Below are 72,089 nucleotides of genomic sequence, written 5' to 3'. Positions count from 1 at the left end.
CCATAAAACAAGGTCATCAATTTATATAAATATTTGAATATATTCATTTTACTTGTATATGTAAATGTATATATGTGTAATAAAATAAACCATCTTTCCCAATATGAATTGCCATATTTCTGCAGTTTAAAGTCTGAAAGTTAAGTTGCTTTGGGCACTGATGGGTTTAGGGACTTGTCCAGGGCTTACATAGCCAGTATATGTCAAAGGTGAGACTTGAAACCATGTCTTCCTGAATCCAAGGTGAGCCTGCTATCCATTCCACCAGGCTGCCTCTTGAGTGGGTTTTTGCCCATTAGGAACAACTGATCTTTATTCCTCATGCTTGTCAATAGTCATTCATTCCCCATCTTCTATTTGTGCATCCTTTTTGTATGCTACATTGTTCTGTGGATTTGGGACACTTTTCCTTGTTTTCTAAAATAGTTTTAGATGTGGATCCTGACTTTCAAGACTTTTGCTTCTTTTGATATCAACTGCAAACTCAATGACTATTTTTTTACTCTTTTTAAAAATAAAAACAGTTCTTTGACTCTTTACCTTTATAATTTACAAAGCCTTTTCAGATTTATTATCTCATTTGAGCCTCCCAGCCACTTTCTGAGATAGGCAGGGAAGGTATTATCATCACCCATTTATAGATAAGGAAGCAGAAAATCAGCAGAAGATAAGTCAGTGATTTTCCCTGGAGTCAAGTCATCTGACTATCTAATCCAATGCGCCATACTGCCTCAGATCCACGGAGTTGAAAAAATGCCACTGGACCAAAATTGACCAAGCTGTGTAGGACACAGAGTTCTAATTTGTAAGGGGATAAATAGGGCTTTGCTCCAGGATGCCAGCATCTTGGGAGGGGTGGACAGGCTACCTCTCTCTAGTAATCACAGTACCCACACTTCGCCTCACTGCTATCTACTGGATTGCCCACCATATTGTAGGCTGCCCACTATGGAGCATGGTTGCTCCTAGGCTGTTCCCTTTTCTAATATCACCATGGTACCCCAAGGCTCAGAGACAGGTGATTTGTCTTCTGGCAGGGCTACACATTTGGTCAGATGCTTACATCTCCCCCCACCCCACCCCCTAGATCCCCTAGATGAAAGAATCCCTAGTCATGTCTCTGTTTTGGTTCCAGGTAAAAGAATTCCTAGTCATCCTTTCTGATGGAATAAATTTATTATGCCTTTCTAAGCTCATAGCTTGGGTACACTCACTTGTGAATGACCAAATTATACATCCCTCCAGATGTTTCAACTTTGAAGCAGAAATCAATTTTGCATTTAAAGACTTTCACAACCTGCCCCACCCCCATCCTATTATAATTTCTCTCCTTAAGAGATGATCTGGCTCACTAGAGCCAATTGTTAAATTTTCAGTGTGAACATGTATATCTCAGAAGTTAGCAAGTGCTACAAATCAGAGCTTGATTTATGGCATTATCAATTACCTAGTAATGGAGAAATATTAAAAACAAAGTGATAGAGAAAATGTTAATAATGCAAATTAAACAGCATACTTTGTGGGGGGGGGGGGTATGTCGTTAAGCAATATGCCACTCCCTATATAACCGAGTTAAACTGATTTAAAAAAAATGATTCCTCATTCATGGGGCTTTGTTTCCAGACTCTTTGCTTTTGCCCTGCCTGCCCCTCAAGCATGAGATACCCTTCTTCCTTCTCTCTACTTTTTAGAATCCTAGTCTCAAAATTTTAAATTTTTAAAAATCTTCAAAATTTAGCCCAAGAGGGGGCAGCTAGGTGGCTCTGTGGATAGAGTGAGGTCTAGAGACTTGAGGTCTTGGTTTCAAATTTGACCACAGACACTTCCTAGCTGGGTGCCCCTTGGAAAGTCACTTAACCCCAGTTCCTTCACCTTTGCTACTCTTCTATCTTGGAACCAGTGCTAAGTATTGATTCTAAGACAGAAGGTAAGGGTTTAAATAAAATTTAGCCCAAGAGCCACATTTTCCATAAATCCTTGCCTGATCATCACAGCTGCCCTGTATTCTCCCCATTTTCTCAAACCCCCTTATGTCTGCTCTATTTTGTATCCAGCCAAGTCTGATTAGTGTGAACAGTGAATTCTGTGTAGTGGAATTATTTAAATCTATACTAATTGAAGTTATAATTATATATAAATTATGACAGTTGGTTCTAGCCCAATAGAAATTTGCATTGACAATTCAAGTAATGTGACCCCTTCACAGGATTCATTATTTCCACTCATGGAGACCTACCTGTGTTTTGCAGATACCCAAAATATATATTATACATACATACATACATACATATATATCCCTGATATGTAATGCCAACTGTCCCCAGAGGGTAGGAGTTTGCTTTGTGTTTCTCATGCCTACCACATAATGTCTGATACAAAATCAGCGCCTAAATCAGTATTCGTTGATTGACTCAGCAGACAGGATACCATGAAGCACCATCGTGACCATGGTGGGCCACATTTCCATTGTGTGATTTCCATCACTCCCAGACTTCTCTAGTCTCATGCCATGGATTAAGAGCACACAAAAATTAAAAATAATAGTCTTATTTGAAGTGTCATCAATTAATGCTATTCATGCATTATGCCAAGCAGATGTGTCATTAAAAAGAAAAATTCAAGATGATTAAAGCTTACCACTCTATGTGAGGTGCCCAACCAGTGGTCTAATAGAAGATTACTCTAATCAGATAGCTTATTTTTTTTTTTTTATTTTTTGCTGTCTAAGTTGCTCATCCTCCCAAGTCTTGTATTTTGTACCACTTTCCAGGTGACTGGAGGCGAAGATAAGAACATTTGCCCTCCTGCTATGAAAATTCAGGGGAAATGGAATGATTTCAAGAGCAAGCTGCAGGCAGATGTAAATATCCAAAATGCTTAATACTAGAGGGGAGAACCACACTGTCTTTATTCTGTGGAGACAGAACTGTGACAAAACCATTAGGAAGTATTTTAGAAAGAAAGAAATTGTCATGGAGGGGAATAAGTTGTGAGTATAACCATAATGTTCCATCCAGTTAATCAGTAAATTGACAAGCATGTATTAAGGACCTTTTGTCTCCAATGCACTCTGGGCATTCAAAAAACAAAAGAAAAATAATTCCTGCCCTTAAGGAGTTTACATTCCAAGAAAAGAGATTACATGTACATACATGGGTATGTTAAAAACTCATCTAAGGCAGAGGATGTACCAGGCAACTTTAAAGGGGACTAGAAAAGGCCTCATTCAAAAGCTGGCACTTGAACTGAGTCCTGAAAGAAAACTAGAGGGTCTGAGGGACAGAGGTGAGGAAGGAGTTCATTTCAAGCCACTTTGATAAGATTGTAGAGTGTGCAAAGAAGTATATCATAAGGCTGGAATGGTGGGATAGGACCACCATTTAAAAAGAGTTTTAAATGCCAAGCAGAGAAATTGCTATTAGATCCTATAGGCTATAAGGAGCCACTGGAGATTCTTGACTAGGAAATCCCCATCCCTGGAGATTCTTGACTTGGACGGAAAAATATGGAGGAATGCCAATCACAACTAAAAACACACCAGCTTTCTAGGCCTGTCCCACACATCTCCACAATGTCTTTCTCTATGTTTTGTTGTGGATGGCATCCTAAATTTTCTGTGGCTTCAGTGACAGCCCTGTCAGGTCACATTGAGTCAGAAAGTCTTTGAGGATGACATCTGTATCCATATTAGAGAACCAGCCCATTTTTCTTTTAAGAGAACAGTCAACAGATGAGTCAGAGGGTGATGAATCTTTCATCCACCTCAACTTTCAGATACCATCATCTGAGATAGAGAGTTGTACCTGCACTGCTACAGAAAACCATCTAATTGACAAAATTAGAAAGTATTGCTGAGGCAAAGATTCATGGTGGTCTTTGGTCATCAGATCCTGTAATATGAGCTTTTTCTAATGAGGGTTACTGAGCTATTCAAGATGTAGCACCATGCCATAATGAATAGAAAGGTGCCCTAGAAACCAAGAAGATCTGCATTTCGGTTCTCTCTTTAAAACTACTGGCTCTATGACTCTGGGAACTCTCTAGGACTCTTAAATATGGAGAAGGGGTTGACCAGCATTGGTAGGAGAGAGTTTCCGTTTACCAATAAAATCACAAGTTCAATTCCTTTCCCTCTTCCTATCTTAAATTATCTTTAAGGAAGCATGTAAAAAGGGGGAAGAATAGAAGGAGTCAGGGGATCTGGGTTTGAAATGGTCTTTAACACAGAAAGTCTAGAGAATTCTGGGTAAGTCATTTTATTCTATCTGAGACTAGTTTCCTCTTTGCAAAATGAGGAATCAAGATTCAAGAAACAATCTTAGTAAACTGAAATGATGGATTAAACTACAGGTATCGGTTTAATAAGAATAAAGGTAAAATTTTGCACTTAGACCAAAAAAAAAAAATCAATTACAAGAGCCCTGACTTAGTTCATATGAAAAAGACCTAGGGTTTATTACGTCAAGTTTACTGTAAACCAAAAGTGTGATGGGACTGCCAAAAAAAACTCATATAAGAATCCTTGTTGTTATTGTTGAGTCATTTAAGTCATGTTTGATTCTTGGTCACTCCATTAAGGGTTTTCTTGGCACAGATACTGGAGTAGTTTGCCATTTCCTTCTGTTCATTTTATAGATGAGGAACTTGGGCAAATAGGATGACCTACCCAAGTTCACCCAGTTAGAAAGTGTCTGAGCCTGTATTTGAACTCATGAAGATGAGTCTTCCTGACTCCAAGCCTTGCACTCAGTGACTATGGCACCACCTCATTGCCTCAGTACAATCTTAGGCTACATTAATAGAGAAGCATACTATCTAGAGGGGGGACGTAAGGGTTCCATTCTACTGTCCACTATTTAGACTCCATCTAATAGAGAATTCTTAGAAGAAAATGTCCATTTGAAGTGTGTCCAGAGGAAGGCTACCTAGGAGGGTGAAGAGTATCTAAATCTTTATGGAATTCTTGAACTATAGATTTGAACCGGAAGGGAGCTTAGGGGTCAACCCTCTTACTTTGCAGGTTAGGGAAAGGAGACCTTCTCGCCAATGTGATGAATAATTGGAGAAATTTAAAATGTTTAACATTAAAAATGACTTGAAAAATTAGTGCCCCCATGCCTAGGACAGCACGTGGTGCATAGTGGGAGCTTAAATGCTTACTGACTGATCAATTGATTAAAAAAGAAGGTTTGATACAGGCAAAGACAGAAGGGAGATGGTCTTGCTCTCTTCCACTATTTTCAGAACTATCATTTGGAAGACTTCAGTACAGCACCAGAGGGATGACCCAGGGCCAGTGTCTGGGAGTTACAGAGAAGCAGATTTCCAGTTAATATAAGGAAGGCAATTTTTAACAATTAGAATTGTCACCACATGGCATGAGTTATCTTGTGAATGAGTGAGCTCCCTATCCCTAAAAAGTATATAAGCAATAATTAGGTGACAATCTGTCAGTTTGTCATACAAAGTATCCCTGTATTGGAGAGGCAACTGGACCAGGTGTCTACCAAGGTTCCTTCTAGGAAAGATTTTTTTGATGCTGTGAAAATGATGGTTTGTAGAACTGGCAATTTGGTGTAGTAAAAAGAGTCTTGGATTGAAGAGCAGAGAGTCTCCGTCTGAGTCTTGGCTTTGCTACTCACTCACTGTGTGACCTTCAAGCAGGTCACTTACTCTTCTGGGCTTTGGTTTCCTTATTTGTAAAATGAAACACTTGGACCAGAGGCCTAGCTCTAAATCCTGTAACAGTTGTAGTTTTGATTAACACACCTCAAGAAAGCCAAAAAAAAAAAAATTAGAAAATATCAAAAGGAAGAGAAGTAGAATGATCAAGGGAGGATAAATATACTTTTGTATGAACCCCCCCCCCACACACAAGATATTATAAATAATTAAGTCTAGAAAGACAGAGGCTAAAGATGTTTTGCCCTTAGTCAAAGGACCTGGGTTCAAATTTTACCTTTGAAACATGCCACTCAGGCAATCTTAGGTAATCACTTGACCTACCTTGGCTGTTTCTTTGTTGGTAAAATACATTTGATGACCTCTGAGATACTGTCCAATTCTAAATGTATGTTAGACAGAGAGACTTTGTTTAGTTGATTAGTTATATCTGACTTTTCTTGAACCTTTAGGGTTTTCTTGGAAGAGATACTGGAGCAATTTTTCTCCAGCTCATTTTACAGATGAGGAAACTGAGGTAAACAAGGTTAAGTGACTTGCCTGAGGTGACATAGCTAGTCAGTATCTTCGGATGGATTTCAACTTGAGTCTTCCTGACTCTAGACCCAGTACTCCACTGTGTCACCCAGCTGCCTCCAGAGAGGGAGAGAAAGAGGAAGGGAGGGTGGGGAGAGAGAGAGGGATAGATGTATGGGTGGGTGGGTGGATAGGAAGAACATTTATTAAGTGCTTATTTATTTTAAAAATAAAACAGATAAATAGAATAGTGTCAGGCACTTTGCTAAGTACTATGGATACAAACAGAAGAAAGCAAACAAGATAGACCCTATCTTCAAGTAACTTCTACTCTATTAAAGGGGAAGAACAATCTATGGGGGAGCTGGAAAGAAGGGTTGGATAGAGGGTATTGTCATACTTCAGCCTGGTGTGAGGATAAGCACAGAACTATTTTTCTGCTATAGAAAAGATTGAGTGGGAGGAAGCTGCTGGGAAAAGATATTCAATTTTTTTTTTAAGGAAGGGAAAAAAATCATAGCATTTTATTAATTATTATTATTATTATTATTATTAGTTTAACCTTTACTACCTTCTACCTTGGAATCAACACTCTCTATTAGTTCCAAGGCAGAAGAGTGGTTAGGGCTAGGCAGTGGGGTTTAAGTGACTTGCCCAGGGTCACATTCCTATGAAGTATTTGAGGTCAAATTTGAACCCAGGACCTTCTATTTCTAGGCCTGGCTCTCAGTCCATTGAGCTCCCTAACTGCTCCCACCATAGCATTTTAAAAATTATTACTTTGTAAAACTTTAGATTAACAGCCTTCCATACACATTTCCAGCAGAAATTCCTAGATGAAATGATCTCTCCTTTGGCCCCTGTGTCTTGGTTTTATCCCTTGACTTAGATGATCTGCCCTCAATCCCTGAGCTTTTACTCCTTCATCTTTCCTTTCCAATTCTTTGTTCCCATGGCCTCTCTAGCCTGGACTATTAGAATAGCCTCCTAAAAGGTCTTTCTGCTTCTGCCTTTCCCTCAACCCAAACCTACCCTCTTTTTTGCCACCAATCAGACATGGGACTCCTTTGCTCAGTCTTCTGTATCTTCCTCTATAAATGAATACTCTTCAGTCTGGCCTTTGAAGTCTTCCCCAATCTGATGACTCCCTGCTTAACAAACCTTTCCTCCTATCGTTTCCAATCATGTTAAAAAAAAATAAAGGGGGCAGCTGGGTAGCTCAGTGGATTGAGAGTCAGGCCTAGAGATGGGAGGTCCTAGGTTCAAATCTGGCCTCAGACACTTCCCAGCTGTGTGACCCTGGGCAAGTCACTTGACCCCCATTGCCCAACCTTACCACTCTTCCACCTAGGAGCCAATACACAGAAGTTAAGGGTTTAAAGCTAACTAACTAAATAAATAAATCCAACTTGGTAAAGCAGGTAATTAAATCAAGGTGCATGCCCTTTGACATCACTCATTCTGATTCCTCTTTTAAAAGATGAGAAAGCTGATGTCCATTGTAGTGAAATCAACTTGCCTTACTTAGTTAACACAGAAAGTGGAAGAATTGAGATTTGAATCTAGAGCCTCTGAAATGCTTGAAAAATGGTTTTGGTTGGTTGCTTTTCTGTCCATAACTCAGTGGTAGTCCCTCAGCCTAAACTGTCTTCTAGAACTCACTGCCTACAAGAAAGGGTATGGCAAAAAAGCATAAGTGGGTTCAAGGATTTAGATACCTTCAACTTGGGTGGGCTCCAAGTAACTTCACTTTGAGAGATCCCTCTCTCCCAGCAGTATGATGAGGATTTGACAACTGTTTTTTTAAAAAAGGAGTGCCCCAGAAAATTTAGAAGAGGAGGGTAATACTAGAGGGAAAAGAGCTGTGTTATCTGTGCAACCTCTGGCAAATTATTGAAGGAAACTTAAGGGTCGTCTAGTACATTTTACAGATAAGTTTTTAAACTGAAAAGTAACTTGGGGAGGGGGCAACTAGGTGGGTCACTGGATTGAGAGCCAAGTCTAGAGATAGGAGGTCCTGAGTTCAAAGGTGAACTCAGCTGCTTGCTAGCTGAATGACCCTAGGCAAGTCACTTAATCTCCATTGCCCAAGCCCAGGCCACTTTTCTGACTTGGAAACAATACATAGTATTGATTGTAATTTGGAAGATAAGGGTTGGGGAAAAAAAAAGAGTGAAATACAGAATTAGTTGTTGGTCATGAGGACAAACTCCCAAATCTGAAATAGATTTAGAAGGAAATTTATTTGTTTGTTTGGTAGAGGAGGAAAATGGGAAGAAGGCTCCCTCTCCAAGTCTTTAAGAGGTTTCAGAAGAATACTAGCACTGGAACCAATCTAGCAGTTAAGTTCTTTTGTGGTGTGGGCTCTTCTGCCTTGAAACCAATACACAATATTGACTCTAAGATAGAGGGTAAGAGTTTGGGATAAATAGGAGGAGTGGGGGCATTATTTGAGCTGTATCTTGGAAGGAACAGAGGGATTCTCTGAAGCAGAGGTGAAGAATGAGTGGATTTTGGGCCAAACCAATGGCCATTTTCAAGACCATGAGACAGGAAATGGAGTGACCTGGTAAGGGACAGGGAATGGTGTTTTTAGGCTGGGCAGCAGAGCCCAGAAAGGGGACTAGTAGTCCAGCAGGGTATAATATATAATGAGTTTAGAAAGAGGCTGACTTAGACTGAAATTCCTTTTTTCCACAGAGGCAAGAAATCTTAATTACAATTGGCCACCTTGTGACTTTCCTCTGTCACAAATCACTTCTGGGGCTGACAGCCTGACAATGAGAGCAGTGGCACCAAAGCATTTTTTTCCCCTCTATTTTTGCATTCACTAAGTTTGTTCTACTGTTTTGAAGTGTTAAGACATTAAATCAACAGAATGGTAACCCAAGTGTATCTATTTGGGGGAGGCATCAGAGGAGCCCAGAAGTTCCTTCCCTGGTAATCAAGATAGAGGAGAACAAACAGGAAGAAAATACTTACCTTCCTGCCTTTTGGAGAGACTTCAGACATTTTCTGAGTCCTTGACCAAGTTCTCCCTCCTCCATGTTGACATAACTCCCTGGAGTGGAAGGATTAAAATGGCAGCTTTGTTGGAGTCTGATTCAATGGAAACCAATTCAGTGGAAAACTAAAAATGGACTTGTGCTCCTGGTTAATACTCAAATGTTATAGGATATACTCAGGGAGATACTGTAATGTAGGACTTTATGACTGAGCACTTAAGAATGCTGTTAAAATAGTGGCTCAGTAGGCTGAGAGCCTGGCCTAGAGTTGGGGGTCTTGGCTTCAAATGTGGCCTCAGACCCTTCTAGTTATGTTGTTGTGGGAGAGCTTTAAAGTAAAATCCTGGATCTGGACAGGTTGCCCTTGTCAAGAATGACAGACTTCAATAACTAGCTTGAAAATAAAAAGAGAAATTTATTCATTTGGAAGAAATGTTAAACGGTCAGAAGACAGGCGCAGGAGTGGACACTGCCTCCTAGAGGAGATGGATTCTGGGCTTCTTATTCCTTTTAGACAATAGGGGCTACGTGTCCAAGGATGAGGAGGTGGGATGAGGTTAGGCAAAAGTGGGAGATGTTTGTCACCTGACCAGGAATGGAGTGATGTTTTATGTCCCAAAGACACAAAAACAAGGGGTGACCTAGAAAATTTTAGGACATTGAGGGGCAAACTATGGCTCGTGGGCCAGATGTGGCCCCCTGAAATGTTCTAGCTGGCCAGGTGACATTATTCTTAATCTGAAGAATACAATGAATAGGATACAATACAATGAAAATTCAAAAATGTTGCCTTAGAAACAGACAGATGAGCATTTCCTTTCCTTTGGCCCCCTCTTTAAAAAGTTTGCCCATCACTGGTTTAGCAGATGAGTAAATGTCCTGGATTCAGCCCGATGCTATCAGAGTATAACTGGGAGTATCTTTGTCCATCTTAAAATCTAGGGGAGAATCCAAGGGGAATATTTCTCTCAGGGGTCTTTCCTTATTGTGGATCTCTGATGTTCAGAGTCACCTTTTCCTCAGCACAAGAATGCAAGGAAGGAAAGGAATTTTCCTGCTTTCCTTTTGACCTGGAACACTTCTGGAGTTTGGGGCATCCATAGGAAACCTAGGGTCCTGTGCCAGTGTGACCTTGGTCAAGTCACTTAACCCCTATTGCTTAGCCCTTACCACTCTTTTGCCTTGGAACCAATACTCAATATTGATTCCAAGATGGAAGACAAGCATTAAAAAAAAAAAAATCTTTGCTTTGAGTATGATGGGAAAAATTGTCTAAGGCCAGAAATATCTGACCAGTGGTACCTGGTCAGATCATCAATGCTGTCTATGGTTGTGGCACCAAGGGACCAGCTGTAGCATTCAACATGGCTGATACTCATTTTCTTTTCCTTAAAGTCATCATTTCTTCCCCAAAATCTTTCTCTCCTGTGTCTTGCTAGTAGTGTTATTCTCCAGGTCACCCACTCTGTAATCCTCTGAGTCATCTTTCACACTTTGATCTCACTACCTACATCCAATGAGTTGCCGACATCCCATTTCTGCAACATTATTTGCCCGTTGACTCTCCTTTCTATTCTTCCTAGGATTGTGGGGACAAAAGTCTTCTGTAACTCGTGAACTGATGTGTTCTTGATATGTGAAAGAAATCCTTCAGTGGGGGCTCAGCAGTCATTTATAGCTTATCTCTTTTATCTACTAAACTGGAACTCCCAGAAAGCAAGGATCTTGGTGTCTGATGTTTAATCTTTCTCATGCTTTGCACATAGAAGCAATTTAATGTTTATTGCTGCTTTTGAGAGAGCTTGGTTTTTGTCCCTGACTTGGCTAAGTAGGGAGAACTAGTCCACATTCATTCCAATAGCTCCCACACAAGAGTTGCTCAATCCATCTTCCTTATTTCTTGACCTTTCTCCTTGTTCTGGGCTCAGAAATGTTAGTTCCCCTATTCAAGGATAGGTAAAGGGAGGAATACCTAGAAAAAAACATTTTTAAAAAATGTGATTTGTTAATAGCTTTGATTTCCTTCTGAAAATTGCCTGTTCATATCCTTTGATTTTTTAGCAATTTCGAAGAGTGGCTCTTATTTTTTTTTAATAAATTTGGAATAGTTCCCTACATATTTGAGAGATGCAGCCTTTATCAAAGAAAGTTTCTATAAATTTCCCCTCCTCCTCCAGTTCTGTTTTTCTTTTAATTTTGACTTCATTGATTTTGATGACCTTGTTTTATGGAACCCCAAGATTTACCTTTGTCCCTGGGAACTTGCCTTCAAGAAATTCCCTGATGGGACCCTCATCTAAGACTGAACAGTAATTCTTAAAGTACCCGGTGATCTTAGCCTATATAGAATTAGTAGATATTGTAAAATCTCAAGTACCCTTTTGTCTTAGAAGTTTCTCCTATGGTAACTAGACCTCTCCCAGGTAGTCTATTCCCTGACTGGAATTCTCCATGCAGGCCAGTCAATTGTCCTCCCTTTCCTTTATTCCTCAAAGAGTATATAAGACCTATTATAAATATTAAAAATGATAAAGGCTGGTATAAATTTATATATTAGTATTTTAATTAAAGCCATGTTGATAGATAAAATCATTAGACCACGCGCTTGTAAGCATTCAAAACTGCCGCCTCCATCCTGCCTCCTAGCCAAGTCCTACTCGCCAAAGAAGAGAGCACTCCCTCCTAACCCACGAGATTTAAGCGCTCCCCTGCGTCAAGACGTCGGAAACGGAAACCAGTTGGACCATGTTGGATCAAGGGAAATGTAGTTTTGATACATTTCCCTTGTCCATAGAAATATATACATTTTTAGATGGTTTTTTCCAATTTCCTTTTTACAGACCCCAAATTCCACATTTCATTGGGAAAATCCCCCTTTGAGGTGCATTTTCCTGGAGACAGTGTTCCCAGCTTTCCAGAGCTTGTCTCTGTGAGGTATTTTGCCCTTGACTCTGTGTAGGACCAGTTAGAGCATTGTCTTCCTTGTACTGATTAAAGATAAAGATTTGTTCTTTTTTTTTTTTTAAACCCTTACCTTCCGTCTTGGAGCCAATACTGAATATTGGCTCCAAGGCAGAAGAGTGGTAAGGGTAGGCAATGGGGGTCAAGTGACTTGCCCAGGGTCACACAGCTGAGAAGTGGCTGAGGCCAGATTTGAACCTAGGACCTCCCATCTCTAGGCCTGACTCTCATTCCACTGAGCTACCCAGCTGCCCCCTAAAGATTTGTTCTAACTACTTTGGTGGTTCTGGGTTTTTCAAAGTTGACAGTTTTGATTGTTCAAAAACCTTTAAATTTCATGTAATCAGAATTATTCATTTTACCTTTTGTGATCTTCTCTATCTCTTAGTAAGCCCCTTGTTTTCTAAAGATTTATTCACTCATACTAGAAAAAAATAAGGGTAATTAGCAGTAGCTTTTCCTATGTATTCTGCCCTCTCAAACAGAAAACAAATCTATTTAAAATAGTTGTACTCATCATTTGTTTCTAGTCATGTCCAACTCTTCATGAGAAAAAACCATTTGGGGTCTTCTTGGCAAAGACACTGAATTGGATTGCCATTTCTTTCTCCAGATCATTTTACAGATGAGGAAACTAAGGCAGACAGGGTTAAGTAACTTAAGGAAGTCACATAGCTAGTAAGAGTATGAGACCAGATTTGACCTCAAATCTTCCTGACCTAAGGCCCAGTGCTCTATGCACTCTATCTTTCTTTCTGCCTATCTGTCTTTCTTTCTGTCTGTCTATCCATCCATCCATCTTTCTATGTATTTATGTATCTATGTGCTCCTGACATAGATGCTTAATAAACACTTATCAACTCACTATTATTCTCTGATTCCAAAGACCTTCCATGAAGACATTCACCCTGAATGGCTTCTACCATATAATTCCCAAAGAATCCTTCTTTCCTTTCTCTTAAGATTCTTAATCTCTGGGAGTGTGTTATAATTGAAAGAGCCAATTAGATTAAAAAATAAATAGTAAGATACAGCTGTTTGAGGGGCAGCTAGGTAGCTCAGTGGCTAGAAAGTCAGTCCTGGAGACAGAAGGGTCCTGGGTTCAAATCTGTCCTTAGACACTTCCTGGCATCGTGACTCTGGGCAAGTCACTTGACCCCCATTGTCTAGCCCTTATAGCTCTCCTGCATTGGAATTAGTAGATTCTAAAACAGAAGGTAAGGGCTTAAAAAGAAAGATACAACTGTTTGACAGATTTTACCCACTTAGAAGTATTTGCATTTTGGAAGAGATGTTTGCTAGCCCAAATGGATTTTCATTTGGTAGAGTTTATAGGAGAGGAAGTTTTGGGAATTCAGGAAGCAGGCAATTATCTTATGTATTTCCAATATGACAGGAGATCAGGGATTAGCAATTTGGGAGCCCAAGTTACTCTTCTTGAATACAGCCCATGTATGATAGTGACCACCATCTTGACATAATATATTGAACTATCCATAGGGCATTACTGCCTTTGCACTATCTAGCGAAGTATGATGTGACAATGGGTTGCCAATCCCTCCAAGCTCCATACTTGGTATGGAGAGGAAAAATCAAGCTGAATGAAATAAATGTGTTATTGCATATTAAGTTAATGTTAACTGAGGGCAGCTGAGTGGTTCAGTGTATTGAGAGCCAGGCCTAGAGACAGAAGGTCCAGGGTTCAAATCTAGCTTTAGACACTTAGCTGTGTGATGCTGGGCAAGTTACTTAACCCCAGTTGCCTAGTCTTGGAATCAATATGTGGTATTGATTCTAAGATGGAAGGTAAAGGTTTAAAGAAAAATTATTATTAACCATAGGACTGGCCTATGGCCCATTAAGTCTCAAACTGGCAGCTTGTAGCCAAATTAAAATAAATGCAAATGGGAAATGTTTAACAAAATAAAAATGGTACATAAGTAATGTTAATTTATGTTTTTCTAAACCAGAGACAACAGGGATCCATTTCTGTTGAGTTTAACACCACTCCTTAAGGTGCATTGAGTATTGCAGAAAGAATTCTTTGCTTACTTCCAGAACCCCTGAGCAAATTGCATTATTAAGAGTGGCACTTTCTCACATATACTCTCATCTGAGCCACACCTTAGCATTCTCATTGTACACATGTGAAAAATCAAGAAACCAAAGTCCAATGTCCTTTTTAAAATTTTATTTATCATAAACCTAATCAAGCAAAAACATTCTTAATACACAAATGAAAAAGATGAATATGACAAGATAAATTTGTTATGTACAGTTTATCTCTAAAAATGTATATTAAATTTATCATGGTAGAAAACAAAATTGTTCTGTTCATGTTTCCTTCCAGACTTTTTTTCTTTGTATTTTTATAATATCAACCCATTCTCCTTTCTTTTCTTTTCTTTTCTTTTCTTTTCTTTTCTTTTCTTTTCTTTTCTTTTCTTTTCTTTTCTTTTCTTTTCTTTTCTTTTCTTTTCTTTTCTTTTTTAAATTCTGTTTCTGTTTCTTCTTAATCATCATCATATTTAACTGCTTTGGAATCTTCCATAATCGTTGATCATCACAATACCCTGAATCTTAGCACTTTAGAATTTGGAAAGGAGCTTGTTGGCCATCTAATCCAAACAATATTTGAAATAAAAAGTCCCCTCCATAGTCAATCAACAAATATTTATCAGGGCATCTAGATGGCTCAGTGGATAGAAAACCAGGCTTGAAGACAGGAGGTCCTGGGTTCAAATATGGCCTCAAATACTTCCTAGTTATATACCCCTGGACAAGTCACTTTACCCCTTACAGTTCTTCTGCCTTGGAATTGATAATATCAATTCTAAAACAGAAAGTAAGGATTTAAAAAATGAACATTTATTAAAAGTTACATTATGTGCTATGCATATAGTAGGTACAGGAGATACAGCACAGCCTGCTAAACAAATGGTTACCCAGATCTTCCATGATGACTTTTTATTAGAGGAGTTTTCGTAGCTCTCATTATTAGGACACTTCCCTTGATATCAAATAATACCTTGCCCTTTTGTACCTTCTACCCATTATTCCAGAGACAGACTGGCCTTGGCTTTCACCCACTAGCTGACAAGTTAAATTTCCAGGGTAAGCACTTGAACCTCAGAAATTGTCAAAATGCTACAAATCATGCTTTTGGATTTATTGTTTTGTTGATTATTCCAGACTTAAGAAAGTGATGGAAAAAGGTTAATATAGATAAGATTTAAAATTGCTTCCTCTCCCCCAAAGTTGGTTGTTAAAACATTATTACATCGCTATATCATTCTTAGTTTCTTCCTCTGCTTTCTGGAGACAAGAACTTATCTGTCTAATCCCTTTTCTACATGTTGTTGTTCGGTCATTTTTCCATCATGTTGGACTCTTCCCGATACGATTCAGGGTTTTCTTAACAAAGATAGATATTGTAGTGGTTTGCTATTTCCTTCTCCAATTCATTTGACTGATGAAGAAACTGAGGCTAACAGGGTTAATTGACTTGTGCGGGATTACACAGCTAATAAGTGTCTGAGGCTGGATTTGAACCCAGGGAAGATGGTTCTACCTGACTCCAGTCCCAGTGCTCTTATCTACTGCATCACCCCACTGTGTTCCCTTTTCCACATGAGAGCCCTTCAAAAACAAAAATCTGTCTTCACTTTTGTAGGCTTACATACCCCCAGCCCTTCAACTAATCCCCAGATCCAGTATTTCTTCATTTTCTTATTACATTCCATTGTTTACCATAAGAATGACTGTTGATAAGTTTGTAGGGACTATCATCACTGTGGATTGTGTAATGAGATAATATTACATATTATGTCAGCCCTGAGTGAATTGGACATATACAAATAATGAAACATACTGAAGCAACAAGCCCAACCTGATCCATGATAAAACAATACCAGGTTGTTTCTCTGGCCCCACCTCATCTTGATTTTGTGGGGAAGGGAGGGAAGAAGACAGGGAGTTTCTTCTTCTGGCTCCTTCTTAAGTGTTGAATGTTTGTTTACATTCATAAAGGATTCTGCCTTCCGTGAAGGCTTTTCTTCAATGTTCTGTAATACTCAGGTTGTGTTAAGTTCTTAAAAGCTAAGCCAGGGGGCAACTGGGTAGCTTGGTGGATTGAGAGCCAGGCCTAGAGATGGGAGGTCCTAGGTTCAAATCTGGCCTCAGACACTTCCCAGCTGTGTGACCCTGGGCAAATCACTTGACCCCCATTGCCTAACCTTACCACTCTTCTGCCTTGGAGCTAATACACAGTATTGACTCCAAGACGGAAGGTAAGGGTTTAAAAAAAAAAATAATAAAACGCTAAGCCAGTAAGGCACAGATTTTGGCAGGTTCTCTCAAGCTAGAAAGGGTTCTAGTAGGGACTTCTTCATGGAGAAGGAGTATATTGTATGAGGGTTAACCTGGATAAGACTAGAGATACTCAGTGCCAGAGAGACTCGTTATTAGACGTTGATTTCTTTTTTCACAGCAATTTATAAAAATCATCAAGGTATTGGGGGAAGGTGGGATGGAGAAAGTAGAGGTCACAATGTGGCTCAAAGGAAGGATCTCCCATTTGTCCAATGAAATCATGGAACCTTTGAAGTAAGTTGGGTCATTCCATGAAACTGAAGTTGATTAAACTTTTCAGCTATTATATCCCAGCATCAAAGCTTAAGTTCAGAAAGAGTGGATCTCCCTTTCCAAATGTCCAATGGTTTCTTGGTTCCTTCCTACCAGAATGTCCTCCCTTGCCTATTCTTTATGCCTTTAGAGAGAGGAAGAGAGGGAAGGCTTAGAGAGGCACACTCCAGAGGAAACATTCAAGGCCATTGCTGGGGAATTCCCCAGATGATGGGTTGGTAGCTACGTCACACCTCAGTTTTGCCATTTTCTAAATGGGCTTTTGAGGAGACTTTGGAGTTTCTTTCCCAGCCTTGCCGGATCCCTGTAAGTGGCCGATCAAAGCACGGCATTATCAGGATGAACTTCAGGACCAGCACCGTACAAGGGATGATGAGACTTAGTACATAGACAGAAGGGAGATACCACCTGAGAATTGAAGGGCTGAGAAATCTGTTTCCACCATAAACGAGGGTATGTGCTGTACACAGGACCAATGTCAAGTAACCGAGTTTGGACTAGAAGGAAGAGAAAAGATACACATGAAATACTATTTATATTTACATGGATAATAATAGAGTTGTTTGTTATCGGCACACACAAAAAAATTAAAACCTTAAAAAAATTGTAAATTGATACTAATTCTCAATTCTCAGGCAAAAGAGTGGTAAGAGCTAGGCCATTGGAGTTGGGTGACTGGCCCATATTTATAGAGCTAGGAAGTATCTGAGGTCAGATTTGAACCCAAGATCTTCTGACTCCATTATCCATTTTTAAGTGTTGTTTTATATTGGGCATGGTTTCAGATTCTGAATGAAACTTCTTTCTTCAGTATGATTAGTAACCTATTTCAAGGGAACCATCATAAAAAAAGAGAAGCTTTGTCTGGAAATCCTTACCTGGACAAATCGAAACTCCCTCCAGGTGACCGTGTTGCTGACTGATGGCAAGGAAGTGATCCCCAAAAGGACAAATAAGAAAAATCCCAAGATGCCAAGGGCTAGGTAAGAGTCACTGAGCCAGGCAGAGGTTGTGTTAAGAGGTTCAGTATTGTTGGTTTTTATCTAAGAAAAAATAAAAAGTTTAAAAATGATACATTGTAGATATTTTCTTTGCTTTTGAGGTAGATGATAAACATTTCAAAGGGTTTATTCTCTTAAGGTGATTATAATGCCATTCTAGCACATTAAAAACATTATTAGGTATATAGAAGTAGCATAATATGAATCAAAAGTCTTCATAGCTACCACAGATCATTTGAAAATGGTTTGCTTGTTAGAATGTTTTTGTTGGAATTAGGGGAGAAAGTCATAAAATCGAGCTGCAATTACCCATTACAAAGTCTTGTTCACATAGCTTGACTTAGCAATACAACTCTCTACCTTGATCAACTCTCTCTCATTACCCACAGTGATTATATAGGTAGGGTCTTCTCTTCCCCTCAACTATATCCACTGCATTTAAATCAAATGATCTGGAATGAAAAAATGAAAAAAACGGAGACTTTCCCATTGGAGTTCATTCAATTTCCCACCATAAAATTCTCACCATTATCTCCCACTCACTCCCTACCTTCCCTCTGTCACAGAAGAGGTATTTTTTTGTTTGTCACTAAAACTGACCCCCAGTCCCTGTGTCTTTATTCCTGTCTGATCTCTTCAGAAGAATCCTCCACTATGGTAAAATCAAATGTAATGGACTTCTGTACCAGCAGAAAGCAATGACACAGGACAGCTCTGAGGGATTTATGGTAAAGAACACTACCCACATTCAGAGGAAGGACTGCAGGAGAGAAAACATATAAGAAAAACAATTGCTTGAACGCATGGGTCGGGGTGGACATGATTGGGGATGTAGACTTGAAACTACCACACCAATGCAACTAACAACAATTTGGAAATTGGTCTTGAACAAGGACACATGTTAAAACCAGTGGAAATGTGCATCGGCCATGGGTGGGGGGAAAATGGGGGGTGAAGGGGAAAGTAGGAGCATGAATCATGTAACCATGTTAAAAATATTAATATTAATAAGTGATTAAAAAATAAAAAAAAAGAAGAATCCTCCACTGGCCATTACCCACTTGGGCTGGGCTTGGAGTCCAAAAGACCCAAGTTCAAATGAGTCCTCAGACCCTTACTAACTCTGACTCCATGCAAAGCCACCTTCTTTCAACCAGCCTCAGTTTTTTCAGCTATAAAATGGAGACAATATGTGTACCTGACTCCCAGGTGAGGGAGGATAAAATGAGATAATTTGTAAAGTTCTTGGCAGACCATCAAGCAGTATATAACTATTATGTTCCTAACCCTTTTACAGTTCCCTTCCCTATTAGAATGTTATTTGAGAGCAGAGATTTCTTTATTTTATTTTTACTTGTATTCCTAGCATTTAGCACAATCCTTGGCACAAAGCAAGCATTTAATAAAATGCTTTTTCTTTTTTTCATTCATTCATACGAATACCTTTTATTCTTGCCCATCTGCCTAAAAACAAACTCAGTTGTTACTAACTTAACTCATTTCTCTCCTCTCCTTAGCAATAACTTCTTTTTTGGGGGGGAGAATATTTATGCCTAATGTTTTAATTGTTCATTACTTGCTCTCCACTTAGACCCCTAATATAACTCAGACTCCTATATCTACCATTCTACTAAAATTACTCCTTCAACTCACCAATGGCCTTCTAACTGCTAAATATAAGCCCCCCCCCTTTTTTTTTCCAGTCATGCTGTCTTCACTTATGAGCAACTTTTGCCATTGTTGACTCTCTCCTGTAGCTGGGTTCTCTTTCCTCCTTTGGCTTCAGAGACTATCCTGGTCCTTCTTACTAATTAACTTCTTTTTCTATACTTATGCTAGCTAGCTCCTTGCCCTCTTCCCAGGTTTTTATATTCATATTCTTCTCTCCTCTTTCTATAGTCTTTTCAGGGTCAATCTCATTTGCTTCCCTTGCTGTAAGGACCATCTCTTGGCAGACAATTCACAAATCTTCTCCTTTAGGTCTGACTTCCTTGAGGCCCCAGATTAAAATCTCTATCTGCCTCGAGGGCATCTCTACCTGGCTGGGACATCCTAGTGGCCCATCTTCTCACTTCCATGGCTAGTTTGTATGAGTCCTTAGCGCCAAATGCAGAGAATGTCTCTGTCTTTGAAAACCAAAGAATATCACCATCTTGGGATGACTATGGACCAATCATATATCATCAGTGGACTTCAATGTCTTCATTTGTAAAATGGAGATAAAAAATAAAATGGGGATGTCTAATAGGGTTGTTGTATGACTCAAATGAGATAATATGCTTGATCTAAGTCAATATATATACTCCCACTCCCATTTCTATTTTAATTTGGCATTACTGACCCAGACTGTCCATATGCCCTTATTTTTTAAACCCTTATCTTCCATCTTAGAATACTATGTATATAGGTCCCAGGGTAGAAGAGTGGTAAGGCCCAGGGAACTGGAATCAGTGACTTTCCCAGAGTCATACTGCTAGGAAGTATTTGAAACCAGATTTGAACCCAGGACCTCCCACTGAACCATCTGCTTCCCATCCTGTCTTACTTTATGGAGAAGGAAACTGAGGTTCAGGCTAGTTAATTCATTTAGCTGAAGTCACCTAGATAGTAACTGATAGAATTAGGATTTAATCCCAAGGCCTCTGGCCTCAAATCCAATTTTTTAAGTTATTCTCTATGATGCCAGAATAAATAAACCTGCCAGTGTTTCCCATTACAGTTAGGCTTGACCCCTAGTCAATCAATCCCAAACATTTACGATTGAACAGAAACTATGCTAAGATTTGGATGTGTTTTTTGACCCCAAAATCAAGTCACTCAGTGGAATGCTCAAGTGATTGTCATTTGGTTCTCTTATCCCCAAACACTAATCTGATCCTCACTTAGCCCTCAGCTGGAGCAGGGTAGGGGAAGGAGGAGGTATAGACTGGGGAAGAGGATTGGGGGTGTGAAAATCTCATCCAGAAACATCTCAGGGAGTCTTGGCTAAGTTAATTAAATAATAGTAACCTGCTTTACACAGTGCTTCACGGTTTCAAAGTACTTTCTCTTAAATTCACTTATTCATTTGTTCCTCTGAAATATGTGGTACAAATGAGTATTATTAACTTGATTTCATGGGTAAGGAAAGTAAGGTACAGAGTTATACAAAAAGGGAGGGAAGCCTTGAACTCAGGCTTTCTGCCTCAAAATCCCACTCTTAGGGACCTGATTACCATTTATAAATATAAATAAACTTATGAATAAATTTAGAAGAGCAGTTACCAGAAATAGAACATGACTTATGTTTTTAAAACAGTTATGTAAACAAAGCTTAACTTTACCTGATTAATGACTCTGCCGTTCCACTTCCATCTCACGTATTGGCGGATGGGTAAAACCAGTGTGTACAGGACATGGAGGAAGGCGAAGGCCAGTGCCACAAGTCCAAGTTGTTTTCTGCAAAGCATCCAGTGGTCAAGCCATTTTGGGAAACGGCTATATTTGGTACCTCGGTACAATTGCAAAATGGCAGCTAAGATCCCAGGGAGGTAAACCAGGGCAAGAAGATTGAGAGCCATCCCTGGGAAGATACGATTTGGAATAGAAATGGCCAAGAACAATGAAAAGTCTTTCTTTTCATTAACATAGGGGTAGATGATCTCTCTTATCACACAGTAAACAAAATAGAAAATACATAAGGCAGCGGAGAGGTATAGAGGAAATTTCCACATTGGAAAGAGCTGCAGGGGGTAGTTTTCAATCTCCCTGGCTGCCAGGAGAGTTCCTTGATCCACTGGAATAAGCCCAAGCTTACGGCCAATATCCATCACCCTCTGCTTAGATTCTTTTTCATCTCCACAGACAAATACCTGGATGAAATAACGTTCAAAATGTTATTGCCAAAGATCCTACTAAACATGATAACTTTTTGAATTTTACAAGAAGCTACTAGAAAATTAAAAATTAATAATCAATATATTTTGGGACAGAAATCCAAGGTAAAACACTTCTTCAAAATGTGTGTGGGTGAGTGTGTATACACACTGTTAAGGGGAGATTTTAGGTATTTACACAACACATACAAACACATTATATATATATATATAGTATATGTAGATGGTGGGCATCTTTAGGTAATTTTATTCCATTGTTACAAAACCACAGTGGGCTAGCATGGATAGGTGAGCCCTATGTTTGTACCTGCATGATTCCCTCCTCACCTCTCTGTTCTTGCTTCTTTATAATAATGACCACTGACCACTGCTGTGTGTAGATCATATGGTCCCTCTTAACTAAAGGCCACTTTAAGTACACGTAGGGAGAAAAGGAGATTGTTCGTGTAGGTGAAACTGTCCTTCATGTTAGATGTGAGAAAAAAGTATATATATATATATACAAATATATATAGTATAATTATCCATTATAATTAAATATATTATACAATTATATAATATTGTTAATACTATAGTACAATATATAATAAAAATTTATCAATAAATTTTCTCACACCTAATGTGAAGGAGAAAATATTGATATATATTTATTATTGCATATTATTATATTGTATATTCATTCATTATAATTAATAATTACATTATGTAATATAATTTTTTCTCATGCTGAACTTGAAGGGCAGTTTCATTTGTGAATTTCTCTTTTTATATGTAACCGTACTTTATTACCAAAATGAAATATTTAATGAGAGCAGATATATTTTTCTATGCTCCAAAGAACCTTCTTGGCAAACTGGCTTCATTCATTTTCTGGAGTTGTTTCCTGAGGGTTTTTACATTTTTGCTTATCTTTTGTGTCTCTTGATTTCTAACCTATCCTATTTAAAGATGCATCATCTGAGCCAATTTTCACTAGCTATTACTACTTTTTTTTTAGAGGAACATATTTAGTAACTTTTCAGACTGCTTAAGAAGTACATAAAAACCTCAGGAAATAAATCATTTTGGAGGGCCAGCTGTTTTGGATAGCTGGAGGTTCACTCCTTTAAAACATCCAAATGTTTGATTTTAACCATTTTGGAAATCTTTCTGAAAGGGCTCATATTTTCCCTTATCTTTTTCAATGACAAATAGTTTAACCATTTTTTTTTTAAACTACAAAGTAAAAGTCTTCTTGGGAGGAAGGATTGCTCTTTTTAAAAAACTCAAGCTTTTAGATTAGAGCTAACCATTCTTAGTTCTTAGATCAGACAAAAAACTCAGGGCAGGTGGATTTGGCCTGGGGGTCCCTAGTTTGCTGACCTCTGATAGACCACTGATTCTACACAGCATGTACTTAATGAATGTTTGTTGGAATCAGTCGAATTGTTCTATACTGTGATGCCTCTGGAACCATTGGAGTGGATAGTGCTATTTGCCTCTGTGAAATTGTCCCTAGATTGCTCTCTTTATAGGCAGTGAGCTGTAGTGGAGATAGTGCTGGGTTTGGAAATGAACATTTATCAGGTGCCTACTATGTGCCAGGCACTATAAACTAGGAGCTTGACACATTTTGTCTCAATGGTACTATTTATTAAATCCCCTTTTTACAGCTGAGGAAACTAAGGCAGAGAAGTTAAATGATTTACTCAGGATCCCACATCTAGAAAGTGTCAAGAGTCTGGATGTAAACTCAGGTCTTGTTGACCATAGGTCTATCCACTTCACTTTAGGAGTTAGTTAGCAGACCTGTCTATGTTCAAATACGATTTCTACTGCTTGCTGTATCTATGACCATGGGCAGAATAACTTAACCTCCCAGGCCTCAGTTTCCTCACCTGAAAAATGAAGGGGTTGACTAAATGACCTCTCAGATCCTTTTCTGCTCTAAATTTATGATCCCATGAGAGTATCCAATTTTTATAATCTTTCTGTCTCATTCCTTGATATCAGGCTGTCAATCTCTCAAATCCAGCCTCAAACAATTCCTAGCTTTACGATCCTCAGAAAGTCACTTAACCTCTGGATGCCTCCTTTTCCTCATCTGTAAAATGAGGAAAATAATAATAGCACCAGCCCCTCAGGGTTGTTGCACAGATCAAATGAGATAATATTTGTAAAGTATTTTGTGAAACTTAAAAGAGTTATATAGTCATTATTTATTGTTATTAATTTTAGCAGCCATTTTTCTTCCTTTTTAATTCGCTGCTCTAATCTACTGTGAGAAATGAAACCCATTAGATGAGCTTTTTAAAACTGAGTGTCGTAGAAGTATAAAAGGCTGCCACCTAGGAGCTTTAATGTATGAACTCTGTAGCCTTGATTTTGCCCATTTAGAAGATGCTTTTAAAATATTTCCTTCTGGGAGCCCAGCTATGTAAAAAAAAAGTGGATAGATATTTAGAAAGATAGACAGACAGAAAAAGACAAATATAGATAGATAAGAGTCAGATAAACAGAGACAGACAGACAGATAGATAGATAGATAGATAGATAGAGAGACAGACAGATAGAAAGATAGACAGACAGAAAGACAGACACAGATTGAGACAGAAAGAGACAAACAGACAGAGACAGATAGATCAATAGATAAGTATATATGTACATGTATACATATATGCATGTATATATACACATATAACATTTTTATGTATACATACACAGACCTAACACACAGAAATTATACACATTCATGCTATATTTGTTTGATAGGAATTCAAATCGTAGTATTTTTAAAAAATAAAATATGCCACTTCATATTTGATAGCAGATTCATCATTTAATCTCACCTGCCTGCTTGCATCCAGGGCGCCCGACTGGAGAGCCCAGGCTGAGACTGTGTTAAATGCTTTCACAATTGTGGCACTCGGCACTATTTGAGCGAGATACGCTGCATTGGATTCGGGATACTGATTAATTTTAAGGTTGTTGCTGACGTCCACCAATATTTTTCCTTGTAGTTCCTCAGCTAATTGTTTAAGGAACTCATAATGTTCTCTGTGGATCGCTATGATGATCACATCGGACTTCTGGGCAGCTTCTGCATAGCTCAAGACGGTCATTCCTTTGGAGAGCAGACTGGACATCTCAGGGTTTCGGCTGCCAAAGACCACAGAGTAGCCACACTGGAACATCCTGTAGCCAATTGACCTTCCAAAGTCTCCCGTTCCAAAGACACACACTGTGTCTTGGTTGGGTGAAAAGTTACTGTTCATGGCGAGAGAAGTCTCATTGGAAGAGTTTTTCTCCATAACTGAAATATAAAAACACAAATAGCAAAATGTGAATTTTTCGACAATTACAAATCTATAAAATTTGCTGATTTCTACTGGAAAAATAATATTCCCGACATGATTATGTATATGTGTATGTGCATGTATATACCCAGAGACACGCATTGCAGTGTATGTCAAGTCACACATATACCTAGGACATGTGTTTATGTCGTGTGCACAAAATATGTGCATGCTGTATACACACATGTATACTCCTATATTTACACATAATCTATATACATGCCCATTGTATAGTACAGGTATCCCTTCCACATCATGGTGGTTAGAGGCATGATACAGTAAAAGAAATTGTGTAAAGTATTGTACAAAGTTGATATTATATAATACTATACTTATATTTTTTGCATTTCTGAGTTTTAAAACCCTTTCTGTCTTTTGCTGGCCTTTCCATGTCATCTGTGGCTTCCATAAAAGTCCTCCAAAATTCCCATTTAATTCCTTATGCTAACTCGTGATATATCACAATTGCAATGGGTAAAGTCATGTTGTAGAAAGGATGTTTATAGATAGCATATATAAACATATGTAAATAAAATATATTACAAATAAAAAATAGTAAAAATACATGCATACTCATATACATGCTATATTTGTACAACATATATACATATAAAATATATACATATTATATGTACCCACAATATAGTTAAATACACATTCTATACACACAGATATACTCTATAAAAATATAAATCTATACATTCATATTATGCATATACTGTATATACACATTTACATACATATACACATATTTATTGTTATTATGCACCAAGTGCTGGGGATACTGAGAAAGGCAAAAACCAAGTTTCTTGAGCTCACATTATAGTGGAAAAGACAAAATGTAAAAAAATTAAACATAAAATTATATATAGGTATAAAGATATACATATTATAATATACAAAAATTATATATAGAGTGCAAATGGAAAATAATTGCAGAGAAACCGAGTCAGAATGGGATAGGGGTAGGGGACCAAAAAAGAAAGACCTCTTACAAAAGGTAGGATGAGCTTAGTTTTGAAGGAAGTCAGTGACAGTATTCCATTCAAGTGAACAGCCAGTGAAAAGGGGATGGAGTTAGGTGTGAAAAAGAACATGGAGATCCTCTACTGATGAATTCTCGGGTTTGGTCAAATATGTAATTATCCAAAGATCTATGGGTACACTGATGTGGTAAAACATTTGCCGGCAGATCTGTTTTATTTGCTCTGTTATTTCATATATCCGTAGAACTAGGTTTTAAAAACTTTGTTGTGGTGGTGGTTTAGTTGTTTCAGTTGTGTCTGATTCTTTGGGGCTTTTCTTGACAAAGATACTGGAGTGGTTTGCCTTTTTGTTCTCCAGGTCACTTTATAGATGAGGAAACTGAACAAGGTTAATTGATTTTTCCAGGATCAAATAGGTAGTATTGTCTGAGGCTAAATTTGAACCCAAGAACATGAATCTTCCTGATTCCATGCCTGGTGCTCTATCTGTGAGCCACCTAGCTACACCTGTGTTCAAAATGATGGGCCATTTTCTCACTCATTTCTCATATTAAAAACTCAATTCAAATGCCTGTACTTGAGTACTATACTAATCTTCTACTTGCCCAATTCTAGTCTTTAAAGACTGATTTTCAGCTACGGATCTTTTGATTTTCGTTTTCATTTTGGTTTATCCTATTTTTCATGGCTTCCAGCTTGGTCAATTCTGATCTCCAATTTGCTTATTATTTCATTTGGTTTCTGTGCCTTTTTCCACATAGGCAATTTTGTCTTTTAAGCTCGGATTTTTTGTATTACTTTCATTTCTTTTTACCACTTTTCTTCCCATTTTTCTTCTTTCTTACTTGGTTCTTGAATTCCTTTTTGAGTTCCTCAAAGCTTGTGACCAATTTCCATTTTGGGGGAGGGGAGGAGTTTGGATGTATTTGTTTGTCACTCTCTGCTGTTGCTTTTGTAGATTGCTCTTTTTCTCTGTAGAAATTATCCAGGGTCAAAAATTGTTTTTGTTTGTTTGCTTGCTTTTGCTTATTACTTTTGCCACTAGTGGATTAGGGTTCCTGCATGTTGGTGGGCATTGAGTATTATACTAAGGCCAGTGATACAAAGACAAGCAAAAGATGATCTCTGCCCTTAAAAGTTTATGATTTCAACTAAATAATGTGTTTTTCAAGGCAGAGATAAAAAAAAAAGTTTTATGGATGATGTTCATTTGTAATTCTTTAACTTAAAAAAAATTTTTCCCAATAAAATGTGACTTGAGGGTTTCAGTGTAATGAAATTGAGCTAGGATGGACACCATTATAATTTATTTTCACTCAAGCTCAAAGAAGTAATACTGAGTAAACAGAAAAGGTGAAAAAACAGTAAGGATATTAAAAATATTGTTGATTCATTACAAAAGAAACAGTCAGTTTTTCCCTGGAGCATTATTTTCTCTCTTTGAAAGGTTTCTAAATTCTGAGTTTCAGTGAGATGTTTAATTGGTCCTTTTGTTGAGAAAGAGAAATTTTTACAAGGCCACAGATCTAGAGCTGGAAAGGAGCTCAGAAACCACCTAGTTCAACCTTTCAATTTATAATGAGGAAACTGAGGCCCAGGAAGGTTAAAAACTTATTCAATGCCATATGGATTGTGAATCCTAGCAGTGGGATTTGGACCCAGGTCCTCCCTCCTACCCCAGAAGCAATGATCTTCCCACTGTGCCACCTTCAAATCTAGAATCATGTAAGAGTAAATGAGATTTCTAAAATGTGTATATGTATTTTGTGGACATTTATATGTACACTTAACGTGAGACTTTGGTGTACACAGGTCTCATCACTTTTGAACAGTTGAAATCATACAGAGGATTCATTTTTTATACTAATAGTGTAAAATATATTTTATTAGTGTAAAATAATATGCAAATAGGGAACTTATTCCTAAAGTAAAGGAATCTACAAATTAAAGTAGCTAAAGTGCAAAACATGGGCTCACAGATACTCATCGTCACCATTATGGGTTTTCCACACATATTCCTGAGTATCAGATGAAAGAATGGTGGGCAGGAAGAAAAATTCAGATAGAAAGATGAGTTTGGTAAAAAAAACAAAACAAAACAAACAACAACTAATTTTGGCTAAGAGATTTTGAGCTGTCCTGTTGCAAGATGACACTTGAATTGTGGGGCAGACTTTTCAAGGTACTTAAGAACTCAGGATGGAGCTTGTAACTGGTATAGAGGTTCCTGAAAGCCAGAATCAAGGGAAGACTTTTGGGGGGGAGGAGGAGGGATGTAACAACTTTATTGAAGGAAAAGTGCAGTGAAATTACTCAAAAGCTAGAAAGAATCTTAGGCAAGGTTTGATAACTGGACCTCTTTCTTTTCCTCATCCCTCAAACACATACAATTCAAAATTTGGTTCCTGACCATCTTTTGCTATTCATACAAATATTCTGAGACTTCTCTGAAACAAATGCACCTAGACTATTACAAAACAATTATTTAGAGAAAGGGGATTTTCTGGCCTGTATATTATTTAGGGAGTAGTATTAAGGTGTCCCCCATTTTCCTTTCCATCTCACCAAATCAGACTTTACATGGTTCCCTAGGAAGTTTGCCTCACTCAAGTTATGATATTGCCAAAAGCCTTTGGATGATATATGTTGAGAGAGTTCTGGACTTGGAGTAAAGACAGGGTTTTCAGGTCTACTTTGGTTTACTTAAAAGTATGTGCCCTTAGGCTAGTCACTAGAAACCTAGTCATTTTTCTCATCTGTCAGATGGGGGAAATAACTAATTCCTACTGTGTAGGGTTGTTGTAAATCTCAGATTAACATAGTTATTTTAATACCCTAAAAACTTACTATATCAATGTATAATGATGATGATAAATGATTCCCCTCCCTTTTTTCTAATAAAGTTCAAAAGAAATGGCCCTGGGGGCAGCTGGGTGGCTCAGTAGAATGAGAGACAAGCCTAGAGATAGGAGGTCTTAGTTTCAACTTTAACCTCAGACACTTTCCAGCTGCATGATCCTGGGCAAGTCACTTAACTCCCATAGCCTAGCCCTTATCACTCTTCTACTTTAGAACCAAAACTCAGTATTAATTCTAAGACAGAAGGTAAGAGTTTAAAAAAAAGAAAAAGAAAAGAAATGGCTCTGGAACAAATTGCCTCCCATTATTCTTTCTTATTTAATGTTTTGCAGAATTTTACACAACTAGATAAAATTATTGCTTTTTTGTAGTTGAAGAAAAATGTACTGATATGTAAGCTATCCTTTTTTAAGTTCATGGAAAATATATATTTTTTAAATCCTTAATTTCATCTTAAAACCAATACTAAGTATTGATTCCAAGGCAGAAGAGTGGTAAGGGCTAAGTAATTGGGATTAAGTGATTTGCCCAGGGTCACATAGCTAGGAAATGTCTGAAGCCAAATGTGAACTCATGATCTCCCTTCATTAGGCCTGATTCTCTATCCACTGAGCCACCCACCTGCCCCCTGAAAATATTCTTTTAAAATCTTAGTACCAGACATGATGATGGAGATGACACATATTTCACTGTATTGCCACAAGACTTTGATTTCTTTTTGCTGTCTGTATTTTGAACACTTTTGGTTCCTTTCATCTTGGAGGTCATGAGTATTTGGTGTGGTGATATATAATAAAAATATTGTTCTTGAGTTTTTATGGGTAAATATTATGTCTGTGCAGTTGTAGTCTATAATTTGGTCTGTGATAATGCTCCAGTTCCAATAGTTTATAAGTTGAGTTTGTGAGGATATTTTGAGGGTTCTTTGTATGGTATGGAGATTTGTCATTTGTTAGAACATGAAAAATAGTGTCTGAGCTATAATTCTAAATACAGGGCTATATCTTGCTAGGTTTTAGGTAGGTGATAAACTTTTATAGCCTTCAGGGATGTGTGGCACAGTTTCTATTTTTTCTTTGCATAATTTTAATTGTAAACTTAAAAAAAAAATTTAGTGGTAATGGCCTAGTCCTGAATTTCCATCATAAATCCATTTTCACAGACAAATCTACGTGAATCAGCTATTCTTCTGAAGCTTCATTATCAACATCATATTGACTGAATTCATATGGATGTTGCCATTAGAGCCTTTTAATTCCATTCTGAGTTCTTAGCTGTTTTCTGGGCTCCATCCAGAAACAAACCACTTTGTTCTATTTGACACATCTAGTGACTTTTGTCAGCTTTCACTATTGCTAAATGAGGTGGTTCCTGCTTATACCAAAAATTTCTGTAGTTCATCCTCTTCTTTCTTTTTTTAAACCCTCACCTTCGGTCTTGGAGTCAATACTATGTATTAGCTCCAAGGCAGAAGAGTGGGAAGGGCTGGGGAATGGGGGTTAAGTGACTTTCCCAGGGTCACACAGCTAGGAAGTGTCTGAGACCAGGTTTGAACCCAGGACCTCCCATCTCTGGGCCTGACTTTCAATCCTCTGAGCTACCAATTTTTCTTACTTCTTGTTTGGCAATTAAGGGTTAATTCTTCTGTAACTGCTTTCAGGTTATGGGCTCTGTGTTTCATTAATGTTGTATAGATTTAGTAGGCTGCTTTCCAAATCTGTTATGTTCTATATTTGTAGTTCCAAAAGTATATATTCAGACTGGTATCACATAGGTGCTAATTGCTTTAAACATGTTCTTCCCATTAAACTTTGATTTTAGAATGCCATTAAGTTTTGTAATATACTCAGCCACAACTTTCTCTTTGATAAAATTAACCTTGATGTGTCTTGCCTAGAAGAAACCGCAGTCTTTGCCTCACTTTGATCCATTACTTCAATCTTACCTCCCAATTTGAAGACTTTAGCCTTATCTTTTCTTGGCATACCTCAAGAATATTAAACTTTCTAAGTCTAGATAACATTGTGAGATCTTTGGAGAATGATTCTCAAAGATGAGCAATTTAATTTGTCTTTAAGCAGATGCATATAACTTCATGTCAGCCATGTATATATCAACTGGTTAATAAGCTAATTTGGCTCAGTTCCCTCTTTAAGGTTAAGCAGAACTATGATGTGCTCAATGTTCCCTCCCCTTCTCTGTCTCTCTTTTTGCCTCCCTCCCTTCCTCTGTCCATCTGTCTTTGAGTCCCTCTTTCTGTCTCCTACTGTCCTGTTCCCTCTCCCTTCCCTCAATCCTCTCCTCTCTGTCTGTCCCTCTCTCCCTACTCTTCCCCACCCCTTTAGTTCTCTCTCTCTCCCTCTCTTTCTATCTTTAGTTCTCTCTCCTCCTTCCCTCCCTTCCCTCTCTTTCTTTAACTCTCTCTACCCTCCCTCTCCCTCTGTCCCTCTCTCCTCTCTGTCCCTCTCCCTCTCCCTCTCTCTCTGTCTGTCTGTCTGTCTGTCTCTCTCTCTCTCTCTCTCTCTCACACACACACACACACACACACACACACACACACACACACACACTACTTTCAGTTCTTGACATTGTGTTGGTGGCATTTTTAAAAGATCAGTTTTCCATGTGAACATCAAATACTCCAGGTTTGTCAAAACTTCGGTCCATTTTATATATTTGTAGCATGTGAACAAACCAAGAGCATCAAACTGGATCAAATGCTTTGGAAAAATCAGTATAGGTAATGTAAATGTTACGGTGCTTTTCGGCACCGTTGCTTAGTATTTTGTTGTTAAGTATTTTCACTCTTCATTTGACTCTTCATTACACTGTGTCTTGGCAAAGATACTGGAGTTGTTTGCCATTTCCTTCTCCAGTTCATTTTTGCAATTGGAGAACCTGAGACAAACAGGGTGAAATGACTTACCCAGGGTCACACAGCTAGTAAGTGTCTGAGGGCAGATTTGAAGACAAGTCTTCCTGACTTCAGGCTCAGTACTCTATCCTCTGTGCCACTTAGCTCCTCCATTATTTAATAATATCTGATTTAATAAGTGTCTCTTTACACCCTGGTAAACCCGGCAAACCACTTTTGTCCCATAACCAGCACCATTGTTTTCTTGTATATGTTCTTCGATTTGTGTTTGTGAGGCAGGCTGTAAATGTTTTCTATAAAGCCCATAAACATGTAATTGGCCTGTATTTGGAAGGATCACTGATGCTCTCCTATTCTGTTGGTAGATATGTCATGTCACAAAAAATGGACTTGTGACTGAGTGGAAGCTGGTAAAGTGCTTTGCTGGTAATTTTGGTGTCTCTGTGAAGCTTTTGAGCCAATCATTATGGATGTTAGCTAGCCCTGCTGCTTTCCAGTTTTGCTAGGAAGCTAGCAGTTCAGTCACCTCTCTTTGAATTATCTGTTATAACAATATAAGTATTTTATTTAAAATGTGCAAGCTTTCTGTTTTTTATTTCATGAAACTTCCGTTTTCATTCTATTGGTCTTCTTGAAGCCATATAGAAAACCACAAAATTTCCACATCCTCTCCTTTGTGGCTTTTCTCCTCTAATTTCTTGGCCTCTCAAACCCTGGCAGTTCAAAGGTTTGATTATTCCAGGGTGTGGTTCTTGGCTCCACCCAGCTTTGGTTCCCATGGAAACTGTGGAGCTTGCCACATCCGGGCTGAAATCAGATGCTCTAGTAAATCACCTGTTAAGGTTCTGCCTTCTGCTGTAGTTCTGGGTTTCTTAGCTGTCATCCACTAAGTCTCCTCCTAGATCCTGGCTACAGTTGCTTCTGGGGAATGTTATTACTCTTTTTGTAGGGAAGATGCCTTTGGCTACTTAACACATTTTCGGCTTTGATTAGTCACATAGTCTGAAACCTTCTCTTAAGTAGATGTAGGACATTCTGGCTTATCCTCCTGTGTGAAAGTTCCCTAGTCTCTATTCCAAGCTGGGTTAGGGCACGTGAATTCCTATATCCTATCTTTCATCTCTTCTATACACCAGCTGCAATACTTTCTGCCATCTATTTATCAGGCTGGGCATAAACACAGCTTCTCATTTGCCCTTTCAGTTCCTACTCTGTGCCCAAGGAACTTGCACCTACCTAGGCAAATTGTCTGGAAGCTTCCAGAATCCTGTCAGCAAGCATCATCACAAAGCCTTTTTACCCCCTGTGGATTTTTTACATAATACCCTAGACAGGATTTAGAGACACAGTGGGCTTTAGAAATAATTTAATTTAGTTCAACCCTCCCTCATTTTCTAGAAAAGAAAGCTCAGGACAACAAAACTGTTATGTTTATGCTGCATAAAGGAAAAGAAAGGATAGGACCACTGCTACTACTTGGCTGATAGAACAATAACCATTTCAGGAGATATAGGAACTGCTGACATTTTGCTTTAATTCTATTTTCTCCGCCAAGGAAAAAGGTTTTTTACTTCAAAACTCAAAACAAAAATGCCTCAGTTGACATCCAAGATAAGTTGAGATTAGAAGAGAGCAATTATAATAGCTAGCAATTACATAGCACTTATCTTACTTGATTCTGGCAACCATCCTGGAATAAGCTGCTGTTATCATCCCCATTTTACAACAGAGAAAACTGAGGCAAATAAGGCTAAGTGACTTGTTCAAAGTCACAGCTGAGGCTAATTTTGAAATTAAATCTTCCTTACTCTAGGCTGGTATTCTAGCCACTGTCTCAGTTTGAAGAGTTCAAATCAGAACCAGATGATTTCCTTGGATGCTAAAAGAACAAGCAGATGTGTCTGCCATCTTTGAAAGAAATGAAAGACTGGGGGTAAGGGGATGTAATCCCAATTTTCATTAATAAATAAATCAAAAGGAAGGCAGTTGAACTAGCATACTATAGACCAATAAACTTGATTTTGATTCCTAGTTAAATAAGATGAAATCCGATTAAAACAAATGCAACTTCTAGAATGTATTATTAAAGGATGTTTAGTGAACATCACCCAGGAAAGGACTCAGTGATCACAAAGAACCAATTTAATTTCTTCTAGACTTTGTCTTGCCAGATTAAACTTACTTCCCCTTTCTGACAATGTTATTGAATTGGTAGATTTGGGGTTCCCCATGATACAAAAAAGTCACTTTACAGAGTCATTCATGTCACTCCTGTGGAAAGGATAGAGAGATGAAGTTAAGTGGTAGAACTGGATGAATATAGCTGGACCCAAATAGAAGGCAGGCATTCATGGTTTTATTTGGAAAGGTTCTAGTGGGATGCGCTAGGGGTCTTTGCTTGACACTGTGCCACATAATATTTTAAAAATCAGTTTTATATGGCATTTTAGAAATTAAAAGATTCTTATAAACTCTATCAAGATATAGTTGGAAAACTCATTAACTTTGCAGATGACAGGAGACTAGAAAGAAGAGCTAACTCACTGGATGGCTGAGCCATGCATGATTCAAAGAGACAACCTAGAGAGGATTGAATCTCATAAGATAAAATTCCGGTAGGGACAAAGATAAAAACTTATACTTGGGCTCCAAAAATCAATTTCAAACACAGAATGGAGAAGTAATAGTTCAGCAGTGGTTTGTCTGAAAATTATATGGGGGTGTTAGTGGATTCTCCAACTCAAGTTCAGTATGGAAGCTTAAAAAAAAAAAGCAAAGAAAAGATTTCTGTATTATGATAGGTTCAGGACTGAAGATTTGATAGCCTCTTCAGACTCTACCCTGTTCATACCACATTTGGTTTGTTCAGTTCTAGGTGCTTTCTCCCTACATACCCTCCTTTGGGAAGGAAGAACTGCCAACCACTAAGAAGGAGGGGGAGGGTTCCCTTTGCTTTTCTTTCCCCTGCCCAACTTTTCACCAACAGAACCCAAACTCATCTGCAATTGGGGGAGAGGGGCACAGAAAGAATCCACTATTTTGTCATTCACCTTCAGAGCTGCTTGACATCTCATCTCATCTAAAAGGGAGCCATCAACTCAGTTCCTTCTATTGTATATCCTTCTGGGCCTTTCTATCTCTCTGCCCTAGAGTTAACCTATCTTTTATGCATTATCACCCTAAATAAGAGTATAAACTCCTTAAAAGCTAGGGCTGTTTCGATTTTTTTGTTTGTCCAGTGCTTTTTGGCCCTTCTTTTATCTTCTCTCTCTTCCTTCCTTCCTTCTCTCACTCCCTCCCTTTTGAGGGCAATCAGTATGGTGAATAGCTTGGCAATTATGCCATAAGTACTAGTAGAAGGAATTGGAGTTTCTCCAGAAGGTAGTAGTTTCCCTCTCCTGGATTTCTTTAAGCAGAAGCTAGATGAAGCCTTTTCGGTTGGGTTGTAGTGGGGAGTCTTGATTCAGGTATGATTTCAATGAGATGGCCTGACTTCCTGGCCAACTCTGAGATTCTGTGAGACAAGATTTGTCTCAGGGATAGTAGTAAATAGAAGAGGGAAGAATCAAACCCAGGCCTTTGGCCCCAGAGCCAGTACTTTATCTCCCTCACCAATACCACTGTGCTCATTTCTCCATATCTATTAAGGAGATACTGCCTCTTTCTCTTCTTCAGCAATCAGCCCAAGACTATGGAATGTTTGCTCCTCCCAGGACTTGATTTTCTCAGATTCGTTCCCAAAACAAACTACATAAATTCTGCAATTTAATTAGCTACTTTCAGGAGCTAGGATACAAATAAAACCTTTAACTCTAAAATGAGGCAGAGCTGTTCATTTCAATCTGATATTTGTAAAAAGGGATTCTTCATCCTTCTTTATGTTTCATTATTCCTTCTGAATCTACACAGTAAAGCCCTTGATGCTTTCATAGCCAGTTGTAATGTGTACATGCCATCAATCAAATGCTTCCTTTTATCATAAGGAAAGAGGGCAGATGAAAGTTCTGCATTGATGTCAGTCCTCTTAAAATTCGAGGCACTTGTCTTTATGATAACCCATTTAAGTGACAAAGGGAAAAGCAGGGGAAAAAATAAACTCATTGTTTTTTAAACATGAACATATGGATCTTTGCAATTCATTAAGGACTTACTCTCATATTCAGTGAATTTCCTCCTCTCCAAGGAAATGAAAAGTTCAAGCACATGACCTTTATGGATAGGCACAATTGAATGTAAGGGAGTTAACAACTCCAGTGACAACAGCTCACAACAGAAAATTAACACATTCCAGTTAAGGAATCTGCTGATAATCCTTTTGTTTGGGGCCAGATATTTTCTCCAAAAATCAATAAACATTTACAAAATTCCTACTCCATCCCAAGCTCAAAGCTAAAGGCTTTGAAACACAAAGGAGGCAAAAGATGTAGCTTATATTCTACTGAGGGAAACAACATGCAAACAAATAAAGCAAGTTATAAACAGGATAAGTAGGAAATAATTAACAGAAAAAAGGAATTGGAAAAAGAGCTGCTGGGAAAGTTTTCTTGTAAAAAGTGGGATTTTAGTTGGGACTTAAAAGAGGAAGTCAGGGAGATTACCCATGCCATATGCACAATTAAAAAATATTCAGAATGTATTATTTCCTTGTTTCCTTTTGTTCAAAAATCTTAATGGGTAAGGACAATTTCAGACCAGTGAAGTATGAATGCCTTAGTTTAAAAAAAATCCAGTAAACCAAAAAAACCTGACTTAAATATAGGTTAAATTAGACTGACTATATTATCAAAGAGATGGTTTACTTTATGGGGAGAAAGACTTACAGCAAAGTTTCTTAAATAAAAGCTTCCTTAATGCATTTGGGTACTGTTTACAGATCATTTATTCCTTTTGAAGATCAAGCAGAAATGAGGTTAAAACATTTCTGAAATGATAATGTAAGCCAATGGGAGAAAATAATTCTGATTATGCAGAGTTTCTTAGGAATACATGTATTTGATAGGGGGAATTATACAGGTGCACAGGGAGATGGGAAAGTTAGGGCAAAGAGAGATTAAAATCTTGCTCAAGGTTATGTACCATATTCTCTTTTCCAGGTTTGTATTACCTATGAATTCATGCTTGTCTCTCATTCCATTTGGTTTAAATAATTTAGAAAAAGGCAGTGGCAAAATTTAATATGATCCTGGTCTCTAATCCCTAACATTTTTACAGAAAAAAAGAATTATCAAGATTACCAATGGCCAGAAAACAGGAAATCCATCCATGGATGGTCCATTTAACCAAGAATCTGTGAGAACTTGATGGCCAAGCATCAGCTGTTGTGGCATGTTGCAATGGCAAGCCAATTGACTGGTAATTTACTGTTAAGGTTGATTCAAAAGAGAGAGAGAGAGAGAGAGAGAGAGAGAGAGAGAGAGAGAGAGAGAACGAGAACATAAGGACAAACTTATTTAAAGCCATATGGACAGAGCTAGACAGAGCCTTCAAATACCACAGAGGCATGGGAAAGATTTCCAAGTGACTTGTTGATAATTCAACTTCCTGTGGTATTCAGTGAACATTGAGGTAGTACAATGGACGGTCAGGAGTCAGGAAGATTCATCTTTCTGAAATCAAATCTGGTCTCAGAAACATACCAGCTTTGAGACCCTGGGCAAGTCACTTAACCTTATTTGCCTTACTTGCATCATCTGTAAACTAAACTGGAGAAAGAAATGACAAACCATTCCAGTATCTTTGTCAAGAAAATCTTAAAGGAGGACAGGAAGAGGTAGATACAACTGAACAACAGAAATCATATTCAATGTGATTGGAAAATTTCCATGAATACCTTTTATTCCCCTTCTGTATAAGAATTTAAGAAAAGATCACAGCAATATAGGCCTCTTGTAGGCCACATTATTCACACTTTCATTGATTCTTGATTTATTTGTGGCATACCCTTGAAATATAATATTTCTAGTTCTCCTTCAGATCTTGAGAATTCTTGTTGATACAGTTATTTAGATCTCAGGTTACATTTGTTGAGATAAATTAAGAATATCTTGTGATCTGTTGACCAAGCTTTTATCATTTTATATCATTTTATTATTTTTTTATCCTAGCACATATTTACTGCCTAGGCTGGTTAGTTCAGCTTGATAGCACATAATTCTAATGAGTGGGAAGGTCTATCTCTACATGCCTCAATTATCTATGCATTGAGGGGGAAAATTCCATAAACCACAAACTGCATTCCTGATTCCAACCAACATCTCAAAAATTTGGGGCATTGTTGACTAACTGGATGAGGTGAGTCTATGCTTCAGTTTTCTCTCAGTTCATCATTAAACAGATTAAAAGAGAATGCCTTCTTAGTGACAACCCAGTCTCATCATCTGAGGATATGGGCAGCATCTTTACTGGCAAGTTGGCAAAATCCTTAATGGCCTGATTAGTGTTTATTATACATTTCCAAGTTGTGTTTTTTCTCCCCAGAAACTATTCGTCAAAGATATTAAGTAATTATAGGACTTGGAAAAGCCTGTCTAGTCCAATGCCTTCATTTTTCAGATATTGAAATTGGGGCTCAAACTTTCTGAAGACCACATGAGTAATTAAAATGGCAAAGATAGGATCCAAACCCAGATCTTTGGACTCCAAAATCTAGGGCTTTCCCCATCATACCATGGTTCCTCCATTTGGCATCATTTTTAAAAAAGGAATTTCAGTTTGGATCCAGTTTTTCAGTTAATATCCAAGAATCCAGGGGGCAGCTGGGTAGCTCAGTGGATTGAGAGTCAGGCCTAGAGACGGGAGGTCCTAGGTTCAAATCTGGCCTCAGACACTTCCCAGTTGCGTGACCCTGGGCAAATCATTTAACGACCATTGCCTACCCTTACCACTCTTCTGCCTTGGAGCCAATACACAGTATTGACTCCAAGATGGAAGGTAAGGGTTTAAAAAAAATTTTTTTTTAAATATCCAAGAATCCTCATAAGTCTAAGCAGTATAACTGGCATTGAAGGTAAAATTAATTTAAAATTGATAGGAATATTTTAATAGGTGAATACTGTCAAATAGAGATTGGAATTAATTCCCCACTCTCTCTTTTGAAGACACTGGGCATCCTTCCAAAGAGCCTGTACCTTTCCCTTTAGGGGGATGGGGCTGCTATACTGAATCACTCATTCCGCATATACATTTTGGCATTTTTTCTTCAAATTCATAAATGGAAGCCAGGGAGTGTAGGTAGGGGCAGGAGCCAATAAGAGTGTTGTTTCCTCAGGTCCTGTCTTCTTTAAGGCTTGTGTATTGGTCTCACTTTACAGGTCTCTGCCTGCATACATTCTGAAGGCATGAGCCATAGGGTTGCTTTGGTTGGCAGCTGGGCAGTTCTCCAACCATAGGCAAACATCCCTGGAACCAAGTCATTTAACTCCCATTGCCTAGCCCTGATCAATCATCTCACTGATCCTCACAACTACCCTGGGAGGGAGGGGATTCTATTATCTCATTGAGCAAACTGTACCAGAGGTTACGTGACTTGCCTAGGGTCACACAACTAGTGTCTGAGGTCACATTTGAACTCAGATCTTCCCAATTCTATATAGGGAGCTCTATCTACTATGCCACCCACCAATTGCTTCTGTGGGAAATGAGGACACCTGCAAGCCACAATTAAAAGGCAAGAAACATCTCAAGGCAAGATCAATGTAACTGCCTCCATAAGTGCTATCTGATCACTCAAGTGTCTTTTAGACCCTTCGTTAAGGTTCATCTGTTATTCTATATACTCCTCTGTGGATAATAAAGCAAGATGAAATGAGTATTTAAGTGAAATAAATAGCAGTAATAGGGTTCCGACCTTCAGGACTCTGTGATAACTTTTCATATCACATTATGTCAATATAATTTAAAACTTAAGCAGTATCATTGCCTTGGGGAAGTTTTTTACTTTCATTTGTTCCAAATCATAGGTTTGCTAATAAATAAGACTGGTTAAAAGGCCTCATTGCCCATGGCTTCTTTCCACTTGTTTACATGTTTATATAGTACAAAGCCAAAGCAGGGTTCTTTTTTCTACCTGGCTGGTATAAACATACCACAATACAATTGCTGAGTTTTGTAATTTTGTGGAACACACAGACCTGGTCAATCCATACATGCAGGACATCCAGGAATGACCAGTAATGGCTATTTACTGTGTCTTCACTGGCCATCATCTGTCCAAAGGCTTTCACAGAATCCACAATTTCTCTGGAAAGTTTTTCAAGCTGGTGCAAAAATGTTCCAGGCACTACCAGGGTGGTGAACAGTTTTCATGCCTCTGTGAGTGACCTTTGATCCCCTTGGTGTAGAAACAATCGCTACCAATTCATATTCCAATTTTTAAACCCTTACCTGGAACTGATACTAAATATTGGTTCCAAGGCAGAAGAGTGGTCATTGGGGGTTAAGTGACCTTGCCCAGAGTCACACAGCTAGAAAGTGTCCAAGGCCAAATTTGAACCCATCTCCAGACCTAGTTTTCTAACCATGGAGCCCTCAAAAATTGTAATTTTAAAGAAATCCACAGGAATAAATGTAAAGTCTTATACTTGAATAAAAAGAAACCAACTGCATAATATTAGAGGGAGGAAACATAGATAGAAAGCATTTGTTTTGAAAAAAGGGGTTTAGATGATGACAATCTCTGGCAGCAAAAAGTTAATATGAGGGGCAGAGCTTCCAGGAAGTTTAATGGTCCTACTTTATTCTGCCTTCTTCAGATTCCTTTGCAGTACTGTGTTAAATTCTGGATGTCATGGTTTAAGAAAAACATTTCTGTATTATTGCATGTGTAGAATCTCTATCAAGTTGCTTGTTTTTTCAGGGAGGAATGGGAAGAATTTGGCTCAAATTTTTTTTAAAATGTTAAAATTTTTTATATAAAATTGAACAATAAAATAAAATATTATTAAAAGGTGAAGAAAAAAATAAAAAAGATGTAGATAAACTGGAGAATGGTCAGAAGAGGCAGCTGGCATAATGAATGGCCAAGAGTCCATGTCAGATGGGGATCATTTGAAAGATCTATGTATTGAAAGATGTATGTGTGGGGTTAGCTAGGTGGCTCAGTAGATTGACAGCAAGACCTAGAGATGAGAGGTCCTGGGTTCATATCTAGCCTCAGACACTTCCTAGCTGTGTGACCCTGGGCAAGTCACTTAACCCCCATTGCCTAGTTCTTGCCACTCTTCTGCCTAGGAACCAATATACAAAATTGATTTTAAGATGGAATGTTAAGGATTTAAAAAAAAAAGAAACAGACAAACAAATGAAGAGAGAAAGGAAAGCAAAGGAAAGGAAAGCAAAGGAAAGAAAAGCAAAGGAAAGGAAAGCAAAGGAAAGGAAAGCAAAGGAAAGGAAGATGTATATACATATAACCTGGAAAATACTTGGTGGAAGGGGATATTACAGCTGTCTTAAAGCTGGATTGTGGAAGAAGATATTGTTCTATTAGGCTCCATAGACAAGAACCAGGGGTAAGGGAAAAGTCAGAAGGAAGTCAATTTAGACTTGACTTCAGAAAAATCTTCCTGAAAAAAAATTTCAGTTGTCCAGAATGGCTTCCTTCCCTTTGGAGGTTTTCAGGTCTCAGTATAGCAAGGATTTCCCTTTCATGTATTAGGTAGGACCCAAGGACTAACTGAGGTTTCTTTCCTTTTCTCAAATTCTGCTATTCCATTAAAAATCCATCTACATAAGTATAAGATGTGGTTTAGAAGCCTTTCAATGAAAAGACCCAACAGAACACAAGCTTGGTGCCTTCCTTTTTGTCCTTACATAGGTGCCAGCTCATAGGTGCCACTCTCATAGGACAGTGTCCAATCTATTTTGAATATGACGGACCTGCCCCAAAAGCCAACATCCAAACCAATACAAAATAATCAACTTAGTAATGCCCAGAATAATGTTGGTAACAGTGCTATGGCACTTTCCAGTGACCCCAGGAGTATGTATGGTAACCTGTAATGGGGAGCCAGTGACAGCTTTTGAACAGAAAAATGACCTGCAGATCCTATATATTTACACACATTTATAATTTACATACTTATATGTAGATACGTCTATAAAACCAGGCATGCACAATGTGACAATTCTCTTTTCTCATCATATGTTTTTCTAAAGTATTACTTATTCTTTGCTTTTAAAATGGAAATTTGTTTTCTTCCAGGCCAGAACTATATTTGGAATAGCCCATCACTTATAGAAACCATTCCATATTTCTGAGATGATTTAATACTCAAGGGAATGGACTATTCAGGAATAGTTTGTGCTTAATTAATGGAAAAAACTCTCCCTGAAACTGTAGAGAACAAAGCCAAGCAAATGATTTCTAGAGGGTCAAGCCCAGCACATTTTGCTTCTCATTTTCATTTCTTCCCTCCAAGTCTTTGTACAAGTTCCATCGCGGATTCCCCCACATCTGGAAAGTACTCGTGCCCTGGACTCCTAACATCCTTGGAAGCACAACATGATTCAATTGCTATCTATAACATTTGTTATTAGCACAGTCTCCTTTTAAAATTACTTTGTATGGCTTTTGTACAGGTCTTGTGTTTACTTAATTATCTCAATTATGTCCATTCTGACCGCCACCAAAGAGAGACAGAGAGACAGAAAGACAGAGACAGAGACACAGAGAGAATGCAGCGTACTAAAGGGCAGGAATGGCTTCATTTTTGCACAGTATCCCCAGCACCTTTGTACACCCGGCACGTTATAGGAACTTAATAAATGTATCCTGAATTAAATCAAATCCAAGCTGTTGCCAACGTCTGTGAATTCACAGCTTCATTATCCACAGACACATTCTCTGTCTCCAAGGTAGGATAAAATAGTACACAACTGTAATTGTTTAGCAAGTGACCTCACCCTAAACAGCATCATCCAGGGCACAGAAGCAAAATGGTTCCCTCAGAAGTCTTCAGTAAGACAAAGGTTATTGTACAAATTACAACAATGAAGTTATTACAATGCAACTCAGACACCATCTTCTGCAGGAAGCCTTTCCAGATTCCCTGAGCTGCCTGAGGGAGACTTGTATCTATCCACTTTATGTATACACATATGCACTTATTAGCTTCTTTAGTTATGTTATGTATCTTTTTTTAATAGATGACATGTTTGTAAAATGACATGTATTTGTAAAAAGTGCCTAGCACAGGACCTGGCACTTAGTAGGTGCTCTATAAATGCTTATTCTTTCCTCTCTCTCCCCATCTCCCTCATAGAAACTTGTTTGAAATCTTCCCCCCAAGGAAGCTCATTGTGCTTCATTCTTTGAACTTGTATACCCTGTGCCTAGCACAGGACCTGGCCCATAGTTAGTATTAATAAATCCGTGTTGATTGATTGAAGGGGAGCTTACTTTCTAAAGGGGGAAGACATACAGTAGCAAGGGGGAGTCAGTAGTTGATCCAGATTAAGATACTTTGTACTCCCAAAAATATTACAAAGGGAAATAAACTTAAAAAGCAACTGGTTAAGACTGAAACAAAATAATGATTCATTCTTATAGGGGTTTATGGATTTATTTAATCTGCAGATTAACAAAACAAAAACCCATATCTTGTGTCTTAAAATCAAAACTGTGTATGGGTACCACAGCTGAAGAGTGGTAAAGGCTAGGTAAATTGGGGTTAGGTGACTTGTCCAGAGTCACTCTGTTAGGAAGTATCTCAGGTCAATCCGAACACAAGTCCTTCCATCTCTAAGCCTGGCTCTCAATCCACTAAAAACCAGCTGGCTAACGATTAAAAAAAAAAAGAATTATTGATGCCATTCCTGGATGATTTTAAGACCAGTCCTTGGGGAGTCTAAGGAATAGCATCAATGACCTCTTGAAGTCTCTTTTCAACACTAAGAAACCAAAAATTATGACGCTGGCTTCCGGCTATTTTCAGGAAGGCACAAGATAGAGGCCAAAGAGTGGGAAGAGCAATTCTAGAGTCAGAGAAACTGGGTTTTCAAATTCCATCCTGCCATTTCTCTAACTCATTTGAGGCTCACTCTGGGATCTTGGGGAAGGTCACAGTCTGCTTGAGCTTTGCTTTAATCATTTGTGGAAAGAGGGCACTGAGCTAGAAGGTCTCTGAGGTACCTTCCAGCTTTTGAGGTATCATCTTATGGGTCCATAAATAAGTCATCAATTCCTGCCTCAACATAGACCTCCCTAGCTTTCCTCAAAGCAAGCTTGGATGCCACCTCCAACCCAAGACCTTTATAGAGCCCCTCCTTTCCCCCATACACACAAATCTTCCTTTGAATCTACTTAACTGTTTTATCTTAGTAAATCTCAATTTCTTGAGGGCACAAACGGAAACAAAGTCAATATTTTCCCTTTTTTTCCCCCTCGGACCAGAGCAGTGGTTGCATTGATACATAAGTACAGAAACTCTCTTTCAAAGGTGTTGGGCACCAGATCAGAGGTTTATCATTTTAGGAATGTTGCCTGGGGCACTGAGACTAGGTTAATGCCAGGAGTAGGTTGTAGACCAATACAAGTCAAAGGTGGAAAAAAGAAACCAGGTTTTCCCTGACGCTGGGACTGGCTTTCTCTCCATCCACAAGTCCAAGCTGCTTCTCACCTACATGCCTTGGGCTTTCATGGATTATTAAGCAGCATGGTGCCTAGACTTCATTGGAAAAGTGCAAATTGGTTCTAAGCAGAAATTTCGAAGTCTGGTGTCAGGCACTGAACACATGTAACTGGGAGGAAACATTTGGTGACTGCCTTCCAAGTTGCCAACTGTGCCGCTTAGGAAAACTGTAAAAGCTGGCAACAGGGGAAGGTGCTATGCCCCATTACCTCGCGTGCCTGCCATTTGCTACACAACCTAGAAGGCACACAGCTTCCTATGGTGGGCATGCTCGCTAGGCAGGTGCATTTCCTTCTTAGGGGCTGGCTCCACACACTTCTAAATCACTGCTTTCAGGAAAACTTGGGAGCTTGCAAAAGGCCATATCTCAAAAAAGTTACAGCTTCAAATAAATGTGCCATTTTATAAAATTACAAGGACTGTAACAGGAAAAAAATGTTCTTTCGTGTGAGTGACATTTATATCACTGCCATTTAGAGGGGCTTGGAAACTCACATATCAAAGCTGAAGAATGGTTTTGAAAGCTAGAAGTATTCTGTGAATGATAAATGTGATCCACCTCTAAGATACTTGGGGGGGGGGAGGGTCTCCCTTTCTCCCACAGCCATATATGACTTGTATATTTATGTATAATATAGAAGTTTCCTAAAAATGGAAGCTATTATTATGAAAACATAATTACTCATCCATGTAAATGCATTAAACATATATGCAATATTTTTTTTTTTACCTGCAAGCTGTCTTAAGTCATATGCTTTTCTCGGAAGACAGCTCCCAATTTGCAACTGGGGAAAATTCTATTTCTAAAGTCAATGTCATTTCTGACCCCTGGATTAATAGAAAAATAAAACCACTTCTCCTTATCATACTAAAAATCTACCGTATTTCTCCGGGGAAAGTCAATCAGGTAGGGGACTAAATCAATTTAAATTAAGATCAAAGATAAACTCGGCACCAGAGCTTGGTCAAAATTTTCTGTTCTTGGTTGAGGTTACAGCTAGGTCATGCCTTGGGTTCCAAGGCTGCAAGTTCCTGAACCTCAGTCTCCCCTTCGGGGAATCATTACATGCCTCTGGGGTGGGATCCTAGGATCAGAGACCTAGAAAATCAAGTCAGGGCCACTCAATTCAACTTCCAAGACTTAGAAGCTATTTGTGCAAGATTACAAGATTACGAAGGCAGTTTAATCCCTCCCCAAATTCTCCAAATATTTAATCTTGTTTTTTCTAATGGATCACGTTAGGCTTAAGAGATATTGGCTCCCACCTGAGACGAAGGTGCCCCTAGAAAACCAAATATTTAACTACATTCCCTGCCCTAACCTACTTCCAGATAGAGAGCCATTGCGCACTGGACGAAAGAGCTGTACGAGGTGGCCGGCTGGCATCGCTTCCAGAAGAGACGCAAAGATTCCCTGATCAGGAACTTTACAAAGTCTTTCCTCGAAGTGCAGGGAAACAGGGGCTGGAGATGCTCAGAGGAAGAGAAGAATGAGGAAAGGGAGACAGGACTGGAGTGAGAGGGAGGATGCAGATGAGGGACGCAGCAGCCCCAAACCATTCGGCTTCCAGAGTTTCCCTACCTGCTCGAGGAGCCCGACTTCCAAGTTTGTAACTTTGTGGCAGGCAGCTTCTGCTGCTGCCGCCGCTGCTGCTGCTTGCAGCTGTAGGAGCCAGCCAGAGGTGGGGAGTGTTTGCGACTCAGTGCCAGAACCCCGCAGCCCTCCCGCCTCTTATGGAGAGGCAGAAGAGCCCAGCTGCATTTCGCAATTGCCCCTGGGGTGAGAAGTGATGAAGAAAGAATTTCCGGGAAGACTTTCTGTGGGAAATCCCAGGCAGCTGCACTTGGCCTCCCTAGGACGTGAGATGCTGCCCAGTGCTGTTCTTAAGCTAGTGAAGCCACGGGACTTGGGGCCGCTAGCTACTGGGATTTTCCCCGGACCCGTTGGGGATCTGGATGCTGTAGAAGCTTCCCCTGTGCCAGGCTAAGTGTGCTAAGTGCTGAAGCTCCAAAGAAAAGCGAAAACAAGGGCCCTGCCCTCGAGGAGCTCCAAGTCAAAAAGGGAAGGTGACAGGCAAACTGCTGCCTATTGACAAGATATTAGGTGCTTGTCTTGTAAATGGGAGGAATCTTTGAGGGAAGGTATCCCAAATACTGGAGGAATTCCGTGTGTGCAAGTGTGTGGCTATACCACCGTGCAAAACCAAAAGCCAGAATTCCACACTATTATAAGCGATGATCCCAGGGCAAGACGTGGCCAGAAGGTGTCAGTTAGGACAAGTAAAAAGATCTGGAGAAAATGTCTGGAATATTGAACAGTTCTTTCCCTGAATATTTGAGTGTAAGGGGATGGGAAGGGGGGGTGTTTCCGGACTCTGATGGAGGAAATGAGATAAAGGAGTCAGGGAAGACCTGACATTGAAGCTCTTTAGAAAGACCCAGAACCTGTGCCTGGGAAGATCTTACACACTGAAAATTGGAGCATAACAGAGTTGATACCCGGTTGCTTACTAGAAGTTTGGTAACAGTGGCCTTTTTTAAAAACCCTTACCTTTCATGCTAGAATCAATATTGGTATTGGTTCTATGGTAGAAAAAAAGAGAGTTAAGAGGTAGAAAATGGGGGTTAAATGTCTTGCCCAGGATCGCACAGCTAGGAATATCTAAGGTCATATTTGAATCCAGGATCTCCCATCTCTAGACCTGCTTCTGAAGCCGGGGAGCCACCTATTCACACTGCTCCCCGCTTTCCCCCACCCCCCCTTTCCCACAATGACTTTTAAATGTGTAACTCCAATCTATTGAATCTTGGACTTTGGGGATCAGAATTTATTCAGATATTTCTTTTAGAAACCACCTTTCATCAAGTCCAGGATGAATGCAGTGATAACCAATCTTGATTGAGAAGTACAAGGGCTTCCCTTAACTCAGTTCCTCTTTTCTTCTTCGCTAATTTTCCAAATGTTTGGGGCAATCAGAAAAGTTTGGCTTTTGATACTATTGATCTCCAGAATATTTCCCTCTTTCTCAATACTTTATCTTCCTTTGGGTTTTTGTGAAACACTTGTTTTCTCCTGGTTTTTCCTACCTGTCAGATTTCCTAGATCCCCTTTTCTTTTCTTCTGAAAAATCTCATCAGCTCTTTGGTTTCTTTATCACTCTTATACCCAAAGGTCATTTCTCTCTAACTCCAGATTGGCATCACCAGTGGACTGCTGGAAATCTCTGTCTAGATGTCTCATAGTCATCTCAAATTCAAACTTCCCTTCACCCCTCAAAACCAATAACTTTCTACACTTGCCTATTTCTGTAGAGGACATCACCATCCTTTTGGTCATCCAGGTCTGCAACCCTGGGATCATTCCTAACTCTTGTCACCTTTACCCATCCCCATCTAATCCATTGCCCACTGTGGTCCAATCTGTGATCCTATTACATATCTCTTGCATTCCTCCTCTTCTTTTTGACACCAGAACACCACCAGAGTTCTGCCCTTACTCATTTCACCTGAATGATAATAACAAAAACCTCCTAATTGATATTCTGGCTTCCAGTTTTACTCCTCTGTATTCTAGCTTCCATAGAACTTCTGAGATGATCACTAAAATACTGATTTCCCAGTTCAAGAAATTTCAATGGTTTCCTATTGCTTCTAGGATAAAATATAACCTCCTACATTTGATATTTAAAACCCCTCACAGTCTGGCCCCAGCTTCTTTATCCAGACTGATTTCACATTTTTACTCCCCCTCATTCATTCTATTTTTGATCTATACTGACCCTCCCACTATTCTCTATACATCCCCATACAGACTGTATATACTCTTCCCCCTTCACCACTACAGATTCCTAACTCCCTAAAAAGACTCAACTCAGGTGCTAAATAAAGCCTGTTGTGATAGCCTTCCATTCCAATTACAAGTGACCCTCCCTAGGACTAGATATTTATTTATCTATGGACATATCTTTCCAGAAAGAGTAGAAGCTCATTGAAGGCAGGGGCTTTCTCTCTCTCTCTCTCTCTCTCTCTCTTTCTCTCTCTCTCTCTCTGCCTTAGCAATAATGCTTGACTTCTTGTGAGCACTATCTATACACCCACCCATCCACCCATCCCTCTCTCCCCATCCCTCTTTCCTCTCTGTCCCTGTCTCAGTCTCTATCTCTTTCTCTCTCTCCCTCCTTCCCTCCCCACCCCTCTCTCTCTTTTTGTCTTTATATCCTCAGGGCCTAAGCACATTGTTGGACACAGAGAAAATGCTCAGCTAGTGTTTCTTGAGTTGAATTGCCCTGGCAAGAATATCTTTCAGCCTTATGATTTTTGCTTCTAAAGCACTCTGTGTACATTTCTAGGAGAAGCTCAAACCTCAGGGACGTTTATTTGTGAATATTTATGAATCAAGAAATAAATCTCCCTCAGTCCTCTCAATAGAATGTCTGCTCATGGGGGTTCAACAGAGACTGCTAGATTATGTTGCCAAAGTGGACCAGTCAATCCATAGTCTTGCCACAGAAGTATTAAATTGGTATTCAGAGATTCTTGTTTCATTTAGATATTGATAGGTGTATCACCTTTATTTGATATCTTTTGATTTGGTTATATTTTTTATTATCTAATGATTTGTTTGATATTTTAAATCATACAATATTTATATTTTATAATTTATATATTTATGGTATATTAATATTTTGATTAATATAATCATATATAATATATTTCTATCACATGTATATATATAATATATATTAAATATATTAAAATAATGTTTATATATTATTTTCTATCTTTTCCCCAAATATATGTCCTTCCCACTCTGAGAGCTATCCTTTGTAACAAATGATAAAAAAAAAAAAAAAGAAGAAGAAAAATCCAGCAAAAATAACCACCATCCAGCAAGACCAATAGCATGTACTTATGTGTGTATATAATATGTTCATATATATTCAATAAATATTTATTGATAACTATTAAGTTTTAAATACTTGGGCATCTATCCTTGAAGGAAAATAAGGTTCATCTCTTTCTTTGGGAAGAGCCTTAGGATTTGGAGGCAGAAATAAGATGGATAAAAATAATTACAATACAAAATATAATCTGAAAATATACCATGATTTAGGACAGATAATGAAACATACTAATCTAGCCATTACTCCACATAGAGTTGATAGACTAAGGGTGCAGAATGGCACATGCTTTTTCAGGAGGGATTAATGTCTGAATGTGTTTTAATTGATGTATATTTGTTAGAAGACTGATTTTTTTTTCCAGCTGGGGGCACAGTGAGGGAGAAGATGAAAGGCAGAGGGGGGAGCTCCATAGATATGCCAAAAAGAGAAAAATGAAAAGAAGGCCCTTGCAAAGGGAAGCAGAAGTGGCTGGGTGGCTTAGTGGATTGAGAGCCATATCTAGAGAGAAAGAAGGTCGTGGGTTGAAATCTGGCCTCAGGCACTTCTTAGCTCTGGGACCCTGGATGTCACTAACCCCCATTGCCTAGCCCTTACAGTTTTTCTGCCTTGGAGTCAATGAATAATATTGATTCTAAGACAGAAGGTAAGTGTCTTAAAAAAAGTGATATGTTATATCACTATGTGATAGAAAGTGATCATGTTATATCCTTAAAAGGAAAAAACAAGCTTTTTACATAATAGAAACTTGCAATTTCATGTTCTCTTTTATGGACATATTCTTTTTATTGGGTGAGTTCAGAATAAAAAACTAAAATTAAAACTAAGAAAATTCATGAAGAGTCAAATATGCTATGTACATTACTATATAAAATATATATCAGTCTACACACACACACACACACACACACACACACACACACACATACACACACAGAGTTTCAAAAGAGGTAACTCTCACTGTTACTTATAGGATCATTAATTTTCCCAAAATGTGAGTACAATATTTGAGGCATGGAAAAAAAAATTCAAATTATTAGACTTAGAAGGAAGGAGAAAAACTGAACTTTGTTCTTTCTAAACTCTGAGAGCATTTCTCTTATTTGTGATTGAGGAGTTTATCTGCTTTGGACCTTTGATCTCAGCTGGGACCAGCATCCTGTTCTCCAAAGACTAGGGGAAGGTCAAGAGTACTCTTTCACATACTTGCCTTAAAGTGATGGCAGTAAGTACATGTTTCCAGTAACCCTGTAGATGGAGAGTGTCACTAAGGCAGTTAAAGTGCTATTAGAGTAGTTCAGAACCATATTTTTTTCCAACCCCTTCTTGCTGTGAGATTAAGGTTTATAGTTTTGGAGACAGAAGGGGCTACTAGGGCCATCTTGTTCAATCCACTCATCTTATAGATGAGGAAACTGAGGCTCAGTTTGGTTTGAATGACTTGCTGAAGACCTCACAGAAAGGGAGCTCTGGGGGTAGAAGGATTTGAAGTCAAGTAGAGTCAGCACTCTTTCCATTGTACCCTAAGTTTTTATGGGCTAAAGTTTCTGGCTTATCAAATACTAATTCAGAAGAGGAGTTGGAATTTTAATTTTGTTTTGGCCAATTCTGTTTTTGCTTCTCTTTCTGTAATTCCCTTGCTTGCTTTGCCCAGAACTGTGCTGAAGATAAAAGCATTCCCCACCACCCCACTACCTCATCAGATCTGAAAGTGGTAATATGAAGAAGTCTGTGAGGCAGGACTTTCTCCATTCAGTTTCTGGAATTAAGCATTTCCTGGGATTGGTGCCAGCACAGATTAGGAAAGAAACCCAAACAGCATTATGCCTCCTACCTGTACCCAAAAAGAGCCTTGCACGGGAAATGCTCCAGACACTGGAAATGATGGAGCTGCCTGCTCTTGGTGGCCATCACCACAAAGTGGTGGTGGTGGTGGTAGTGGCTCTGGTGGTGGTGATTCTAAAAATAGGACTTGTCCCCAAGTGCCTCTACTTTCTCACCAGAAATGCAAGTTAAGGCTGCATGGAAGAGCTGGTGCATGAAACAAATATATTAAGTCACTGCTAATGGTCTATGGAGGGCGGGGAGGGATAGAAACAGTTCTATTTGTAGAAATGAATAGGGTAGAAATTTAACATTTTTCACAATGGCGAAAGATTCATTAGTGAGTTTAATATTGCACTTCTTTGAGGGGAAAAAAAAAACTATATATACAGATCAACTCCTCCTTAGTAAGGTTACAGCAGGAATTTTAAATTTGGAGCTCTACAGACCCCCTTTCCCCCCCACAAGAGGTCAGTATATAGATTTTGTGGGGTATCTATGAAATTAGATAGGGGAAAAATGACATTTTTCATCAATATTTAATGAAAATGTAACATTTTCTTCCTTTCTGAGTATAGGCAACAAGCACTGTTCAGGGAAGGAGTCCATCAGATTCAACAGATGGTGACACAAAATAAGACTGAGCTCCGGCCTTGAGGACAGCTAGGTGGCTCAGTAGATAGAGAGTCAGGCCTGAAAAAAAGGAAATCCTGGGTTCAAATCCAGCCTCGAACACTTCCTAGCTGGGTGACCCTGGGCAATTCACTTAAACCCCAATGCCTATCCCCTACCTACCACACTTTATTGATTCTGAGATAAAAAGTAAGGGTTAAAAAAAAAAAATGAACCCTTGCTCTACAATTTTGCATGGAGATTATCCAGAAAGAGGCCTCTGGCAAAATTTATCCCTTTTTATATACTATCCTCTTTTTCTTTCAGGTTGGCTTTTTTTTTTAAACTTTCTCAATTACTTCACTTTCAATCTATGTATCCATTAGCCTTTTGTGTACCTGAAGTAAGCTTTCTTGCTTTAATTTAAAAAATTTTTTAAAGACTCAACTAGAAAATCATTTAAGCCTGAATCTCCTTTCTATATTGGTTTGAGAGGCTCAAAGGAATGCAGATGTCCAAAATTGCTTTAGTTGTGTGAGATAGAGCCCTGTTCTTTAACCATTTTAATATTAGGGAGATTTAATAACCATTGTACCATGCCAAAAAAGTTATGGATCCTCGAGGTAATCAATCAATTAATTCATGTTTATTAATAGACCTGCTATAGGCTGATTATTATGCTAGATGCCAGTGATACAAAGACAAAAATGATAAAGATCCTGCCCTCAAGAAGCTCATAGTCTTTGAGAAAAGAAACTAGTTATTCACATACATATAGGAAAGGGGAAAATATTTATTATACAACTACTGTGTACCAGGGAATGTGCTAAGTGCTTTACAAATATCTTATTTGATCCTATATATGAAACACACACAAAGGAAATGAAATATTTAGGAGGCAGAAATGAGGAAGGGAGTATATTTAATGGATGGGCATGGGGGATTATGGGGCATTCAGTGCAAAAGGCAAGAAAGGTAGGTTGGTGAAAGTCATAAAGGATTTTAAATCCTTTGGATTTAAATGACAAATGGAATGATATTGATTTGATCATAGAAATAAGAGAGGCATTTAGTTAATTGAAGAGGAGTGAGATTATGATGATGATGATGATGATGTGTGTGTGTGACACTATGCTTAGAGAATTTCACTTTGTTGACTGTAAAATGGATTGGTGAGGGGAGAGATTAGAGGCAAAGGATGAATTAGTAGTCTACCTAAGAAGTGATAAGGGTTTCTATTAGGGTGGTGGCCTTGAGTTAAGAGAAAGAGATTAAATTTAGAGGAGTTTTGGAGGTTAAATTGATAAGATTTGGCTACTAAATTTTGAGGATTCTGGGAGGAATTGGGAAGGATTATGGGCAATTCTGAGATTATGAACCTTTGTGATTAGAAGAATGATGGTGCCCTTAAAGAAATTGGCAAGTTAGAGAAAAAGATGGATTTTAAGGGGGAAGATGATGAGTTCAGTTTCAGATAGATTGCCTTTTAGATGCCAGTAGGACCTCCGGGTAGAGATTTCTATTAAGTAGTAGTTGATAAGGAATTGAAGTTCAGGAGAGAAGTTAGGACTAGAAGTATAGATTTGGGATTCATCTGTATAATCACACACATCGGATCCAATGCAGTAATCAAGGGATAGAGTATATGACCTTGTAGGTTTTTAAAACTGACAGTCCGATGAAACCTACGGGTTATTTCTCAGAATAATATTCCAATGGAGGATGCAGAGAAGAAATGATCAGACATTTGCCAGTTTAGTGGCACAATGCTGTCCACATGGAATCTAGAAGCTCCCAAACTTGTAGCCTAAAAAGATTTCATGACACTCAGTTTACTTAGCTTAAAGGTGAAAGCCCCAGGTTTGACCTTGTCACCAGAGAGTTCCTCCCAGAGGGAAAGTCCAACTTTACTAGATTCAGACTAACAATAGATTTTTAAATGGGTTTAAATCTCTTTTGTTCCAATGGTTTCTTCCCCCTAGGCGAAAGTCCTTTATCAAAGGCCCAGACCTTGACTGTCCCTTTTGTGTCCATTGTAAAACATCAGCCCCTCACTGTTATTCCTGTCTGGGATTCCTCAATACCATTTTAAAGTCAATCAACTATCCCTCTCATCCTCAGTCCCCGTGTTCCCCTAGAAAGGTATTCAAGCTTCCCTACTTTAAGGGCTTCTTGGAGTTGTCAGTCTAGTGTGGTTGGCTCTCTCTGGGGTCAGTGACCAGAGGAACCAGAGTTCAATCCTCAGACTCTGCGTAGACGTGTGGCTGGGGTGCAGGCAGCTCTGCTAGGAGGTCTAACTCAGCACTTTCCCCCCTTTCCTAAATTAAAGAGTAGTTTTTCTGAATATTTAATAGTTCTGTTTTTTTTTCCTAGTTAACAATGGATAGAGCACCAGACCTGGAGTCTGGAGGACCTTGTTCAAATCCGGCCTCAGCTACTTCCTGGCTATGTGATCCTGGACAAATCACTTCATTCCCATTGCCTAGTTTTCAGCCTTAAGATGGAAGTCATGTAACCCTCTTTGCCTAGTTTTCAGCTGTAAGACAGATAAATAAAATTGTCATAGCTCTTGTAATGCAGTGGCAAAAGCGATGGGCTTGCATCTTTAATGTCCATTAATAAAACTGTAGCCATTTCTGACGCTTGAACAATTTGACTTGGTGGGTGAGAACTTTCTTTTCTCATTTCTCACATCTGTGAATGCTGAGGGGGTTTGTGGTGCAGTAGCTATGGTTACTGTCTCTGATGACTATAAAGGCTGGACTGGAAGCAGGGCAGAACTGTCTCACCAGGTTCTGGTTGGAGATAGCAGTCAGGGGAGCAGTTGGGATGTCACCCACCTGGGATGTTTGTTCCCTCCTCCTTTGCCCTCCGGGACACCTGAATGCCTCAGCTAGGCTGGCTTAATTGGCCTTTGGAAATAATGGAGTGGGTATCCAGGAGGAGCACTTAGTGGTCAGCTCTGTCCAAAGCTAAAGAGGATCAAAGAAGGTGGGAGCAGAGAAATGATGATGGAATGGAGCAGAGAAGAGTTCTCTGGTAACCTTGAAGAGAATAGTGTTGGGTAGAATGGAGAGCCACAAGTCATTCGTGACTGAGAACTAGGAAAAGGAGCAAAAAAGGCATCCAAACAGCCAAGTTAAATTTCATCAAGTCCAGGCACTAAGATCCCTTTGTTCTTTTTTTCATACAAGAATTCTCTGAACTTCTGCTCAGAGCATAGTTCCCTATTTTTAGACATGGTTCTAATGAGTTTCACCACATAGTTTCCCAAACAACAGAAAAGATGCTGCAGAATTGGAAGAAGGGATTTGGGAAGGCTTCTAGAAACAGGAATACTCACAGCCATAACAAATTACACCTGGCAATCCAAACCAATCCGTGCTAAGTTCAAGACATTCTGCTAAGCACTGGGGGAGACAAATGCCAAGTGAAACACAGAAATGTAGTATAGCCTGGTAGAAAGTATACTATCTCTGGAGTTAGAGGATCTGCTTCTCTTTCTTACTACCTTGTGCCTTAGAGCAGGTCAGTTAACATCTTTGGGTCTCAGTTTCTTATCTATAAAATGAGAGTGTTGGGTTTGATAGAATGGAAGGACTCTTTTCACTCAATTCTGTGATTCTATAATAGGTTAAAAGCAGAATTCCTAATTCCCATCCTCAAGGACCATACATCCTACTGGAATAGGGGAAGATAAATATATATGTAATAGATATGTAGTAAATATGGGTATAAATACTATATATGGTTGCATATATACCCGATAAATATATAAATAAATAAATTTATAAACACATTTATATACATTTTATGTATTTATACATATATAGTATATGTCGTATATACTATATATATACATATATGTCTATATGTATACAGTTTACACACATGTATCTATATATAATCTATATCTATAGCAATATATCTATATCTATATCTATCTATCTATGTCTGTCTATCTATCTGTCTGTCTATCTATCTATCTATCTATCTATCTATCTATCTATCTATCTATCTATCAGTATATGAGGTGGGGTGTGTGATTTCAGTAGGACTTAGAGATATCTATTAGGTAGTAGTTGATAAGGAATTGAAATTCAAGATTGTTGAATAAAAGATTAGAGCTGGAAGGAACCTTAAAGAACATCTAGTTCAATTCTCTCATTTTATAGATGAGGAAACAGAAGCCCCCTAAAAAGGTTAAGGCCATTCATCTGGTAAATATCAGATAATTTGAGCAGCAGAATGAAGAGAAAAGCACTAACAACTAAAGATATCAAGTTAGATTTTTTTTTATCCTCCCCCAAATATTTTATTTTAAAAACAGTATTTTTCTTTTTACATTCAGTACATTGTCATTCAGACACAACAATACTATATACAGATACAAAACATTTTAAAAAGAGAGTTTTTTAATTTTATAAAGAATCTATTTTAAAAAGTCATAGCGGCTTACAAAACCTGACAGTCTGTAGTTTAAGTCAGACAGGCAAATCTCAGTAGCTCCTCAGAATATCAATATACTAACAAAGGGCAATAAGTGGTGTTCATCATAATGAATCCAATATAGGCAGCAAGGTAGCTCAGTGGATAGAGCATCCAGGTCTGGAATCAGGAGATTCTGAGTTCAAATGTGAACTCAAACATTTCCTAGCTGTGTGACTTTAGGGAAGTCTCTTGGACCCATTTCTCCTTTTTTACTTTGTTACTAAGACAGAAAATAAGAGTTTAAAAAAATTAATAGTGAGCCTGATTCTTAATTCACATTTATTTAGTACTCTGAGATTTACAAAGTTCTTTGCTCACAACCACCTTTTCAGATAGGCTGTGCAAATATGAAGTTTCTTCAGGCCATGAAATGTTTCATTTTTTTGTCTTTGGTAATTGTTGGGTCTAGCACAGTGCTTGGCACACCATAAGGCCTTCATGCTTGCTGCCTGGATGATTATTATTCCATTTTGAAGATAATAAAGCAGACTCAGCGAATGATCAAGTAGCTGGCAAGTGTTAGAGATTCCAACTTTGGCCTCCTGATGCCAAGTTTGCTATGCTTTCTTCTTCAGAACATTGCTTCTTATTAAGAAAAGCTAAAGAATTGCCCAGGAAAAATGTTGTTATATTCATTAAACTTTGAGAAAACATTCTATTTTGAAAGAGAAATGAGTTCTAATTATGTGAAACACAGCAGGCTTGACAGTGCCAGATAAAGGAGACATTTCCCTCTTTACTCCTCCAAACAGACCCTTTTTCTTGACAGAAGGGAGAAACATATGAGTGATCAAGTGCCCCCATATACACCAAGTCAGGAAAAACTCAGGCCGACTTTGTGTTATTGTGGATTTTCAGGAAAATTCATAACAAAATCTAGATTGAAGGCATGGAGGGAATTACTGTTGTTGTTAAAGGAAGAAATCCTCCTAATGGTAAAAATCTCAACTCTTCCAAAGGTCACAGTTCAGGGAATTCTTGGGCATTTTAAGATGATTCGTTGGTGTTTTCTAAAAGGGGGAATCACTCTTCTGTGGGTGTATATTTTTTATACAAATCTGTCTGTTTGCTTCTGTCTGTCATCTTGTGGTTACGCCCAAGTGAGATCATGTATGTAAGGCCCTTTGCAAAACTTGAAGCTCTAAAGAAAGGCCATTTATTACTAAAGTTCTCCCTGGAATGTGCATGCAATATCCAATTCTAAAGTGAGAAGGGATATCTGGAGTCACTTGGCCCAATCCCAATTTATAGCTCTGATCCTTTCTATAGTATGCCTGACAAATGGTCAACCAGGAAATTTCCCTTATAGAGAAATCTATGTAAGAAATACAGAAGAGGCAATAAACCTTAGTGGAAAGAGTTTCTGCCATGGAGTCAGAAGTCCTGGTTTCATATCTCACTTCTAACAGGGTATTTGATCATAGTCAAAGCCACTTGGCCTTATATAGACTTGATTTATTGATAGGTAAAATGGGGATAATAATAGCTGTAGTTCTTTCCTTATAGGCTGCTCTGAGGCTGAATGAGATTAAATGCTTTGCAAACTTTAAAGCATTAAATAATTTTCAACTACCATTAATTGTAGTATATATGTACATATTTATCTTTCTCTTCCCCCCATCTTTCTTTGTTTTCATCAGTATGAAGGTCAATTCCTAGCATGGAAATTCCCCTCACCAATGGCAAACTGGAGGAGGTAGCTAGGTGATTTGGTGATTACGAGCACTAGACTTAGAGTCAAGAAGATAGTTCAAATCCAGCCTCAGATACTTCCTAGCTATGTGAACCTGGACAAGTCATTTAACTTCTGTTTGTTTTAAACCACTAGAGAAGGAAAATGTCAAACTACTTCAGTATCTTTGCCAAGAAAACCCCATGGAGAGTATGGTCCAGGGGGTCATGAAGAGTCAGACATGACTGAAGGACTGAACACCTGAACAATAATGGCAAATTGAAATTTAAAGTCTTTGTAAGTTTTCTGTATCACTGATAGTTTAAATGACTTAGCCAAAGTCACAAAATTGGCATGTATAAGAGATATTCTTCCTAACTCTGAATCTGGCTTTCTCTCCACTATGATATGCTATTTCTGGTATTCTATAGAACATTAGGAAATCAGCTGGTTACTTAATGTGAGTCTGTTTTCTATCTAGTATGGGGCTGAGTTCCTGTGGGGGATACCTACAGTGGGATCCCTCTTCCTGTCTTCAGGAAGCTTACAAACTATTTTGAAAACATCACACAAAACAAATAGAGCTAGGCAGAATAATATTGGTTTACTAAATATCAATTAGTAATGAGATATAATTAAATAAATTTCACACACTGATGGGTTAACAAAAAATTCATTCTGTGTGCTTGTGTTTGCACATTTCTTTCTATTTTTCCCCAACTCATGATAATGACTCCCATTATATAGAACATTTATTGTTTAATATGAGAAGGCAGGAAACTGCATTCCGTCTGCACCCTGGTAGCACACAGAATCTTAATATGCATGTACAAGTACATGACCCAAACATCGCCTTGTAGAATAGCTGTCGAACCAAGAACTCTGGCAAAGCCAGAAGCTATACCTTTGGTTGTTTCCTGAGAATACTGATAATTAACGAGGTATATGAGTCCCTTTTATTCCAACTTGGAGTTAAAAAGTTTTATATATGCAAAGAGCATAATCATTCACGATTGTGCTCTAGTAACAAATGGATGGAAAAGAAAGAAGGAATGAGTTTGGATTCAGAATATTGTGAACAATCCAAGGAGCAAAGAATTAAGTCTCTAGGAAAAGGCTATGAGATCGTGGGTTAGGTGGTGCTGAGAGAAGGAACAGAAGCATTCAAAGGACCATATTACTCACAGTCATTGAAGTATGTAGCTCCCTCTCCTGATAGAGCCATGGTCACGTGATCAAGATGGCGGCTTGGGTGTCCACTGGGCTGGGCACCTCAATGAAGAGTCCTGATCTCCTGGATCCCTTCCTTTATATATGAATGTGGTTGCTGGGCAGATTCAAAGAGACTGAATTTGAGGGGAATCTTAGGGGCAGTCAATCAACAAGCGGTCAGGACTTTGAACCCTCTCCCCATTCTTCTTATCAACTACAAGGACTACGTGATTAATCAAGTTTACTTACCATACTACTTAAGCTGATAGTTTGCTAACCTTGCATTTATCACCCTAAATGTACCTGACCAGGGCAATTGTTGGGTACATAGATGCTTCTTGGCATATAAAGGGGGAAGGGGTCAACCAGTGGTCAGACATGGAGTCACTTCTGTCAGTTAGGACTTGGCCAATAGACCACACCGCACATAGGTCTTAGAACTCTTCCTGCCATTAAGGACATCCTTTAGAAAGCCTCTAGGGCTAGGGTTCTTAATCTGAAGTCCTCGAATTACAAAAAATCTTGATAATTGATTTTCAGCTTAATTGATTGCTTTTATAATCCCAATGTATTTTATTTCATTCATTAAGAAGAAATAACTGAATAGAGGTCCATAAACTTCATTAGACTTTCAGAGGCATCCATGACATAAAGAGGAGGGATGAGAGCCCCTGCTCTAGGGACAAGGTGAGATTTACTTATTCCCTATTTCCGGCTTTCTCCTTGGAGCCTGTCCTGTTCCTATTGCTTTTGTTCTCCTTCTCCACAGGCTTTCTAGAGACCGGATGGAGTCTGAATGGGGCCATAGCAGATGAGTTCATTGTTCATTGGGTCGGTGCCCCACAAGAATGTAGGCAGGAGGTCAGCTGAGGCTAGTTTGAGTTAGAATTCTTGTAACAGGGACACATCCATTAGAAAATCAGTTCCATATCTTTGTTTTCTTTTAATTATATTCCATTTTATTTACATTTATTTATTTTTCTTTTTTGATATCACATTAAGAAAGCCTTATTAAGTTTACTGCTGAAGGTTGTGATCTAATTAATCATCTACAGCTTGAGTTTTGATTTTGTAATTATGAGAAATTTTATTCTGCCTTGCTCATATGCAGATTTACTCTGTGATTCATCACTGGAGACAGGAAGTACAATGCCCCTAGAATGGTAGCTCTTGAAGGCAAAGAAATATTTTACAGAAAAAAAAAATGAGTAATGTTAAGTACAACTACATAGGGCTACGTCCTTTTACAATTAATCCAAATATTTTTTGTATCTAATTTTGTGGTTTTTTTAAAAATGGTAAACTGACATGCACATTGACACATAAATTGCATTTCTTTTTATTGCTGCATCTATTAGCTGGGAACAAAGAATACTGCTAATTTTATCTTTCCATTTAAAGTTCATGGCTATTTTGTGACTCATACCATCTTTCTCAAACATATGGGCTTTAAAAAAGTATATTTAGACATCTGTTTGTATGTCTTGGTGTGTGTATATAGAAACATTTATGTATATTAGTTTTATAGTATATCTTTGTATATGTAAATATGTTTTATATGACTAATATAAACATGTATAACTAGCATGTAAATATATCAGTTTTATGTATGTATATTAGCCATATGCATGTGTAGGTGAGTATATAAATATATTAGTCATATATGACATTCTATATGAGTGGCATATTTAGTATACATATACACATATATGCTATATAGCTAGTAGACTTAATAATAACAATAGTAGCTAACATTTTATCTGATAAGATGATGATGGAGATCAAACATGAAGTTATAGTACAAGTGGTGGCGAGGTGGCATGACAGAGCACTGGACCTGGAGTCAAGAACACCTGAGTTCAAATCTAGCTTCAGAAAAATTGCTACCTGTGTGAATCCAGGAAAGCCTTTTAACTCTACCTACCTCATTTTCTTCATTTGTAAAATGGGAGAAATAATGGTAATAATAGTATATATTTCTCTGAGTTGTTGTGAGGATAAAATATGATAATATTTGTAAAGTGCTTTATAAATCTTAAAATAGTATATAAATGCTATTATTTGTATTACTATTAGATATCCTAGTCACATAGTACATTGGAAAGTAGTATGGCATAGTAGAAAGAATGGTGGGCTTAGACTTAATGATGCTGAAGTCAAATCTTTTTTTTTTTTAATTTTTAAACTTTTATTTAATTAATTACTTTAGAACATTTTCCCATGGTTACAGGATTCATGTTCCATCCTTCCTCTCCTCCCCACCCCCTCCTATAGCCAATGCACAATTCCACTAGGTTTCACATGTGTCATTGATCAAGACCTATTTCCATATTATTGATATTTGCACTAGGGTGCTTGTTTAGAGTCTGGGCCTGGGTTCAAATCTAATCTAGATACTTACTAGCTCTGTGACTCTGCCAGTATCTGTATCTCAGTCCCCTTATTTATAAAATGAAATAGTCAGATCTTGTGTTTTCAAGAGTTCCTTGACATTCTAAATCTTTGATTCTATGATTTGGGGATCCTACTTACTAAGAAGGCTAGTTTTATCAGGGAAAAGGTAGAAACTTGATTTTCTTATAAAAAAAAAACAACAAAAAACAACATTTTTTTGTTGTTATTTCCTACATTTCAATTACCCCTGACTATCCCTTATGGCACCAACCTTGGAATTATTATTTGCTAACCTCTGTATGCCTCGGTTTCCTCATCTGCAAAATAGGAAGGGGTAGGCTGGGTGTGATGGCCTTTTGGATCCTTCTGGCTCTGAATCTCTGATTCCATAATATGCTGGATATTAATGCATTTTTGCCAATGTATTGTCCATTCTTTGTTTTGCTACTCTGTCCCAATTAAATGCTTTATTGTTTGATTTATGCTTCCTGCCTGGTCTTTTGATGGAGTATGCACTGAATGAGGGCTTGAATCCTATTTGGATAATTATGATTACCCAAGAGTTCCCACACCAGATTTGGAGAGCTATCAGAGATACCATATTCAGGTGGGACTTATACTTTTTTATATGGAAAAATATAAAAATTTTGAGTGTATCTGTGGGAAAAGTTTATCTTTAACTTTTGTAATTAAAAGCCTAGAGTACTAATGCATCTCCAGTTGACTCAAAGAAGAAAATGATGTCCTTCTTTGTCTTCTTCTGGCTCTGGTAGCCATTATGAAGGAATGGAACTTTAATGGGAGTTATTCCAATCAATACAGTTTTGTCACGGTGGTACTGATGCTGAAAAGACTGCAATTCCTGCTTTTAGTCTGATAGCGCATGCAACATCAAAATGGAGAACCAGAGTTTAAAACTCTCATAAACTCTGTGGCTACTCTGTGCTAATGGGTTGAGAGATTCTACTAGAACTAGAAAGTCAAGGATCAAGGCATTTGGCTTTTTTTTCCCCCTCATTTTGGATGTGGCAGAGATAACTGAGATTATTCCCTTCCTTCTAAGTCATCAGTTGATGTGCTGATTATAGATAAACTGGTTGGTAAATTAAAGGCTAGTGTATAAAAGAGAAGTGTGGATAAATCTTTTACTTCGACAAATCATTCCTTCTTTCTTTTTTTTAATTTTAAAAATGATATACTTAGTAACCACCATCACCACCAAAATATTTAAATAAACAAATTATATGCAATAACAATACAAAAAAACACATGTGCACTTGTGCATAATAGATAAAAATTATGTTCAAAATGAAAAAACTCTACATTATTTATAATTTGTTTTAAATATATAAATTATATATGTGTATTAATATAAACAACCTCTGCTTTCAAATTCCCTTTGGATTTGTTTTACTTTGATACTTTTTATCTTAATTTTGTGGCTATTATTTTTTAATGTAATCTTAGTATGTATTATTCTTATTCTCTTTTCTTCTTTTTTCATCTCATATATTTTCCTTATTTTCTTTATATTTCCAGTATATGTCATTTCTAATAACATAATGTGCTCCATTACATTAAACTATCACAATCTATTCAGTCATTTCTCCCATTCATTGCATTTGTTGTTTTCAGCAATTTTGTCATTATAAACAAAGCTTCCGTGAATATTTTCCTAAATACACAGCTTTTTACCCTCTGAATAATGCCCTTAGTGCCTGACTCTAGTAATGGGACCCCTAGGTTAATGAACATGAACAGCTTTCTTACTGTATATTTCCCTCTTGTTTTCTAAAAAACAATAGCTACTCTAGCAATGTAATATTAGACCTGTTTTTCCATGTTCTTATCAGCATTTCATTTGATCAACTTAACTCATCTGGCTCTTAGTTAACTTATATTACCAGGGCCATATTTAACTAGGTTGGTCCTTTGACAACAGACACAATCTCTTTCCAAAACCAAGACTTTCTATCTTGGTCATACTTAGTTGAACTTTAGTTCTAATGCCATAACCCACCTGGAAGGCAAGATTATCTCCATGGTATGTTGAGTGTTAAAGTAATACTTTTTCAGAAATATTTATACTCTCTAAATCATTGTCATCCTTCCAGAAACTATATTTGGATTATGTGTGTGCTCAGGCTTAGATGTACTAATCTCATGCAGGTGTGTGTGGGTTCTCCATATATCTATCATATTTAATTTACCTAAGGTTATTCTTAACTTATTTCTTGTTTATTTTTTGGTTAGATTTATGTCATTCTTAGAGGGGAAAATTAATGTCCCCTGCTATTATTATTTTGTTATCTATTTCTGTCATTCCTGTGCTACATATGGAATACCAACCATATTCATCAACAGGCTACTATTCTCTGTACTTGAAAATGTTCATAATTGGGAAAAGCTGTTAACCTTGAAAAACAGTCACCAAAGTCATTAGAAAGAACACATTTTTAATCAGGAAAAGGAAGACAGTGCTCTAAGGGCCACCACACAGAGTCATGCATATAATGCCACATAGAGAGAAGCTCTGGGACTCACTAGGTACTTTAAGGTTTATTATTCAGTCTTAGACAAGGGTCATTCTGGGAGTTCCTTGAAGGGCAAGTTCCTAAGGAACAAAGGTAAGTTTGGGGGTTCCATAAGATAAGGTCATCAAAGCTAAGGAAAGTTTACAAAAGGAAGCAACAGCTTCCCATAGTAGGAAGATGACAGAATTTCCCACCTAGACTTGAGTTTAAAATCCCAATATTCTCTCCTTCCAGTGACAAATTGCTCAAGAGAGTCATCACTTTTTCAATTACTGCCTAATTTTTCAGTCATTTTCAGTCATTTCCAACTCTTCAGGACCCCATTTAGAGTTATCTTGGCAGAGATAATGGAGTGGATTTCCATTTCCAGAACTTACTTCCTTATCTACTCCTGAGTTCTTGAAATTTGCCATCTTAATAAAAGAATAAATGAAACTGCTTTTCTTATCCCTGATCTTTCAGAATCCTTGGAAATGACTATTTTCAACTCTTTACTTCAAACTATGTGATCCCTATCTTGCCTTTCCTTCTACATCTTTGCCCTCTTCTATATTTTCTGTTAGCTTCTATCCACACTTCCATCCTCTAACTGTGGCTCTTCTGAGATCATAGATAGGAAAACATTTATAGTCTGAGACAGAAAATGTGAGAACATTTATAGAGAGGTCAAACATAAAATCTTGGGGATTAACCAAAGTTAGGGGATGAAAGGGATTCATCTACTATAAAAGCTCCCTCAGTAGAATGTAAACTCCTTGAAGATAAGGACTATTCATTATTGTCTTTATATCCCTGGCACCTAGCATAGTGCTGGCTCATTGGACCTGGACTTGGTATTAGAAACTCCATTTCAGGGATTTGAAAATTTCACTGGTATAAGAAACTTACCAGTTCAGGTTGGCAACCTTTTCTTCAACTTAGGGTCTAAGAGTTGCCTATTGAAAGATTAAAACAACTTGCCCAAGGTCCCATAGTCATTGTGTGTCAGAGGTAGGTCTTGAAACCCCAGTCTTCTTGGCTTTGAGGCCAGCCTTCCATTTACTAGATGCCTAATGAATGCTTGTTGCTGGATTATTTAAACTAGCCTGTCCAAAGCTCACTTTCCGATTTCTACATTCTATACCCATTCCTTCATATGCTCATCGTTTTGTGGGAGAGCTTTAAGGTAAAACCCTGGATCTGGACAGGTTGCCCTTGTCAAGAATGACAACTCCAACAATTAGCTTAAAAATAAAAGAAAAATTTATTAATTTGGAAGCACTGTTGAGCGGTTAGGCGATAGGTACAAGAGTAGATAGACACTGCTTCCTAAAGGAGATGGGTTCTGGGCTTCTTATTCCTTTTAGACAACAGGGGTTACATGACCAGAGATAAGGAGATGGGATAATGTTACTAAGTAGGCAGAGTGGCGGATGTTTGCCACCCGACCAGGGATGGAGCATTGTTTTGCATCCTGAAGACATAAGTGGTGACCTGGAATAGTTTAGGAGTCAATTAAATGTCCTACGTATGTAGCCCAATGCTATCAGAGTATGACTAGGAGATGTATATCTATGTCCATCTCAAAATCTAGGGGAGAATCCAAGGGGAATATTTCTCTCGGGGATCTTTCCATCTTTCCTTATCATGGGTCACCTTTTCCTTAGCACTACAAGAATGCAGGGAAGGAAAGGAATTTTCCTGTTTTCCTATTGACCTGGAATACTTCTGGAGTTTGGAGTGTCCAGAGGAAACCCTGGGTCCCATGCCAATTCGACACTTCTTCTTGGACATCCCACTGTCCCTCAAGTTTTAAAATATTCAAAATGGAACTTAAAGAACTTAAAGCTGAAAGGAACCATTTTTGAAGCTCCCAAAGTATTCTACCATAAAGTTTTCTGAGAAAATTATAATAGCTCAAATTTGATCATTTTACTTATTCCTTTTTCTTCTATGTTCCTTCCATTTCTTTCCTTTTACTTTTTTCCCTCTTCTTTTTCATACCTGTGGGAAAATATTTTATTATGTTCCTAGAAAACTTGATTAATCATTATATTGTTTGAATCTAGCTTTATGTGGCTAGAACATGTCTAACTGAAAAGCTTACTGTCAAGATCAGACTTATCCCAAATCTATTCCAAGGAAGCAAGGACTTTCTTTGTGTCCCTAATACTTAAGAATAGTGCCTGGCACCTAGAGGTGATTAAGAAATGTTTAATAATTGACTGCATTAATTGGAGTCCTGTAGCTTCTTGGTGTTTTGTTTATATTACAATGTACATAATTTCTTCCACTTCTTAATCTGGTCTCCATGATTCCCTTATCTTTCCAGTGAAAGGAGGGGACTACATTTCCTCATCTTAATTCTCTGATCCTGAAGTTGGTTATTACAATTATTTAGCATACTACTTTAGTGTTTCCATTTGCATTTTTGTAATCATTGCATGTATTGTTTCCCAGATTCTACTTCCTTCATTCTATTTCAGCTCATATAATGCTTCCATGTTTCTCTCAATTCCTGATAATTGCCATTTCTTTCAGCACACTAATATTCCATGACATTCATGTGCCATTGTTTCATTAGCCATTCTTCAATGGGCAGACACTTGTTTTATTTCCTGTTCTTTGTGCCTTTATTTAGTGCTACTGGAAATATTTTGGTCTTTGCATTACTTTTTTCCATCCTTGAACTCATAGAATCACAGATTTAGAATTGGTAGGGATATTGAAGACCATACAGTAAAATCTCATCATTTTGCAGATAAGGAGACAGAGCACAGAGAGTTAAGTGACCTGATAGTAAGCATTATTAGAGCACATCTCTAATAGCACAAGCTTTATTTTAGTTTTTAAAACTCTTACTTTCTGTTTTAGAATCAATGATGTATGTCGAGTTCAAGGCAGAAGAATGAGAAGGTCTAAGTAGTGGGGCTTAAGTGACTTGTCCAGTGTAACACAGCTAGGAAGTGCCTGAAGCCAGATTTGAACCCAGGAAGTCCTATCTCTAAGCCTGGCTCTCAATCCATTGAGCCACCTAGCTGCCCCTCAGAAAATATTTTCAAATCAACATTTTAAATCCTTTCCAGAATGATGGACTAATTCACCAACATGATATCAGTATACTTCTCTTTCTACATCCCCTCCATCATTGTCTCTCTCTATCTTTTGCAGCTTTACTGAGCATGAAGAAAATCCTTGGTGTTATTTTAATTGCAGTACTACTTTTCTAATCTATGTGATTATTTTTCAAAACCTTTCTGAGACAGTGTCAGTCAAGCCCTTTTGTTTGAATGAAGTCGATTTCTCAGTGGAATATTGTGATTTCTATTTCAAATGCACCATTTGTGCGTAGTGAAAATTTTTGCATAAAAAAGATTTCAAAATGAATCTAACTTAGGATAAAGTCTTTTCAAATAAATGAAGCGTTTGAGTTGAAAAATGAGCAGGAGAGAAAAGAATGTCTATTGTAGTAATTGGAAGTTATTACAAGACTGTCCACAAATGACTGAAAATAGATTTTGATGATATATTAACCACAAGGGTGAAGCTTGAGTGGTTTATAATCTCATCAAAATTCAAAGGTAAGAAAAGATACTTATGGTATCTTTGTGCTTTGGATGCCAGAAGGATACCACACAAGGTCAATAAGAAGCACGTTTTTTAAAAAACTGTTTCTCTGCTTTCTTACAAGGTCTTTGGAAAAATTAGAATTCATTTATTAGATGGGTCCAAGAAATTCTCCTGGCTTTTCTTTGAATTTTAAAGCTTTTATAGTCTTCATAATAATATTTTTCTGCCTATCAAAATTACTAGGTTCTTTTAAAGATCTTGTCACACATTTTGGCTGCTCAATGGCACAGACTTCTACTTATACATACTTAACCATTCAATTAAAACAGTCAATATTAATGCTCTTTGCCTTGTAGAGAGTCAGCACAGTGTGGTGGATATTGGGCCTAGACTTGGAATCAGAAAAACCTGGTATCAAATTCTGCCTCAAACACTAAATTAGCTGTGTGATCCTAGGTAATCCTTTTAACTATTTTGAGTGCCACAGTTTCCCCACATGTAAAATGAGGAGTGGAATTCAATGGTCTCAGAGAGCTCTTGAAACTTTAAATCCATGATCTTATGGCCCTACTTGCATTTGTCAGGAAAAGAAACTAAATTTTTTTAAACCCTTACCTTCTGTCTTAGAATTAATACTGAATATTAGTGCCAAGGCAGAAGAATAGTAAAGGCTAGGTAATTGGGTTTAAGTGACTTGCCCAGGTTCATACCTAGGAAGGATCCAGCTAGCTGTCCCATCTGATGTTTCTTAAAAAAGATTTGAGGGGTATCTCTCTATTTTACTTACCCTTAGCTATACACTCTTAGAGATGTCAAACTCTCAAATGAAGCCCCAACCAGATTAAAATGTAATTGTAAAATGTTTAACAATGTTACAAATAAATAATATTTGCATGAAATTATATATAATTATTATGTATTCATATATTACATACAATACTACTAATAAATAAAAATACAATACAACATAGATGTTACAAATTTGTGGCTTTCTAAGTCAAGATGTGGCCAGAAGAGAGATGGGTTTATATTTGAATTTGGCACCACAAATGGCATAATGGGTAATTGAAATAATAGATATACCCTGTAAATAAAGAAGCCAATCCTAAAGTAAGAAGTCTAGTCAGCTTGCCTCTGTCACATACTCACTGAGTGACCTTGGCTGATTTACATATCCTCTCAATGTCTCAGACAATTAGTTCTTCTGGACTTCGTGTTATGGACAAGTTGCTGACCTGCTTAACTTTTGGGAGGAATGTGAGGAGGGAGTTTCTGCTTCTTCAATTCCCAAATTGTGGATGAAGTCCCAAGATAGAAATAAAGAAAAAAAAAATCCTCCAAATCACAGATACTTGAGTTGATAATTGCTAGCAGCTTTAAGATTTAGAGCTCTAGGCTCAGAGATGAATAACTGTTTAAACACTACTTATTCAACAAAATGGAAACTATAACGCTCAACTCATTATCTTTTCCCCCTTTTTTCCTTTATTTTAGGTCTATATGGGCAGGTAAATCACAATAATGAATAATGTTAGAAATAGTCGGGCAATCATATTGATTTAGGAAATGAAATGCCTGTCTTTCAAGTTCATATACACGATGCAAGGTGTACAAATTGTGGGGTAGAGATGACTTTCCAGAATCTAAGACATGCGTGGCTATCTAATTATTTGTTTGCTTATTTATTTATTTATTTATTTATTTATTTGTTGTGGCTATTTACTAAAAGGAAATCATCCGTCTCTGTCCCCTCTCCCCACCATGCTAGGCTCACATTCCCTCCTCATCTTTGCTACAGAATCTCTCACTTTTTAAGTCTGAAGCTTATGTACCTTCTCTACACAACTGGCGCCCTTCTTTCCTAAATACCATATATTTATTTTATATTGGTGACATAGAAATTTATTTGGCATAAAGTTATATAGCCATGTTATCTCCCCCAAGGAGAATGTATATTTCTGAAGAATAAGGTCTGTTTTCATTTTTTTTTTCACTTTCTTTTCTTAATATCCAAAATACCTAGGACTGTGTCTGGGACATTAGTTGGCTCCTAATAAATGCTTAATTGACAAATTGATTGATAGGAAATGTGAAAATGCTTCACATGATTTGGTAAAAAGAAAATTGCAACAGCTTCTAAAATCATTGCATTGATTGTCAGCTTTTTATTTTCTCTAAAGCTGTTGTGAGCCTTGCTCAGATTTACTTGGGTAGAGAAAGAGTCCCCCATTAACATTCCCTCCCTCTCCTGGTAGCAAAATGGGTTTTTACAAGGCCACTCAACTTTCACTGCCCTCGCCAGCCAGCCTTGAAACAAAGATTCAAAAAGAAAAAAAAAAAGGAAAATTCAGCAAAACCCACCAATACATTAACTGGGTGTAACAGTATTCCAGACTCATGAAATTTATACAACCAGTGACATTAACTCCAACCCACAGTATTCTATACCCATCGTCCCCCACCTCTGAGATGAACGGAGGAAAGTACATTTTCTTCAATTTTTCTCTTTGGGAGTTGAAGAGAATATATTCTAATATTTATATTAATTATATAATTACATATATACACACACAATTTGTAATATTCTCCTATTTATAGTAATTCTATAAATACACTATATGTATGTGCATGTGTCTATACGTAACACATATATTAAAATTATACAAGATTGTTTCATTTTCTTCCCATTTCCATTGTTGTAGTCATTAATCATAGTATCATGGATTAAGGGCTCTCAGAGACAATTTAGCCAACTCTCTTATTTTACACATGAGAAATTTGAGGCTCAGGATGATTTACCCAGTATCTGATGCTTCATAATATTCTGTAACAACCACATTAAAAAAAATGTATCTCCTTGGTTTCCAGTTTTTTGTTAAGCAAAATATTTTGGTATATATATTCTTTTCCTTTCTCTCTTTGACCTCCTGGGTAGGATATAGCTAAGAGGGTGGTCTCTAAGTTAAATAAATAGTATGAAAATTTCGATAGCTTTTTAAAAAAAGTAAAATGCTTAATTGCTTTCTGGGATGATGTTGATATGGAGGTTTAGGTTCCTCTTAGACACCCCAAACTCCAGAAGTGTTCCAGGTCAAAATGGACATAGAAAATTTCTTTCTGCTCCCCGAGAGGAACATCCCCCTAGGACTTTTCCCTAGATCTTCAATTAACATAGATATGTACCTCCCATTTCTACCCAGAGATGCATTAGGTGGTACCTAATCTAATCATCCTTTGAATTCCACAGATCATTCTTTATATGTCCCAACTCATTCCTGGTTCACCACATCTCCCCTTTCTTATCCTGAAACCCTTGCAGAAGGGATATAAAAACCTCGGACCCCATCTCTTGTGGAAAAGGCAGTACTCCACTTGTATATTGTCTCTTGGCCATTCAACATGGCTTCCAAATGAATAATTTTCTTTTTTTATTTCTAAGCTAAGTTTTGGAGTCTTGCATTCTTGCAAAGGGCAATCTGTCCAGAACCTGGGGTTTCATCTCAAAGCTCTCCCACAACAATGTGACCAAGTCATAGTGCTATCAATATGGTGTCTTCATGATCTTTCTTCTGGCTATCCCTCTAGCAGTGATTATTTTCATTTTCTCTCATTTTTCCCTATTGTTCTAGTGTGAGATCAAGCCTCAGGTTCAATTTAAATTATATGTCTCTTTTTATTAGTGACTTGGAACAATATTTTATATGCTTCTTTTGAATAGTATGTAATTCTTCTTCTGATAACTTTTTGTTTATTTCCTTTGAATATAGCCATTGTGGGAATGACTCTTGATCTTATCTGTGTTAATTATAGACCTTAGAAAGTACATCCATATCAGAGGTAGCTGATACAAATATTTTTTTTCTCATTCAAGAATTTCCTTTCTAATCTAAGCTTTGCTGATGTTGTCTAAAAGTTTTTCAGTTTTTCCTGGTCAAAATTATCTATTTTGTTCTTTTTGGGTCACTTTTATCCTTTGTTTAGTTAAGAATTCTCTTCTCTCCACCATGCCCAGCCATGTTTGTGAAAAATACCACTACCCATTTTCCTCCAATTTTTAAATGATGAAACTATTTTTCATTTAAGTTGAGAATCTATTTGGAACGTGCTGTGACACCCTGTATAAAACAGTAATCTAAGCCTATTTTTTGTCAAACTGTTTTTGAGGTTTCCCTAGTAGTTTTTTTCAAATATGGAGTACTTCTATAAGTGGTTTAGGTTTATTGAAGATTTATTGAATTTGATTGTTTCTGATTTTTGCTTTTCTAGCCTGTTTCACCAGTCTACTTTACTTGTTTTTAAAGCCAGGATGAAATGGTTTTGATGATTTCTACTCTATAATATAATTTGAGGCTAGAAAGTAGTAGTATCGCTACTTCTTCATTCCTACTTTTTTTTATGATTTCTCCTAAAATTTTAGACCTTTTGTTCTTCCAAGTCAATGTTTTAATTGTATCTAGTTTTATAATTTAATTCCTTGTTAATATGTTTGGTATAGAAGTAAATCTGTAGACCAATTTGGGATAGTATAATTTTTA

General features: G+C 37.9%; 1 protein-coding gene across 1 annotated transcript; it reads right to left on the bottom strand.

Moving 5' to 3' along the window:
* Positions 1 to 17,035: 17,035 nt before the first annotated feature.
* Positions 17,036 to 24,974, bottom strand: STEAP4 (STEAP4 metalloreductase). Its single transcript, XM_044678180.1, has 4 exons — positions 24,513 to 24,974; positions 21,133 to 21,660; positions 17,687 to 17,851; positions 17,036 to 17,305 (listed from the first exon to the last, which is right to left on the bottom strand). The coding sequence occupies exons 1-4, from the start codon at positions 24,972 to 24,974 to the stop codon at positions 17,036 to 17,038; spliced, it is 1,425 nt and encodes a 474-aa protein (XP_044534115.1).
* Positions 24,975 to 72,089: the final 47,115 nt, after the last annotated feature.

The sequence above is a fragment of the Gracilinanus agilis genome, chromosome 5 (assembly GCF_016433145.1).
Source record: "Gracilinanus agilis isolate LMUSP501 chromosome 5, AgileGrace, whole genome shotgun sequence".
NCBI classification, from domain to species: domain Eukaryota; kingdom Metazoa; phylum Chordata; class Mammalia; order Didelphimorphia; family Didelphidae; genus Gracilinanus; species Gracilinanus agilis.
Note: the sequence above shows the minus strand (reverse complement) of the source record. Positions and strands in the feature narration are given on the sequence as shown.

Coding starts and splice junctions, on each gene's coding strand:
- STEAP4 (XM_044678180.1), bottom strand. CDS start 24,974: ATGGAGAAAAACTCTTCCAATGAGACTTCTCTCGCCATGAACAGTAAC. Junction 17,852..21,132: donor ACGGCAGAGTCATTAATCAG/GTAAAGTTAAGC, acceptor ATTTTTTCTTAG/ATAAAAACCAACAATACTGA. Junction 17,306..17,686: donor GGGAGTTTCGATTTGTCCAG/GTAAGGATTTCC, acceptor TCTTCCTTCTAG/TCCAAACTCGGTTACTTGAC.